The following is a 72089-nucleotide window of genomic DNA, read 5'->3' on the forward strand; positions in this document are numbered from 1 at the left end:
TGATTTAACATTTTTAATAAAAAAAATAGAACATGTTAAAGGTGCACTTGGTGAAGAAAATCATCCAGCACGTGTTGATTTATGTACATATTTTGAAGGTGCAGTTGATGAAGAGAATGTAGGTATGAAATTGTATTCAGAGATATTTGCTTTATGTTTCAATATTTTTATCATTCTATTAAGCTAGATATACATGGTGTTACAGGGAGGGAAGATATTCATGCACAATCTCCAATTCATGGAGTGACGGTAGCAACTCAAAGAGAACAGCAGAATGAGGAAGATGACAATGTAGGTGAAGAGGCAGAGTATGTGAATGTAGGTTATTTAGAAGACTCCGGAGGTGAGAAGAAGGAGGTTACAGTTGATGATTTCAAGCTGCCTGATAACTTCTCCCAGTTGGTTAAGTTCGGCGAGCCTATACAAGATGAAACAACACCCGTGCATCAAGGTAGAAAAAGGCAGCCGGGAAAGCATGCCCGATCACCATTTCTCCCTTTATACAGTTCTGGTGGCAGCACCTCGGTTGGACCTAAATATTTTCACCTTAAGCACCCATTTACTAGTGTTATTGGTCAAAATGTAGATCCTGAGTTGTTGGATCAATTCAACAAGTGGTTATACCATGGTACCGACATAGCTTCAAAGAGGTCAGTTTGCACAATTTGACACTTTTATTCTTGTATTCATCTTTTACACATCCACTTCATTCAACAATTTTATTTTAATTTCTATTTATTTATATAGTAGGAAGGCTCCGTATTCTATAAAGGACAACCAAATTAAGCCATGGTTAGATCTTGGAGTGGAAAAGGTTGACAAGAAGGAGTGGTTCTTTTCCCTGGCACACCCCGGATAAGTCCTCAATGACTCGGTAAGATTCAATGTATTTGATTTATAACTATTTTGTAGATAATTTGTATTCTGATTGTAGATGCTTTGGTTTCTGTTTGTAATGTAATTGTAGTTATTTTATAGTTTTGTGTAGATTATTTGAAGATAACTTGTAGTATAAATGCAATCTATTTTTGTTGCAGCACATTAATGTTATAATGTATTACTTGAGGAAAAGAGGCAAGTATGGCCCCACAACAAGACCATGTTTACTAAAACAGATTGTTTGTTCAAGATTAGGATTGATCAAATTTATGAAAAGTTCCAAAATTCTGCTCAAGAAAAGAAGTTTTCTATTGTCAAACCCCAGGACGTTGTAGCAGAATATATATTGGGGTATCGACTACTTGCAAATGTTGCATGGGATGAAGCTGATTATGTCATCATACCCATCAACGTTATAGAAAAATTTTACTAGGTGTTGGTTGTTTTTGACATTGCAGATAGGCAACTTTATGCGTATGATTCCATGGTCTCTTCACACAATCACCCTATTGTTGAATCTTGTGTCGACAAGTTTTCTGTTATTATCTCTTTGTATTTGTCATGCACCAGTTTTTATAGGAAGCATAAAGAAATCAACTTCAAGAATACAAAGGCATACATTCAGAAAGTTGTTACCGACCCTCTTAACATTCAGTGGATCGTCGGAGAGATACCACGGCAAAAAGAAGGATCACTGTAACTAAATCTTCGTTCTTTCTATACATTTAACCCTTTTTTTCTAATCGTTTGGTAAATATTGATATTTTTTATCTTTGCAGCGATTGTGGTGTATTTGTTGCTGCCTTTGCAGAGTATGTTAGTTTTGGAGAGTTATCAATTCCGGTAGAAGACCTTTCTGATATTGACCAATATCATAGACGCTATGGAGCGCTACTTTGGGACTATGCTAGAAAGAAGTAGGAGCATGGGGCAATTAGTGAAAGTGAGGTGACAGGCAAATTGGCAAGGAGAAAATGTACACCGGCTTTGAATGAGAAAATATGAGTCTAGAGGAAGAAAAAGTAGTTGTAATGTTTTGTATGGAACATGTAGTACAATTGTTTAGTTTATGCTAGTTTAGAAGAAAGATGGTAGACAAGTTTTGGAACAATTATTGTTGTGTGTTAATTGTAGCAGACTTGCGCTACAATTATAGTAGCCTTTGTTTTTTTCTTATCCAATATAGTAGTTCAAATGGAAACATTCTGTTGGTTTTATATTCACTTGTTGAATGTTTGCAGTACTTGATCTTCATTATTTTAGCATATAAATCCATTCCAACTGAATTTTTATACAGTTATTCTGTCAACGCAAAAATATGTAGTTATTTTGTTGTTTTACTATAGATAAAGTGTAAAAATTAGTAATTAAATATTTTGTTGCTTTTAAATTCAATTTGTTGAATGTAAACAATAACTGATATACATTATTTTTAGCATATAACTTCTTTCTAGCTGAATTATAATCTAGTTATTATGTCAGCTCCAGCTATTGTAGTTTTTTTGTAGTTGACTTTGTAGATAATTTGTAGAAAATATTTAACAATATTTTTGTTGCTTTTATATTCATTTGTTGAATGTAAATAGTACTTGATCTACAATATTTTAGTATATAACTCCTTTCCTACTAATTTATAATGTAGTTACTCTGTAAATTTCAGTTAATATAAAGAGATGAGGCTAGGACCAGACTACCAAATAAACTTGTGCAATTCAATTATATACAGCAGGAAAGAAATACAGAAATAAACAAGTAAAGTTGGGAGGGGGAAACATACTTCGGGGAATAGTAGGTAAAATAGAATATCAAGAGAATTATTAAGGAATCAAAACCACCCACTAACAAGAAAAAAGGACCAAAGGCAGATTTCACTTTCTTTTCATATCTCGTGGCAGGTGTGCCACCCGCTCCCATTTCACCTGTCTTGTGGTAGGCGTACCACCCGTTCCCATTTTATTATATCTTTGTTGCGGCGTGCAACCCGATCCACGTATAATATTGTTGCGGCGTGCAACCCGATCCATATATAATGTTGTTGAGGGATGCAACCTGATCCATATATAGTATTGTTGTGGGTGCAACCCGATCCACATATGATATCATTGCGGCTTGCAACCCGATCCATATATAATGTTGTTGCGATGTGCAACCCGATCCATATATAATATTGTTGCGGCGTGCAACCCGACCCATATATAATGTTGTTGCGGCGTGCAACCCGACCCATATATAATATTATTGTGGTGTGCAACCCGATCCATATATAATATTTACAATTATAACGAGAGTCCCGACAAGAGATCAATAAGGTCTACACTGTCCCGGCAAGGGATTTGACAGCAAAAGAAATCACGTCCTGGCAAGGGAGAAACATCTATAACCAAACTTGATACCATACCTAACTACCTCAGTTATAACCAAACTCGTTACAACATCTAACCACCTCAGCTATAACTAAACTCGTTACCACACCTAACTACCTCAGCTATAACCAACCTCATTCCGACACCTAACTACCTCAGCTATACCCATAATCCCTACCGAACACATAAAATCATCAACCTAAGCATCTGTAAGAACACAATGCAAAGGAACCACAATTCAATAATAGCCCGACAAGGGGGGCAACATAATGATCTCTTATCTTTCTCACTCTTACTTCACAATTCACGTCACAACTCGAGCCAATGCTCTAGAGTTTCAGTTATCACTTATACTTTCACAACTCATTTTACAACTCGAGCCAATGCTCTAAAAGTTCAATTGTCACTTATACTTTCACAATTTCACTATACAACTTGAGCCAACGCTTCTCAATGTTCATAGGTCACAATTCTTTTCACAAACTTTATACAACAATTAGAAATCTTCACCAAGGCATGAATAATACAACGAAATTATGAAAATCACAATATAAGACTCACGGTCATGTTTGATACCAATGTACAGATACTCGTCACCATGCCTATACGTCATACTCAACAAGAAGAAAATAGAAAATAGGACACAACTCCTAATCCCTCAAGCTAAGGTTAGACCAGACACTTACCTCGATGCCACAGACACAATTCACGATTCAATTATAGCTTTACCCCTTTATTCCACCGCCAATTCGCTTGTATCTAGCCACATGTTACTTAATTACATTAATATATGCTAAATAAATCAATTTGAATGCATGAAAATGAGTTTTCCAAAGCTTTACCCAAAAAGTCAAAATCGACCTCGAGCCTACGTGGTCAAAACTCGAGGTTCAAACCAAAACCCGATTACCCATTTCCCCACGAACTCAAATATATAATTTGTTTTGAAATCGGACCTCAAATCAAGGTCCAAATCCCAACTTTTTGAAAAACCTAGGCTCTACCCAAAACACATAATTTCCCCCATGAAAATCATTGATTTGAAGTTGAAATCATGTTAAAAGATGTTAATAATTGAAAAAAACTAGTTTAAAACGACTTACAATTGATTTGGAGAAGAAATATTATTTGAAAAATCACCTCTTATGTTAGTGGGGTCTTAAAAATTGAAAAATAACTGAAAATGCCGTCTAAATACACTACCCTTAGATGCCCTGTACGGACCGCACAAAATCAACCGCGGCCGCACAGGCTTCCTGTATTCTGTAGTGACAGGTCTTAGTATTTTGGAAATAACTTTCTCTACAGATGTCCAAATTTATGACTTATTTACCTTTCTGGAAACTAGACACGAAGGTCTACAACTTTCGTTTTTGAATCATCTCAAAATTCCTTGTAGATCAAAAGATATAGACTACCGAAATCGGACCAGTGAATCTGTTTTTCACCGTGGACTGCACAGAATCTAGTATGGCTGCACAGGCCCCTCCGTGACCGCACTCCATTTTGTGCGAACCGCACTGGTCTATTCAGAGGCCTTCCACCTCTCTGAGCCTGCAACAGCTGTTTTTTTAGGCCTAAGACACCCCGGAACCTACCCAAAACTCACCCGAGCCCTCGGAACTCCAAACCATGTGTACACAAAACTTCAAAAACATCTTACGAATTTATTCGTGTAATCAAATCATCAAAATAACATCACGAACATCAAATTAAATCTCAAGATCAATGAAATTTTCTCAAAACTTCTTTAAATATCAATTTTTGCAATTTAAGTTCGAATCACGTCAAATGACATCCATTTTTCACCAAATTCCACAAAAACGTCTTAAGTCATATATAAGACCTGTACCGGGCACCGGAACAAAAATACGGGCCCGATACCATCATGTCTAATCAAATTTCATTTCAATTTTCCTTAAACAAATTTTAGAAAACAATTTCCTTTAAAAATTCATTTCTTTGGCTTGGGACTCGGAGTTTGATTTCGGGCATACGCCCAAGTCCCATATTTTCCTTCGGACCCTCCGGGATCATTAGATCACGGGTCCGGGTCCGTTTTCCCAAAACATTGACCGAGGTCAAATTAACTTATTCTATAACAAAATTTTATCATTTTTCACAGAATTTCACATTTAAGCTTTCCGTGTATGTGCCCGGACTATGTATGCAAATCAAGGTGAAGAGGTTTTCAAGGCCTCGGAAATACAGAATTTAATTCATAGCAAGTGATGACCTTTTGGGTCATCACAATGCCCTTCTCCTCCGTAGTTTCCACATGAAACCTTGTACTTCTTTAAATTTATTTCATCATATGTTTTGTATCTTTCTTTTTGAGGTCTTCCTGGCTTCCTTTTCCCTCCTGTAGGTGGATTTACTACTTCTTCAGATATATGTTGTGGCACATTCTATTTATTTTCATCAGGCAGGGGATTTACTGGTATTTCATAAGTACGCAAGGGGTTTTCCCTTGTGTAATAAGGAGAACAATATTGTTCAAAAGACTCATGCATGTGTCTTAAAGTAGCCAAATCATGTGGACAAGAAAGTTCATCAAGCTGGAATTGCCCACAACTACATCTCTTGTTTTCAAGACAAACAATATAGCACCTCACACCATCTAGTACTGTATGGATGTGGTCTGTTGAATCCCTCACATACAATTACATTACAAACAAAAAAATAATTCATATATGGTTAAATACAAAAGATCTACAAAATATCTACAAATTATCTACATTGTCATGTATAAATTAATTTGATGCAATAAATGATTAGATCTTACTCTAAGCTTGTGCGACAATGTTCTGTTGTCATCCAACTCTTTGTTGAATTTAAACCCAAGGTATGTGAATGTACCCTTTGCTTTCAATAACTTTTCCTTCGTCCAACATCCAAGAAGAGTCCTCATATACTCTAATAGTTCTACTATCGGCAGTTCTCTTACATTATTTGTTACAACATTCAACGACTCTGCAATGTTTGATGTCATAGTCCAACTTCTGTTCACCGTAGCATATACTCGAGACCATCTATGATAGCCAATATAAGTATGCTTTAACACGCGGGTCAATCTCTTCAATCTTTGACATCCTTTCATTAATTTCATCAAGTGTGTATGACTGTGCCGTGGCAAAGTACAATTCGCTTAACTTTCGATGTCCCTTCTTGAACTTTGCCCTTATATTTTTCCAAATATGCCACATGCAAGAATAATGTGGCATGTCGGGATAAACAATAGATGTTGCCTTCAAGATACTCTCATTCCGATCCGAAACAACACACATATTTGGTCTTTCACCATATCCGTGTTTGAATTGCTCAAAAAATCACTTCCATGATGCATCATTTTTTGAATCAATAACAGCATATGCCAATGGTAATATGGTACCTACATTATGAGGCAAAAAGCAATTAATTGGCTGTAGGAAAAATGCAGAAGAAGACATATACATACAAACTACATGTGACGACCCGACCAGTCGTCTCATGAATTACTACTCTGTTTTCCCTATTTCTGCTTTTTTATGCTTTGTTCATTCGTGTTTTGTGGTATCAGGTTGGTTGGATCGAATCCGGAATGATTTTGGTAAGATTTGAGACACTTAGTCTCCTTTAAGGAAGTTTAAGTTGGAAAAGTCAACCGGATGTTGACTTATGTATTAGAGGGATTGTCTGTGAGTTCTGGTGGTGGTTAGCTTAAGGAGGTGATTTGGGACTTAGGAGTGCGATCGGAATAGGTTTTGGAGGTCCAGAGTAGATTTAGGCTTGAATTGGCGAAGTTGATATTTTGGCGATTTCTGGTTGGTATGCGAGATTTTGATATAGGGGTCGGAATGGAATACCGAGAGCTGCAGTAGTTCCATTGTATCATTTGGGATGTGTGTGCAAAATTTCAGGTCATTCGGATGTGGTTTGATTAGGTTTTTGATCAAAAGCGAAATTCGGAAGATTTTAGAAAGTTTGGCTTGAATCCGATATGTTTTGGGTGATTTGATGTTGTTTGAGGTGTTTTAATAATTATAACAAGTTCAAATAAGGTATTAGGATATGTTTGTGCTTTTGGTTGAGGTCCCGGGGACCTCAGGAAGATTTCGGATGGTTAACGGGAAGTTTGGATTGTTGTTGCAGCTGCTGAATTGCTGCTTCTGGTATTTTCGTACCTGCGGATTGGGGATCACAAGTGTGGCGCTGCACGTGCAAGAGGTCTATCGCAGAAGCGAAAAAGGGTCAGGTGAGCAGAGACCGTAGAAGTGGTAAGGTGACCGCATCTGCGATGTCGCAGATGCGGAAGTGTGGTCGCAGATGCGATTTAGGCTGGATAAGTGATTTCCGCAGAAGCGGAGGATTTAACCACAAATGCGGTACAGTAGAAGCGGGTATTGTGCCGCAGATGCAAAAAGGTCTGGTCAGAACATATAAGTTATTTCATTTTGCGAATTTGAGCTATTTCACCATTTTTGACCTCAGTTTGAGAGTTTTTTGGGCGATTTGAAAGAGGGATTTAATGGGAAATTCATTGAGGTGAGGAATTTAGACCTAAAACTCATTCCTATGCTATTATTACATGGATTAGAGCTAGAAATCATGGAAATTAAGGGTGAAAATTGGGGAAACTAGGGCTTGGAAACTTAGACCTTTAATCGGGGATTTGAAGGACCATTCGGGGTCAGATTTGAGAACTTTTGATATGTATGAACTCGTGGGGAGATAAAGAATCTATTGATGTAAAAATTATTGAATTCCGATATGTGGGCCCGGGGGTCGGGTTTTGGCAATTTCGGGATTTGTGTCGTTTATTGATTGTTTTCGCTTGGGTTTCATTCCCTTAGCATATTTTGACGTCCTCATTCTGATTTTGGATAGATTCGATGCGAGTGGAGGCCGATTCGAGGGGCAAAGGCATCGGGAGCTAGAGACTTGACCGGTTCGAGTTGAGTAATGATTTTAAATGATGTTCTGAGGCTTTGAAACCCTGGATTTGCACATCGTAGTTCTATATTGAGGTGAGGCACATGCTCGATGACGAGTGTGGGGTCGTTCACTATTGGGGATTATGACTTGATCTATCTCAACTGATGATTTTACCGCGTATTTGACTGAAATCTACTTGTTTTCATCATTATTTGGGCGGAATGCCATATTTGGGCCTTGTGCCAACTATTTGAACCCTTCGAGGATTTTACTGGTATTTTTCTCACTGTTTTGACTTTACACTTGAACTCAGTCATGTTATATTTCACTTTTTTCGTACTCATCCATGTTTACTCTGTTTTAACACTTACATGATCTTTTAAATGATATTTTGGGTTGAGAATCTTATTTTACTATTGCCCGAGTGGCTTGTGAGGATTTTGACTGAATAAGGCCGAGGGCCCATGTTGTGAGGAAACATTTAACACTAATTATAAGGCCGAGGGCCTGAGATATGTACGCCACGAGGTGGCTGGTTTGATAAGAGGCCGAGGGCCTAGTGATGATGCCACGAGGTGGCTTGATATTGCGCTTGGACCGTAAGAGGCCCCTCCAGGAGTCTGTACACCCCCAATGAGCGCGGGTACCCATTGTGATGTGAGATTGAGCTCGAGGGGCTGATATTGTGATGTGAGATTTGAGCCCGAGAAGCTGGTACCGTTCTGAGATGTTTCCCGAGGGGCGGATTTGTTGATATTGTACCCGAGGGGCGAGCCTTTATGTGTTTATTTTTCATAATTGACTGTCAATTACTAATTTACTTGTTGAAAAAGGATTGTTACTTAACTTTTCACTGGTTTACTTCTTTTAAATGGTTTTACTGCTTCATTATAGAATGCCTTGCGCCTTGCGTGTTTTATTACTTTCAGTCGTTATTTACATTTGTTACTCACTGAGTTGGAGTACCCACTTTACTCCCTGCACCCTGTTTGCAGATTCAGGCGTAGCTGGTTCCGCTCCCTAGTGCTGATCCCTCCAGCTTCAGGCGGACATTCAGAGTTCACGGGGTAGCTATTGGTGTCTGCAGCCTCGTGTCTCTACTCCTTTATCACTTTTATATCTTTTTAGACAGTTGTACTAGTTTATTGACTTAGCGGATTTGTATTATGACTTATAGATGCTCATGACTAGTGACACCCCAGTTAGGGCGATGTATGGATGTTCTTCCACATATTTATGTTATCATAGTTATTTCAGATTTTTTTTATCATGTTTAGACCGTTTCTTAAATACTTAACTGTTAAAAATTGGAAAATGGGAAGTGCCGGCTGGACTTGTCTTCACGGGAGGCGCCATCACGATCGTGTCTGGGTTAGGGTCGTGACACTACAAATTTTCTACAATAAATCTACTAGTACTACAAAAAATAGACAAGATACAATATTTCTACAATAAAACTTCAATACCTGTTGCATCCATTGTACTAGTTGTTAGCATTATTTCCCTGTATGCTGACTTTAAGAAGGTCCCATCAACTACTACAACTGGCCTACAATATTTCCAACCACTGATTGACCTACAAATCGCAACAAATACATACAAGAAATAGGCATCGTCCGTCTTCTTCAATTTAACTACAGACCCCGGATAAGTCTTCTCCGAAATATACAAATAACTAGGCAATTTGATGTAGGAGTCAGCAGGATGACCTCTCAAAAGCTGTAAAGCCTTTTCCTTTGCTCTCCAAGCTTGCATGTAGGTTAGATTCACGCCGTGTTCAGACAACATGTCAGTTTGTATGTCTTTTGGTGTGTAAATTGTCTTAGGATCAGAATATTTTGGAATAACCATGCTACCAACTACCATGACAGTAGGTTTGCGTTGTATGAATGTATTGTGCATTAAAGAGCATGTGTGCTGGCTGTTGAAATTTCTGACCTTGAACATTGCAGAATCATTTATGCTAGTTGCCTTGAAGTGCCATGTACAGTTTTCACCAACACATAATATCCAGTAGCTACAAAATAAATACAATTTAAACACTGGTTTAAAATGTAGATTTAAAAAAAAGATTGTTTTAGCTTAAACGATCACATTATACAATTTATATACAACATAACTACAATTCATCTACAATATTGATAAACATTATCACAAGGAAAAACTGAAGAAGTAAAAAAATTACAAATAAACTACAAAATTAGAAAAATAATGATCTTTGACCATTCATATGTTCATACCTTCTAGCACTAGATCTTTTAACCCTGAATTGAATCTTGTGCATGACAGAATAGTGCTTCATTGCAGTTGCAATTGTTTGCTTGTCTTGGTATACTTGTCCTACTTCAATAAAACTTGGTGTACTATCTGTTATTATTATACTTTCATATTCCTCTATAGCGGGAGATGTTGGCATATCAAGTAACTTTAGTGTTCCAGATGAACCTGCATAAAAATAAAGATAAGTATTATTATGAACAGTTTGTAGAATTTTGTAGATAATTTGGAGAACCATTGAAATTCTGCATTTCATATTAATTTTTCAAATGATATGTAGTTTTATTGTAGAATAAATGTAGCAATTTTGTAGATATTGTGAAAATCCATACTGATATATATATTTACTCTGACATGTAGTTTATTTATAGATAAAATATAGATAAAGTGTAGGACATTGATATACAACCAGAATTTGATAGAAAATATAATAGCACAAACCTGCAACTGTGTTCTCATTGGTGATACCCAATTTCATATTGAAATCGCGAATAGTTATATATAGCGGATATGATCCTAAGTTTTTGTTTTCCTTTTTCATGTCCATGTATACACGAACACCCATATCGTTCCTAATTTCCATTGGAGGATAATGCTCGTTGACAATGTATTTGATTTCTATAATTTTTTCGGATGTCGATCATTAATTGCTGTGTTATTGTAGAAATCAATAGAATATAACTCACATCTTCATCGACTACAATGCCATCAACGTGAAATTCTCTAAATCTCCCATAGCTATCCCAATTCCCATTCAGTTGTAGCATAATTGGGATTTTGGACATAATTGCGTTTGTTGTAGAAGAATTGTAGAAGATTTAGTTGTTTTTGATTTGTGAGACCAGAAAAAATGTTGAACACAGTATATCGCAAAAACAGAGTCGCTAAATTTTGATTCGAAACAACCGATAATTATTAATGCGTGATTTGCGTTGTAAAATATCTGGAAGAATATTTAATTCTCCAATATTAGCGCGCCTAAATAAGGAAGCATACAACTACAATGATTCCTTATTTAATGAATTGTCTATATTTTATAGAAATACTATTAGCATGACGAGTAATATACAAACTATGAACTTATTTGGTAATATAGTTTCCTATATGGTATAGGAACGAAAATTTCCCTTATGCAAAAGGCTACAAAAAATTTGAGTTTCGGAAGTCCAAAACGTAGCTTATGGAAAAATAGCTTTTCCTAGGACTAATCATTTTCTCAAAGTTTTTTAATTTTCAATAAATTCTTTAATTTTTTAACAACTAGTGTTTGAATCTATGCGATGCACGGATATTTTGAAAGAGTATTAGTGTTATGAAATTATAATATGACAAGTATATCATATTGTTTTAATAAAATTTAGTTGCTATTTTATATTGTAATGCAATGTGCATAAATATAATAAAATTTATATAAAATTAAAGGACACATCATATGATAATAAAATAAATTATTTTCATCTTTATTTTATTTTTTATTAAACTAGTTTTAGTGTACGTGCGTTGCACGTATGTATTGCGTCAATAAATAAAAAATGTACAAGAAAAATAAAAAGTGGTAACACAAAGCGCTGTTGCAACAAAATACTTGCAATATTTTTTTAAACAATGCAAATGAATTAGACAAATTAAATATCTTCAAGATGATGTATTTATTTAAATTATTTATGTAATATTTATAATTATAGTAATTACATTGAAATCTCACACATAAAATTGCGTGCTTGATTCCTAGAGTTAATATATTTAGCCTAGTATTTCCTCATAATAATTGACATTATCCAAAGTAAATTAGTATTGCATCACAAATAAAAGTCTGAAACCGAATTCATATCATATTATCATACTTTAGAATGTCAAAAGTAGTCAACAAAACAAGTTCACATGATATGACAAAACTCAATTCGAAGAAAATATATAAAGGCTTTCCTTTGAGATTGGCATATGATTTTCTATTCTTTGTAAAAGTTGTGCGAAAAATATAATAAATTGCTTACTAACAACTGAATAATCCAAAACACCTTTGCTTAGCCTTTTCTTTTCTTTCTACGAAGCTATAGAATTATCATTTTTAAAGAGAATTATAGATATTAATCATGAACGAAGCAACTTACCAACTTTAAATACTGTGTAATTTATATTTTATAAGTTAGAAAACTATTATGCACCCAAAATATCCAACTGAATGAAGAAAAAAAAACTATCTCATTAAAGGTCCATACAAGTCTTTCAAATTTTACTTATATTATAAAAAGAAGTTAGAAAGAAACCATATTCCACAATTTCTTTTAGCAAAATTGTTGGTTCGTCTCTGTAATATTAGAGAAAAAAGAGTGGAGGAAAACTAATATTCCCTATTAGGGATCTACCACAACTAATATTATCCTTGGTAGTATATTAGCTTTGTTTATATATAATTTTATGTAAGATTATTGCAAGTAGGGGTTTAATAATCGATGATAAATATTTTGAAGTTGCTTTTGACGATCAGCTTCATTGATTGGCCTTATGCACTACGCATAAAGGTAGGTGTGTGTGAATATATAAAGATGTACCAGTAAAGATATGTATATTAATAGATCTGTGAAGATTAAAACCAAATTAGCAGCACGAAGCTAAACATTTGTGGCATGAATCGTTGTGTCATGAATCAACAAACTTATGGAAAAATAAGAAAATAATTAGATCATTAATCGCACATCAATCAACTATGTGCAACCTTACCTTATGTAAATTATCAAAAAAAAATTATAACTTAAAAAGAACATAATTTGAAAACTATCGAGCATGATCTTAAGGAGGTTTTTATTTTTTTTATTTTTTTCGTACATTGGTGAAATTCATTTATAGACAGGTGCACTTTTATAATCCTATAAGATTTTATTTGCCACCAAAACTCTATTTCTTACAAATAACAAATGAATATAAGGAAATAATTAAATTAATTTATGACTCTTCATGTTAGAATTGTTATTTATTTATGACGCTAGCTTCACCATATATTAAATTAAGTACTTAATAAAGTTGCCTATAAAATGATAGGAATAGGAGTCCTGTCGTGGATAAAAAGTAATTAAAAGTCTATTTTTCTTATTATGTTGTGGATTTAAATGATCGAAAGTTTATATATGGAATGTCAAAGTGGCACGATCATAACTGTCACGACCCTAAAACGAACCTGGTCGTGATGATACCTATCGTGAAATTAGGCCAGCCAACACAAACTCCAAAACCAACCAAATATTTATAATAAATCATTTAAAGTCATTAATTAGTTGAGATCCCATAATTTAAGTTAAAACAAACAGTGCGAAAACACAACACAGCCCGACATCGGGGTGTCACCAGTCATGAGCAACTACAACTCGTCTCGAAATAAGTAAAAGGACAACATAGTCTGAAAGATAAATGCTAATACAAAGCTGAATAAGATAGGAAGGAGAAGCACTGGGCTGCAAACGCCAAACAGCTACCTAGTCAGCTCCGGAGATCTGCTGGAAGGCTAATCAGCACTCGCTATCGCGACCCGAGGCTCCTGGATCTGCACACAAAGTACAAGGAGTAATGTGAGTACGCCAACTTAGTAAGTAATAAAAGTAAAGGCAGCAGAGCAGTAAGAAAACACGTAAGCCGCGTCATAACCCTACATCAAAACAGTATAAGTCCATAACAATGCAGTAAAGCAATAAAACTCGTGAAAATAACTCAGTTCAGTAAAAACCTTTTAAAACGTCTTTCAATAGTTTCAAACAAGTGACGAAAATAGTGAGTAAATGATTAGAAACGTAAACAACCCCTCGGGCAAAACATGTACCACAACCGCCCCTCGAGCAAAATATCAACAGAACCAGCTCCTCGGACTACCTCACAATCACTCGTAATTAGCCCCTCGGGCAACAACATGAAACAACAACAACCCCTCGGGCAATATCACATCTCACACTGGGTACTCGCGCTCACTGAGGGTGTTCAGACTCCGGAGGGGCTCCTGCAGCCCAAGCGCTATAACAAGTCATCTCGTGGCATAATCAAACAGGCCCTCGACCTCATAACAATCCACCTCGTGACATAACAAATCAAACCCTCGGCCTCATAATCATGAATCAGTACAACCTGCTGCGACGCGCAGCCCGATCCCATAATATCCTCACAACACAGGCCCTCGGCCTCACTCAGCCAGAAATCTCTCAAGCCACTCGAGCAACAATAAAACATGATACTCAGCTCAAAATATAATTTTTAAAATATCAAAACGGAGTAAATACGGCTGAGTTATTAAAATAATAGAATACAACATAACTGAGTACAAATGTGAAGTCAAAATAGTGCGGAATAGTAATTAAAATCTCCTAAGGGTCCAAAACAATTGGCACTAGACCCAACTGTGGCATTAAGCCCAAAACATGGTAATACTTTCCAAAACACAATGATATCAAACAGTTTTCCATCAAATACGTGACTTAACATCTAGCGTGTGCGTCACGTCAAAGTAGCACAATGATGTGAAATCCGGGTTCCATACCCTCAGGACAACATTTACAATCATTACATACCTCAATCTGGTCCAACTCTAGCCCGTGATGCCTTTGCATGTCGACTTGGCCTACGAATGCTCCAAATCTAGCCAAAATCAGATTCATACCATCAAAATATGCTAAGGGAACAAGGCCCACTAGAAAATAACCAATTTAAATAAAAAATCCCGAAATTAGCAAAACCGGACCCTCGGGCCCACGTCTCGAATTCCGATAAAAATCACATAACTAAAATCCTTATGCTCTCACGAGTTCATACATACCAAATACATAAAATTCCGACCACAAATGGTCCCTCAAATCCCTAAATCAAGGTCTCCAATTTCAAGCCCTAACTCCCCTAATTTTAACCACAAATTTCCATAAATTCCACGTCTAATCAGTGAAATAACACCATAGAAACGAGTTTTAGTTCCAAGAATCTTACCTTCACAATTTCCCTTGAATTCCCTCTTCAAAATCTCCTAAAAAGCTCTCAATCCGACATAGAAATGGTGAAACAAAGCTGAAAATTGCGAAGGAAACCTTATATAGATTTTGGCCCATGGATTTTGCACCTGCGGCCCTTTTCCCGCTTCTGCGGTCAACCAACAGCTTCTGCGGTTTTCACTTAAGTCCCACAGGGCCACATCTACATCCACGAACCGCACCTGTGGTCCCGCAGATGCGCCCAATGCACCGTACCTGCGGCTAAGCTCCAATTGGCCAAACTCCGCTTCTGCGGCCTCCTCTATGCATCTGCGCATCGCACCTGCAGTCCCCAATCCGCAGGTGCGGAAACAACAGGAGCAGAAAATTCTCCAGCAGCATTCAATCTCCAACTCTTCCGTCAACCATCCAAATCCACCCCAAGGCCCTCGGGACCTCAATCAAACACGCTAACAAGTCACATAACGCTATTCAAACTTGTTCCAACCCTCGGAACACTCCAAAGAATGCCAGAACACCAAATCACCCTCAGATTCAAGCCTATGAATTTTCAAAACTTCCAAATTCCGCTTTCGATCAAAAAGTATATCAAACCTCGTTCCAAAGACCTGAAATTTTCCGCACATGTCACAAATGACACCATGGACCTACTCCAACTTCCGTAATTCTATTCTGACCCCTGTATCAAAATTTCTACTATCAACCGGAAAATGCCAAAATTCCAATTTCGGCAATTCTAGCCTAAATCTACCTTGGACCTCAAAAACCCATTCTGATCATGCTCCTAAGTCCCAAATCACCTCCCGAAGCTATCTGAATCATAAAAGACCAAATTCCGGGATCGTTTACTTACAAGTCAACTTTTAGTTGACTTTTCCAACTAAAAGGCCTACTTAAGAGATTAAGTATCTCATTTCTCTACAAAACAACTCCGAACCCAAACTAACCAACACAATGCGATGAAATACAACTGAACAACATATAAAGAAGCAGAAATAGAGGAAACAGAGTGGTAACTCATGAAACGACCGGCCAGGTCGTTACATCCTCCCCCTTTTAAACAAACGTTCATCCTCAAACGAGTCAAGAAATATATCTGAAGCCTCAAATAGGTGAGGATATCTACTCCGCATCTCCCGCTCGGTCTCCTAGGTAGCCTCCTCCACGGGCCGACCTCTCCACTGCACTTTCATTGAAGCTATATCCTTTGACCTCAACTTTCGAACCTGACGCTCCAAAATAACTACTAGCTTCACATCATAAGTCAAATAACTATCTAACTAAACCGTGCTGAAATCCAAAACATGAGACGTATTGCCAATATACTTCCGGAGCATAGAAACATGAAATACTGGATGCATACTTGATAAGCTGGGTGGCAAAACAAGCTCATAAGCCACCTCCCCAATCCCCCGAAACACCTCAAAAGGCCCAATGAACTGAGGACTCAATTTACCCCTCTTCCCAAATATCATAACACCCTTCATGGGTGAAACCTTCAATAGAACCTTCTCCCTAACCATATAGGACACATCCCGAACCTTCCTATCAGCATAACTCTTTTGTCTCGACTGCGCTGCACGAAGCCGCTCCTTGATCACCTTCACTTTGTCTAAAGCATCCTGCACCAAGTCTGTACCCAAAAGCCTAGCCTCACCTGGCTCATACCAGCCAACTAAATATCTACACTGTCTCCCATACAAAGCCTCATATGGAGTCATCTGAATACTCGACTGATAATTGTTGTTATAAGCAAACTCTACGAGCGGTAGAAACTGATCCCGTGACCCTCCAAAATCAATGACACAAGCGTGCAACATGTCCTCCAATATCTGAGTAGTGCGCTCGGACTGCCCGTCCGTCTAAGGGTGAAAGTTGTGCTCAACTCAACCCGAGTATCCAACTCTCTCTGCACGGCCCTCCAAAACTACGAAGTAAACTGAGTACCTCTATCTGAAATGATGGAAACTGGGACTCCATGCAAATGAACAATCTCTCGGATATAGATCTCTGCCAACCACTCTAAGGAATAGGTAGTATACACAGGAATGAAGTGAGCGGACTTGGTCAGCCGATCCACAATCACCCAAATAGCATCAAACTTCTTCAAAGTCCGTGGAAGTCCAACAACAAAGTCCATAGTGATCCTCTCCCATTTCCACTCAGGAATAACCATCTGCTGAAGTAAGCCACCCAGTCTCTAATGCTCATATTTCACCTGCTGACAATTGAGACACCGAGCTACAAATCCCACAATATCTTTCTTCATTCTTCTCCACCAATAGTGCTGCCTCAAATCCTGGTACATCTTCGCGGCACCCGAATGAATAGAATATCGCGAGCTATGGACCTCCTCCAGAATCAACTCTCTCAGCCCATCCACATTGGGCACACAAATCCGGCCCTGCATCCTCAACACCCCATCATCACCGATGGTCACATCTCTGGCATCATCATGCTGAACTCTATCCTTAAGGACAAGTAAATGAGGATCATCATACTGGTGCTCTCTGATGCAGTCAAACAAGGAAGATCGAGAAACCACATAAGCTAAGACCCGACTGGGCTTTGAAATATCCAACCTCACAAACCGATTGGCCAAGGCCTGAACATCAACTGCAAGAGGTCTCTCCCTAACAGGAATAAATGCAAGACTGCCCATACTCACTGCCTTCCAACTCAAAGCATCGGCCACTACATTGGTCTTCCCCGGATGGTACAAGATAGTAATATTATAGTCCTTTAGCAGCTCCAACCATCTCTGCTGCCTCAAATTGAGATCCTTCTATTTTGAACAAATGCTGGAGGCTACGATGATCCATAAACACCTCACAAGACACACCACAAAGATAATGCCTCCAAATCTTAACACGTGAACAATGGCAGCCAACTCCAAATCATGAACGGGATAGTTCTTCTCATGGGGCTTTAACTGACGAGAAGCATAAGTAATCACTCTACCCTCCTGCATCAACACACATCCAATACCAACTCTCGAAGCATCACAATACACTATATATGAACCTGAAGCTCATGGCAAAACTAACACTTGAGCTATGGTCAAGGCAGTCTTGAGCTTCTGAAAGCTCGTCTCACACTCATCCGACCACCTGAATGGAGCACCCTTTTGAGTCAATTTGGTCAAGGGTGATTCTATAGATGAAAATCCCTGAACGAACCGACGGTAATAACCCTCCAAACCAAGAAAGCTACGAATCTCTATGGCTGAGGATGGTCTGGGCCAACTCTGAACCACTTCTATCTTCTTCGGATCAACCTAAATACCCTCACTAGACACCACGTGCCCTATGAAAGCCATTGAACTAAGCCAAAACACACATTTGGAGAACTTTGCATAAAGTTTCTCCCCTCTCAATCTCTGCAAGACAACTCTCAAATGCTCCGCGTGCTCCTCCTGACTCTGTGAGTACACCAGAATATCATCAATGAAAACAATAACAAACGAGTCGAGATAAGGCCGAAACACGCAATTCATCAAATGCATGAACGTTGCGGGGGCATTGGTCAGCCCAAAAGACATAATAAGGAACTTATAATGACCATATCAGATTCTGAAAGTTGTCTTACGAATATCCGAGTCCTTGATCTTTAGCTGGTGATACCCTAAAAGGAGATCAATCTTGGAGAACACTCTCGCTCCTTGAAGCTGGTCAAATAAATCATCGATACAAGGAAAATGATACTTGTTCTTGATTGTAACTTTTTTCAACTGCCTGTAATCAATGCACATCCTCATCATGCCATTCTTCTTCTTCACTAATAGAACAGGTGCACTACAAGGTGACACACTAGGCCGAATAAACCCCTTATCCATGAGCTCCTAAAGCTGCTCCTTCAACTTCGTTGGTTCCATATTATACAGTGGAATAGAAATGGGCTGAGTTCCCTTCACCAGATCAATACCAAAATCAATATCCTTGTCTGGTGGCATGCCCGGCAGGTCTACAGGAAACACATTGGGAAAATCCCTCACTACAAGATTAGAATCAATACTAAAAGTCTTTGTACTGACATCCCTCACAAAGGCTAAGTATGAAAGACAACCTTTCCCAACCATCCACTGGGCCTTCAAGAATGAAATAATCCTGCTGGGGACAAAATCAGTCGAACCTCGACACTCAATCCATGGCACACCCGGCATAGACAACATCACAGTCTTAGCATGTCAGTCTAGAATAACACAACACAGAGATAGACAATCCATGCCTAATATCACATCGAAGTCCACAATACAAAGCAATAAAAGGTCCACTCAGGTCTCCAGACCCCCAATAGTCACCACTCACGATCGGTACACATGATCCACAATAATAGTATCACCCACCGGAGTAGATACATGAATAAATGAAACAAGAGACTCACGAGGCGTATCCAAATAACGAGCAAAATATGATGACATATATGAAAAAGTGGAACCAGGATCAAATAACACAGAGAAATTTCTATGGTAGACTAAGATAGTACCTGTAATCACAACATCTAAAGCAATAACATCGGGTCTAGCTGGGAATGTATAGAAACGGGCCTGACCACCAGCTGATAGATCTCCCCATCTAGGGCGACCCCTAGTTGTCTGTCCTTCACCTCTCGCTGGGTGGGTGGGTGGTGAAGTAACTAGTGCTGAAGTCGATGGCTGACTTCTCTGCTAAGATTAACCCTAAGATGACAAGGACACTGCCTTCACATGCGACCCAACTCTCCACACTCATAACAACTCCCTGGTGCTGGAGACGGGGACTAAAGGGAACCCCTAGCACTGGGATGACTAGCAAAAGGACCTGGCATAGAAGAGCCCTGAACTGATAGAGCACGGGACGAACTCAGGGCTAGAAGGGCACTAAGTGATGAATGGGCCTGCTAAGAACTGTGAGAACCATGGCCCGATGATGCCCCATGATAACCTGGTGAGCTGACTGAGCATGCCTGAATGGACAGCCCCTGCCGTGCTGAAACTGACCCCCATGAGGAGTACCACTAAATCCACCCTGACCATGAGGCATCTTGGCCCCCCTCTCAATCCTCTCCTGACCCCGAACCATCTCAATCTGTCGAGCGATTTCAACAACCTCATCAAAGGTAGCACCAGATACACTCTCTGGTCATAAGCAACCAAAGCTGAAAACCGAGGCCATCTATAAATCTCCTAATCCTCTCTCGATCTATGGGAACCAACCAGATCGCATGACGAGCTAACTCAGAGAATCGCATCTCATACCGTGTAACAGATTTATCACCCTGCCAAAACTGCTTGAACTGACTGCGTAGCTCCTCTCGGCGAGACTCAGATACAAACTTCTCCAGTAAGGGAATGGAGAACTGCTACCAAGAAAGGGGCATTGCGCCAATCGGCCTACACCTCTCGTATGCCTCCCACCAATTGAGTGCAACACCTAAGAACTGAAAAGTGGTGAACGAGACCCCACTAGTCTCCAGAATACCTTCGGTCTGAAGCATCCTCTGACACTTATCCAAGAAACCATGGGTATCCTCGCCCTCTACGCCTGTCACGACCCAAATTTCTCACCTTCGGGAGTCGTGATGGAGCTTACTAATGTGATCTAGGAAATCCAAACCCTTAACTACTTACTTCATTATTCAACTACTCTTTTTAACAAATGTAAGGCGATAACAGGAAAACAATGGAACTTTAAATAATTAAGTGGAGGATAACAATTTAATATATGAAATCTACGTCTATTACAATTACTTAAGTCTCATCACCCAAAACCTGGTGTCATAGTGTCACAGACGGTCTAAGATTTACTACATACAAAGTCTGAAGAAAAAATAATACACTGTTTATGAATAAAAGGAAAATGAAATAGGAATTAGGGATAGAGGGAGGCGCTAGGGCCTGCGGACACCTACAGGTCTACCTTGGATCTCCATGTGGACTGAAGGTAGCCTCCACACTATGGTCCGAAAGCTACTCCGGGATCTACACACAGTGCAGAGTGTTGTATCAGCACAACCGACCCCATGTGCTGGTAAATGTCTAGCCTAACCTCGGCGAAGTAGTGACGAGGCTAGGACCAGACTACCAAATAAACCTATGCAGTTCAAATATATATATATATATAGCAGAAAAGAAATATAGAAATAACTAGTCAATATTGGAGGGGGAGCATGTTGTGGGGGGGATACAGTTACGAATAGAAAGGCAGCAAGTACGGAAAGAATTAACATAATTTGGATATCAACAAAGAATCAGAAATCAACAAATGCACGGCATCACCCTTCGTGCTTTTACTCTCATCCTCATCAAAGCAGTTATGTAATAAAAGTGTGCACGACATCACCCTTCATGCTTTTACTCTCGTCCTCACCAAAGCAATCATATAATAAAAATGTGCATGACATCACCCTTCATGATTTTACTCTCTTTCCTCACCATGTAATCAATAAAATTGGCACGGAATGGTACATCGTACGGCACATCATCACCCTTCGTGCTTTACACTCTTTCCTCACAATAACAAACAATGCACGACATCACCCTTCGTGCTTTAACACTCTTCCTAACCCAAACAATAATCACAAACAATGGGGGGGGCAAGGGAATAAGAAAGATTATGATGGGAATCCCAGCAAGGGAACACCAATTTAACAAATAAGTCTAGGCAAGGGAGCAGCATCAATAATCTCAACATCCCGGCAAGGGAGATAACCAAGTAAACAACTATATCCCAGCAAGGGAACAATTTAATGACTTCTTTTTCTTATTCACTTTTACTTCACAACTCACTTTACCACTTGAGCCAATGCTCCAAAGTGTTCAATCAACTCATATACTTTCACAATTCGTGATATCACTTGAGCCAATGCTCCTCGATGCTCAAAGGTCAAAATTCCTCCCACAAACTTTTCACAACAAATGGAAATCATCACCAAGGCATGAATGATACAACGAAATCAAGATATTCACAATTTAAAGACTCACGGTCGTGCTAGACACCAACGTATAGATACTCGTTACCATGCCTATACGTCGTACTCCACAATTACCACATAGCAAATAAGACTCAACTCCTAATCCCTCAAGATAAGGTTAGACCTAACACTTACCTCGATGCCACACACACAATTCACGATTCAATTATAGCTTTACCTCTTGATTCCACCACCAATTCGCTCGTATCTAGTCACAAGTTACTTAATTACATCAATAAATGCTAAATGAATCAATTTGAATGCATGAAAATTAGTTTTCTAAAGTTTTACCCAAAAAGTCAAAAATTGCCCCCGGGCCCACATGGTCAAAACCCAAGGTTCGAACCAAAACCTGGTTACCATTCCTCCACGAACCCAAATATATAATTTGTTTTGAAATCGGACCTCAAATTGAGGTCCAAAACCTCAATTTTTGATAACCTAGGTTCTACCCAAAACACCCCATTTCCCCCATGAAAATAATTGATTTGAAGTTGAAATTATGTTAAAAGATGTTAAGGAGTGACGAAAAGGAGTTAGAAATCACTTACCAATGTTTTGGAGAAGAAAGGTTGTTTGAAAAAAATCGCCTCTTATGTTTTTGGGGTTTTCAAAAATGAAAATAACTGAAAATCCCGTCTATTTATACCCTTCTCAGACCCCTTGTGCGGACCGCACAAAATGGACTACGGCCGCACAGTCCTTCCTGAGGATACTGCAGTCTAGTGCCCCTGTACGGACCGCACAAAGTCGACTGCGGCCGCACAACCCTTCACCACGCACCGCACAAGGTCGACCGCGGACCGCATTGGCCCCTTCCGCGGTTGCACAAGTTTTCTTGCGAACCGCACTAGCGGGTTCAGAGACCTGCAACTTCTGGTTTTAAGCCTAAGACATCCCAGAACCTACCTGAAACTCACCTGAGCCCTCGAAACTCCAAACCAAGTGTGCATACTAACTCAAAAACATCATATGGACCTACTCATGCGATCACATCATCAAAATAACATGAAAAATCATGAATTAAACCTCAAAACTCTACATTTTCATCAAGAACTCTCAAAGTTCACAACTATTCAACTGGAAGTCCAACTCACGTCAAATAAACTCCGTTTTTCACCAAACTGTACAATTATCTTTCAAATACTATGACAAGTTTGTACCGAGCTCCGGAACCAAAATACGGGCCCGATAACAATGGTTTCAAAAATTAATTCTTTTCTTTATTTTTTAGATAATTCAGTAAAACAATTTCTTTCAAAACTTTATTTCTAAGGCTTAGGACCTCGGAATTCATTTCCGGGCATACGCCCAAGTCCCATATTTTACTACGGACCTTCCAGGATCGTTGGAACACGGATCTTGGTCTGTTTGCTAAAATTATTGACCAAAGTCAACCATAATCAAATTTTTAACTCTAAAATTTCTATTTTTCATATTTTCACATAGAATGCTTTCCGGATATAGGTCCGGACCATGCATGCAAATCAAGGTGGGGTAAAAGGGAGGTTTTTTGGGCCTCAGAACACTGAATGCACTTGCAATACAAGTGATGACCTTTTGGGTCATCACAACACCATTGAAAGTCGGAGGCTGAAGTTTACCAAACCTCTCCAATCTGCGTTGTTCGTCCTCTGGCATAACAGGAGCTACAAAGTCCTGAGCAGCTGCAACCGGTAGGGCTGGAGGTACCCCAAGTGTCTGAAGTCCCTTCACGACCTGCTCAGATGTGCAAGCGACGGGAGTCTAAGTGCCTCCCCGGCATGAAAAGTAGTTGCGGCTGTAATAACTGAGACCGCCTGAGCTAGGCTAGTGCACATTGATAAAATCTGGGCCAGGGCCTCCTGAAGGCCTGGAATCATAATAGCACAGCCGATGCTTGAGTTTTTACTGCTGGAGCGTCCACAACTAGGACCTGATCATGAACTAGGGCAGTTGGTGGATCTGCAGGTGCTGCCCTAGCTGTTGTGCGGGCTACACCCCTGCCCCTACCACGGCTTGGACCACGTCCTCGGCCCCTAGTGTCCTTAGCTGATGGTATTGGCGGTCATCCATCCTGACCGGTAGCACATGTCCTCACCATCTGTGAGATAATAGAATAACAGAAGTTTAGTACTAGGATCAACAGATTTGCACGATAAGAATTCAAGATTATGAAGTTTTCCTAAAGGTTCTGTAGCCACCCGAGGATAAATACAGACATCTTCGTACCAATCCGCGAGACTCTACTAAACCTCTCATGACTCGTGAGACCTATGTAACCTAGGCTCTGATACCAACTTGTCACGACCCTAAAACGGACCAGATCGTGATGACGCCTATCGTGAAACTAGGCTAGCCGACACAAACTGCAAAACCAACCAAACATTTATAATAAGTCATTTAAAGCCATTAATTAGTTGAGATCCCATAATTTAAGTTAAAACAAACAGTGCGAAAACATAACACAGCCCGTTATCGGGGTGTCACCAGTCATGAACAACTACAACTCGTCTCGGAATAAGAAAAAAAACAATATAGTCTGAATGATAAATGCTAATACAAAGCTGAATAAGATAGGAAGAAGAAGCACTGTGCTGTGAACGCCAAACAACTACATAGTTAACTCCGGAGATCTGCTAGAAGGCTAATCAGCACTCGCTATCGCGACCCGAGACTCCTGGATCTACACACAAGGTACAGGGAGTAATGTGAGTACGTCAACTCAATAAGTAATAAAAGTAAAGGCAGTTGAGCAGTAAGAAAACACGTAAGCCACGTCATAACACTACAACAAAATAGTATAAGTCCAGAATAATGCAGTAAAGCAATAAAACTCGTGAAAATAACATAGTTCAGTAAAAACCTTTTAAAACGTCTTTCATTAGTTTCAAACGAGTGATGAAAATAGTGAATAAAAGATTAGAAAAATAAACAACCCCTCAGGAAAATATGTAACACAACCGCCCCTCGGGTAAAATATCAATAGAACCAGCCCCTCGGGCTATCTCATAATCACTCGTAATCATCCCCTCAAGCAACAACATGAAACAACAACAACCCCTCAAGCAGTATCACATCTCACATTGGGTACCTGCGCTCACTGGGGGTGTTCAGACTCCGGAGGGGCACCTACAACCCAAGAGCTATAACAAGCTATCTCGTGGCATAATCAAACAGGCCTTCGGCCTCATAACAAGCCACCTCGTTGCATAACCAATCAGGCCCTTGGCCTCATAATCATGAATCAGTACAACCTGCCATGGCGCGTAGCCCGATCCCATAATATCCTCACAACACAGGCCCTCGACCTCTAGTCAGAAATCTCTCAAGCCACTCAGGCAATAGTAAAACATGATGCTCAGCCAAAAATATCATTTTTAAAATATCAAAATGGAGTAAATATGGCTGAGTTGTAAAAATAATAGAATACAACACGACTGAGTACAAATGTGAAGTCAAAACAGTGCAGATAAATCTTCTAAGGGTCCAAAACAGTTGGCACGAAGCCTAAATATGACATTCAGCCCAAAACATGGTAATACTTTCCAAAACAAAATGATATCAAATACTTTTCAATCAAATACGTGACTTAACAGTCATACGGGACGGACTAAGGCACAATCCCCAACGGTGCACGACCCCACGCTCATCATCTAGAGTGTGCGTCACCTCAAAGTAGCACAACAACATTTACAATCATTACTTACCTCAATCCAGTCCAACTCTAGCCCGCGATGCCTTGCCTATCGACTTGGCCTCCGAATGCTCCAAATCTAGCCAAAATCAGATTCATTCCATCAATATATGATAAGGGAATAAGGCCCACTCGAAAATAACCAATTTACATCAAAAATCTCAAAATTGGCCAAACCCGACCCCCGGGCCCATGTGCCGGATTCCGATAAAAATCATATAACTAGAATCCTTACACTCTCATTAGTTCATACATATCAAATACATAAAAATCCGACCACAAATGACCTCTCAAATCCCTAAATCAAGGTCTCCAATTTCAAGCCCTAACTCCCCAAATTTTAACCATAAATTTCCATAGATTCCATGTCTAATCAGTGAAATAACTCCATAAAAACGAGTTTTAGTTTCAAGAATCTTACATCCACAAGTTCCCTTGAATTCCCTCTTCAAAATCTCTAAAAAAGCTCTCAATCCGAATTAGAAATGGTGAAACAAAGCTGAAAATCACGAAGGAAACCTTATATAGGTTCTGGCCCAGGGATTCTGCACCTGCGGCCCTTTTTCCGCTTCTGTGGTCAACCAACAACTTCTGCAGTTTTCACTTAAGTCCCTCAGGGCCGCATCTGCGTCCAGGAACCGCACATGCGGTTCTGCAGATGCGCCCAGTGCACCGCATCTGCGGCCAAGCTCCAACTGGCCAAACTCTACTTCTGCGGCTTCCTCTATGCATCTGCGGTATCTCACCTGCGGTCCCTAATCTGCAGGTGCGGGAAAAACAGGAGCAGAAAATTTTGCAGCAGCATTCAAGCTCCAACTCTTACGTCAACCATCCAAATCCACCTCGAGGCCCTCGGGAACCTCAACCAAACACGCCAACAAGTTATATAACGCTATTCAAACTTGTTCCAACCCTCGAAATACTCCAAACATTGCCGGAACACCAAATCACCCTTGGATTCAAGCGTGTGAATTTTCAAAACTTTCAAATTCCGCTTTCGATCAAAAAGTCTATCAAACCTCGTCCGAAAGACTTGAAATTTTGTACACATGTCACAAATGACACAACAGACCTACTCCAACTTCCGAAATTTCATTCCGACCCCTATATCAAAATCTCCACTATCAACCGAAAAATGACAAAATTCCAATTTCGCCAATTCAAGCCTAAATCTACCCCGGACCTCCAAAACTCATTCCGATTATGCTCCTAAGTCCCAAATCACCTCCCGAAGCTATCCGAATCATAAAAAACAAAATTCCGGGATCGTTTACTCACAAATCAACTTCCGGTTGACTTTTCCAACTAAAAGGCCAATTTAAGAGACTAAGTGTCTCATTTCTCTACAAAACCATTCCGAACCCAAACTAACCGACACGATGCGATAAAATACAGCTGGACAACATATAAAGAAGCATAAATGGAGGAAACGAAGTGGTAACTCATGAAACGATCGGCTGGGTCGTTACTATAACTTACTTCAAAATTCTAATAATATTAGTTTACGCAGATTTGTAATTTTTTATTTTGTTTCAAAGCTCTAATTATTATGGTATTGTAATTGATTTCAAATCCTAAATATTAAGCACTAAGGACCTTCGTGCTTTTAATATAGTATAGATATAGATATAGATTAGAAAGTACTTAGTTTTTACTAATGTGACTTTTTATTAACTTGTCAATTGTCCTAATATTTTGTCACTATCGTTTTTCAATATAATATAGATACATATTTTTTACTCTAAAAATATTTTTAGTTTTTAAACTTATGTTATACTATTCAAAATTCTTTAATTGTATAAATGTATCAATAAATATTTTGAGTATAATTTACGTACCTTTTGTTATATTTAATTGATTTAAAGTATAAATAACCTAATATTACATTTATCCCCCTCTTTTCGTATATTCTATTTTACTATAACATTTTATTTGTTTTTTATTAAATAATATAATATTTTTTACTAAATTATAATTTTTAATTCATCAAAACTACAAAGAGATAAGCCTTATCTTATCTATTAATATCCTAGTAATATTTTTGTATTTTTCAATATGGAATTATGAATTTTATTTATTATATAAATTTTAAGTTACTATATACTATATTTTTACGCTATTTAAAAAATTTCTTTATATTCTTTTCTTGTAATAAATTTTTTTATGTACTTTTATTCTTCTATTCTATTGCTTAGATTCAAACTTATCAAAAATATTTTTGAGTATGTTTATTTATTATTTTTAATTTATTTTTTAAATTAGTTCAAAGTATAAATTCTCTCACACTATCTCTAGTTTCTCTCTTTCTGTATTACAGTAATAGTTTCCCCTATTATAAATTTTATATAACCTTTAATCCAATAATAGAAAAAATAAATAAAAGTGCATAGGCCCATACTTTATTCTTTACCAAAATCTCAAAGTATATTTTTCACATTTGGAGTTTTATTTTCTGATTCAAAAGCTTGGATAAGATTTTATTTATTTTAGTTTTCAAATTTGATTTAACAAAATAAATATGTAGAAGATACATAGAACAAAATAAATATGTGAGATGAGGGTTGAGATAGGGTTTATATGTGTGATAGGGTGTATTGCGGGCATTAGATTCATTAAATTGTAGCTATTATGGTCGAAAGATGTTATTATGGGTAAACGACTTAAGTGGCGGGCTGTGTGATCTTCGTATGGGTGCATGATAATTTTTGTTACTGTGCGTTGTGATTGATGCGGTGTTCGTATGTTAGAATCAGGTCTTGTAGAGAAATTTGGATGTTGAAATTTGGTTCTAAGGCTTATTGACAAAATAAAAGGGAGGATTTCCAATCTGGCTCGAGCTTCTGTGCTTACGTGGGTTGTGGTGGCATGGCTAGGTGCACGAGGTTTTAAACAGTAATTTTGGACAACTCCGAAGCGGCTCATGTCACGTTCGAGGACGAATTTATATTTAAGTGGGGAGAATGTAACGATCCAATCAGTCATTTTGAGATCCAGCGTGTCATTCGACGGTTTGAGGTCTTGAGCGGCTTCACTTCATGTTTTATGACTTGTACGTGTGGTCAGAATAGTATTTGGCAAAGTACGGAGTTGATTCGAAAGGAAAATTCTAAATTGGAAGCTTAAAGTTGGAAGAGTTGACCAAGGTATGACTTTTGAGTAAATGACATTGGAATCGAGATTCGAAGGCTCCAATAGGTTCGTATGATGATTTCAGACTTGGGCGTATGTTCGGGTTGTGTATCGGGTGGCCCGAGAGCATTTTGGCGCTTATTATGGAAATTTGGCATTTTGAAAGATTTAAATTTTCTAAGTTTGGCTTGAAGTGGATTTTTATGTTATCGATGTCCGTTTAGGGTTCCGAGCCTTGGAATAGGTTGGTATCATGATTTGTGACTTGTACGTAAAGTTTGGCGTCATTCTGGAATGGTTTTATATGATTCGGATAAGTTTGTATAAGGTATTGGGACTTGTTAGTGTGATTGAACGAGGACCCAGGGGCCTCGGGTGTGATTCGGGGTGGTTGCGGACCAAGTTGGAATGTTTTGATATTGCTGGTTTCTGGTGTTCTTGGTAAGCATCACGATCGCAGTTGAAGGGACACGATCGCAAAGAGATGCTGGAGTTGGGGAGGAATTTGTGCATTGCGAATGCGACAAGGCCCCTGGAGCTGAGGCAGAGGTGCTCTACACGAATGCGACTGGGCATCGCGAACACGATGAAGGAAGGGGAGTTGGGCCTGGAGGCGCTAAGCCATCACGAACGTGGCTCAAGGACCGAGAACGTGAAGGAGTGAGATGTGGAGGCATAGCAAATGCGGGAAAGCCACCGCGAACGGAAAGTAGGATTTTTGGGCAGTTGGGCTTTTAGCCTTGTCACGACCCTAAAATTGACCCGACCGTGATGACGCCTATCATGAAACTTGGCCAGCCAGCACAAACCCAAAACCAACCAGAAAATCATAAGAAGTCATGTGAAGCCATTAATTAACTAAAATCCCATAATATAAGTTTAAATAAGCAGTACAGAAATATAACACAAGCCCGACATCAAGGTGTCACCAGTCATGAGCATCTACTACAACTGTTCTGATGACGTCAAGGCCAACATAGACGGGAAAATCACAAAAATACACTAAGGAAGAATAAAGGAAGGAGAAAAGCAGGGTTGCGATCGTCAGGCAGCTACGTTGCTATCTCCGATGAACCTGCAACTGAGTAATCAACACCCGTCACCGGGTTCAGAAATACCTGAATCTACACACAATGTGCAGGGAGTAATGTGAGTACGCCAACTCAGTAAGTAATAAAAGTAAATAAAGACTGAGTAGTAAGAAAACACATAATCCATGTCATAACACCACAGTGAGTACAATGTGTTTCCAAGCAGTATATAAATCAAATCATTTCGTTCAAAATCAAGCTTAGTTTCAATAAAACCTTTTCTTTTAGAAACATCTTTCAATAGTTTCAAACGAGTGATAAAACAGTGAGTAAAATGATAGAACGTAAACAGCCCCTCACACAAAAGCAAGTACCATAAACTGCCCCTCGGGCATAATACCAAAAGAACCAGCCCCTCGGGCTACCTCACAATCACTCGTAATCAGCCCCTCGGGCATAACATGAATCAAGAACCGCCCCTCGGGTAAAATATGGATTAAGGACAGCCCCTCGGGCAACAATATGAATAAACAGTAGCCCTTTGGGCTACATCACATCACTCGCACTGGGTACCCGCGCTCATTGAGGGTGTACAGACTCCGGAGGGGCTCCTACAGCCCAAGCGCTATAACAAGCCATCTCGTGGCATAATCAAACAGGACCTCAGCCTCATAATAGTAAGACACCTCGTGGCATAAATCAATAAGGCCCTTGGCCTCATAATATCATAAATCAGTAACAACCTACTGCAGCGTGTAGCCCGATCCCATAATATCCTCACAACACAGGCCCTCGGCCTCACTCAGTTAGAAACCTCTCAAGCCACTCGGGCAACAGTAAAACAGGAAGCTCAGCCCAAAAATATCATTTAAAATATCAAAATAGTGTAAATATGGCTTGGTTGTGAAATCAGTAAAACACAGCATGACTGAGCACAAATATTAAGTCAAAATAGTGAGGAATAGTAGTAAAAAGCCCCTAAGGGTCCAAAATAGATGGCACGAGGCCTAAATATGGCATTCAGCCCAAAACATAGTAGTACTTTCCAGAACACATTGATATCAAACAATTTTTAATCAAATACGAGACTTAATAGTCATACGGGACGGACCAAGTCATGTTCCCCAACGGTGCACGACCCCACGCTCATCATCTAACGTGTGTGCCACCTCAAAGTCGCACAACGATGTGAAATCTGGGGTTTCATACCCTCAGAACAACATTTACAATCATTACTTACCTCAATCCGGTCCAAACTCTAGCCCGCAATACCTTTGCCTCTCGACTCGCCCTCCTAATGCTCCAAATCTAACCAAAATCAGTATCATACCATTAATACGCGCTAAAGGAACAATTCCCAAGCGAAAATAATCAAATTAACTCAAAAATCTCGAAATCAGCCAAACCCGATCCCCAGGCCCACATCTCGGATTTCAATAAAAATCACATCACTAGAGTCCTAATCCTCCCACGAGGCTATGCATACCATGAACATTAAATTAGACCCCAAATGGCCCCTCAAATCTCCAATGGAAACTCTCCAATACCAAGCCCTAATTCTCCAATTTTAACCCTAAATTCCATTAATTTCAAGCCTAATCAGTAAAATAATGCCATGGAATCGAGTATTGGGTTCAAAAATCTTACCTCCAAGCGTTATCCCTTGAATCCCTCTTCAAATCCTTCCAAAAAGCTCTCAAGCCGTCTCAATAAATGGTGGAACAAGGCTAAAAATCGCGAAGGAAAGCTTATATAGTTTCTGTCCAGGTATTTCCTCACATTTGGACAAAATACCGCACCAGTGGACCGCATCTGCGGTTTTCACGTAAGGGCCAATTCTGCATCTGCGATTAGAACCTCGCACCTGTGGCCCCGCAGGTTCGCTAGAAACTCCACACCTGCGATACAAATCCAAATGACCAAAACCGCTTCTGCGACCTCCTCCACACATCTGTGACACCTCTTCTGCGACACCGCACCTGCGGTCCCCAATCTGCAGGTGCGGTTTTGACAGGAACAGCAGCTGAAGCTGCTCAACTTTAATTTCCAAACTCCCTATCGACCTTCTGAATCCATCTCGAGGCCCTAGGGACCTCAACCAAAAATACGGACAAGTCATATACCACTATTCAAACTTGTACTAATCCTCAGAACACTCAAAACAACACTAAAACACCAAATCACCGTTGGATTCGAGCCTAAGGATTCCAAAACTTCTGAATTTCCCAATCAATCAAAAAGTCTATCAAACTTCATCCGAATGACATGAAATTTTGCACACACGTCCAAAATGACACAACGGACTTACTCCAATTTCTGGAATTCCATTCTGACCCCAATATCACAATTTCCACTACCAACTGGAAAATGCCAAAATTTCAATTTCGCCAATTCAAACCTAAATTTACCACGGGCTTCCAAATCACATTCCGGACGTGCTCCCAAGTCCAAAATCACCTATCAGAGCTAACCAAATCATATAAATTCAAATCTGAGATCGAATACTAAAAAGTCAAATCTTGGTCAAACCTTTTAAATTTTAATCTTCAAGCTGAGAATCATTCTTCCATATCTGTTCCATTTAACCTGAAAAAACCAAAACTGACAATTTACATAAGTCATAATATATCATACGGGGCTAGCCATGCCCAAGAACTGGAGAACGAAGTGCAAATGCTCAAAACGACCGGTCGGGTCGTTACATCCTCCCCCACTTAAATATATGTTCGTCCTCGAACGTGTCTAGAGTTGTTTCAAAAACCATCAAATCGCTGTATAACCTTACCATGCACATACCCGGGGGTGATCCTATGTCACCCTATCCCAAATAGGTCTGATAACGCAACATGACTGAAATTTCGCAATCCAACCAAGCCCATGAACTTTAGAACCAAATTTCAACTTCCGAAATTATCCATAAGATCAGAACCTCGCGTCTATACATTGAATAGGTCTGAACACGCTGTATCGAGCCATAACTGCAATTCAAGATGAAATCACATGATATACCACACAACTCAAACTCTCATAACGATAACTTCTAATCATAGCAGTTGCTCACAACAACAAAATACTGGTAATAAACCTCTTATTAAACAAAACCTCATTCCAACACTTTCGTATACTGCCAATGATGAAAGAAACACACAAGAAGTCATAACCATTCCTCAGATCCACCATTCATGAAACTCCCTCTCCTTTAGCAAGGACCATAGTAATTTCTAAGCTGAATCCCTATATTATCCTTCCAACATGCTGAAATCGAATCTGATAGTATTCATTCTAGATCTCAATAACCTCATCTCATCCAAAATGACTACTCTAGTGACATGACACTTTGATACAATCTAGATCCACAACTCGTGTGATCTGCGCACCAATAAGCAACAACCCAAATGTACTTAAATCATGGAATAATGACTCAAATGAGAGAGTCATACCGCAAGCTCACCAGTACCACCACCACACAATGTTGAGAACCCATCACACATTGTAGAACCAGAACACACGAATCTAACCAGAAGGATCATATCTCCACATAACTTCGCTGTAATGCGCGACCCTATCCAAACATCGGTCCACATGAAACATCTCAAGTCACTATGCCCTAAATCCACAACCACGCACAAATTGATGTCTAGTACCAAGAGAAAATCATCATAACCACGGCAAAGCAATGAAATAACACCACACAAATCCTAAAGGAAACAATCGATACGCCATCCACCAAACAATACCTAATACTCTTTTCGCTCGAATCCCACAACGAGACCCCAATAAACTCGCACCATATCTGCCTATAAGCAATCAATCATAAAGCCTCGCAACACGGAAATGTAACTCATAGATCACCCCAGAACATTAATAAGCTCAATAACAATCGAATCAACACATCCTCGGAGTCAATAAGCCGACTCAATGCAGAACACACATCCATATAGGCCTACCAATGAACCCCATATCAAGGAGTCCCTGAAGCTGCTCCTTCAACTCTTTTAACTTTGCCAGTGCCATACGATACGATGCCCGATACCAAATAAATACCAAAATCAACAACCTTGTTCAGTGATATGCGCGGCAGCAGGAAACACATCCGAAAAATCCCTCACCACCAAAACTGAGTCAATGGTAGGAGTCTCTGCACTAACATCCCTCACAAAGGCCAAATAAGAAAGACAACCTTTCCCAACCATCCGCTGGGTTTTCAAAACATGAAACCACCCTACTGGAAACATATTTCGTCAAACATCGCCACTCAATCAGTGGCATCCCCGGCATAGCAAACATTTCCATCTTAGCATTACAGTCCAAAATAGCACGACATGGAGACAACCGATCCATACCCATTATCACATAAAAATCCACCATGATAAGCAACAAAGGACCCACTCGGGCCTCTAAACCCCGAATCATTGCTACACAAGACCGATATACGCAGTCCACAACCATGACATAATGTGTTTATGAGAACTCCTAGTCTCCAAATCCATAAAGCACACAAATCACCATATATGATCCCAACTCCACCGTCTGAATATATAATACACCTATAATACCCAATCATTGCACGAGGGATACTCTTATAATTCTTCTGTGCCACCAAGCAAACTCAAATATCAACAGTCGATCAAACAAGAGAGTGTCACAATACCAATGAAGTATCATTAACTTAATCACATTGCCCTTTCTAAAATGTATACCCTTATCAAGCCACACCAATTAGTAATATAATTTGCCTAATCATCTGAACTGCCTGTACTTCATAAGAACTTATGTCCTCCCTTCCAGAACTGAATAGTGACCTTACACATGCAAATTGCAACCCTACACAACATACCGTGTATACAATGCCCCTACTATGATAAATATAAGAATTTCATAATTCATTTTGGGTCACAAGCAACTACGTACTCAACTGTCACGCCCCAAAAACCGAGGGGCGTGACCGGCGCATGACCAGGTAGCCCCCAGCCAAGCGGACCTGGGTGCCTTTCCTATTCCACGTGATACCCTGCCTTTCCATTACCCATTAACCAAGTGAAATAGCCATTTATAAATTTAAACTCATTCTTACGATATTTACATAACATACATAGTTACTTAGCGTGGTTTACAAATTATACTACCCAAAATACGTAAGTACATAACCCACATTTCCTTTCTACGGAGCCTCTAGAGATACAAAAGAGTGTTACAATACTTGTCGGTAACAAGGCTCCGGCTATACCTTACGCAAATACCAAAATAAAATTTTCGGGAGGATATGCGGCATGAGCCACACAGGGCCATGAGAGGAAAGGGGCTCACCAATTCAGCTGACGGGAGGTGAAGGAGTGCTACTGTCGGTGGGCTGGAGTACCTATTATGGAACCACCTACAATCATAACATGAATGTAGCGCCCCTGGCAAAAAGGACGTCAAAACATTTGAATTGTACTGGTATGTATGAACAAACTTTACCCCAAGTAAAATCAAGAAATACACAGATAACAAACAGTAATAGAATCAACAATTAAATGCACATGAAAGGAAAAACCAAAGCCAAACAAACTCCACAATCTCTCTTTTTCCCCTTTCAACATTATTTCATCACATCAATGATTTCACAACTTTCACATATTTTTATTTCTATAGTGATTTCGATCACTTTTCCACCCTTATTACCTCGGCCACCCTTATCACCACAACCTACACCTTATAACTTCGTGTTGCGGCGCGCAACCCGATCCTACCGGACAATCATATTTCACCCGACAACAACAACAATTCACAAAGAATTTTCATAAACGTCAATCCATTTCCATCATATGCAACAGCCCGTATACAACTTAAGTCACAACGATAATTGCCCGCGACAAGTCACGTATGATATTACCACAGTTGTTTCATTTGCATCAATTACAATTTCTTTCCATCATTTGTTACACATCTCTTACCACATAAACACATTCACACACTCACTTGGTTTGTTGCCATTTACTTACACAATTATATCGGGAGACTTAACCAACAACATTCAAGGCATATTAATCACAAGAATTCGCAAATAGTCCGCATAAGTAACACATACCAATTACTCGTACACCAAACAAGGTGACTTTACAAAGGTTAAAGTTAGCAATACATACCTAGAGTCGAATTTCCCCTTTTTTTTCTTCTATTTCCAATTCACCAACAACCTAGTACCGTCAATCTAGTTCACAAGTTAACACATATAACTTAGAATTGAAGTTCACAAACTCAGCTCGAACTTACTTAGGTTATCAACCCATCTTTTGCAAATCTTTAGTTCTACCTAATTCCTCTTACTAGATTCTAGGTTTTAAAAGACATGCATGTGTATCTCAACTTCCATTTTCAAGAATTAACGCATGAGAATCCCCCTTTTTTGTTTAAATCTGAAAATAATGAAAAAGGGTTGGGGATTTTACCTGCAAGAACGGAGATGAAGACAATTACTTGAAATTCCCCGGCCCGAGTGACTTTGAAGAAACAAATTGATGAAGGTAGGACTTTATCTCTCAAGAATGCTCTTTTCCCTCTCTCTAGTTTTGTTCAGAAAATATGTTAAAATACGGGGTTGAGGTGTTTTATTGAAGAAGGGGTCGAGTTTAAAATTTAGAAAAATAGGAGCCCGAGTTAGGTATGCGATCGCACTTTGCGATCGCAGAGTGGAAATGCGGTCCGCAGAATGAACCGCAAAAGTGCTCCCAAAATCTAAACACACTGCCTGGGTATGTGGCAGAAATGCGGTCCGCATACCCATTATGCGGTCGCATAGTGCACCGTAGAACTGTACCTCACAAAATCCCAAGGGAAATATGCGACGACTATGCGGTCCGCATATCCGTTATGCGATCGCATATTAGACTTCATATTTAACATCCAATTCGACCAACACACTGACTCACTTTGCGGCGATTATGCGGTCCGCATATCTATTATGCGACCGCATTCTAGACCACAGAATTGCATTTCCTGGAAAACATTTTTTTCTTGACTTTTTATAACATAGATCAGTACCAAAAGGGTTCGAACTGCGGCTCACTTAATTTTACACATTCCCAACATATATTCGGGACTTGGCACCATGAGCTACCCAGTTTTTAGTACAAGTTTTCACGGGGCCTTACATCCTCCCCCACTTAAAATCATTCGTCCTCGAATGAGGATTTTGGAAATCAGTTGGTTTTGAAAACATGATATGCAAACTCCCAATTTTTGAATTTTTTTTTGCCAGAGTTCCCTTTGTAATTAGACTTATCTACCTGTCAAAGAGCCCCCAAAACATTATTTTCAAGCACCATTACTCTATCCCTATTATCCCTACAACTGGTATACAATTCATTACCTCAACACCTGCACATAATTTGGCCACTTCAATGAGTTCCATACAGTTCAACCACTCCAATACACTATACGTATTCCAATTAATCATTACCAATCTACACTGCCTTTAATCATTCACTTATCACATGAGTTCTTACAAAACTTTCATTTACCAAAAAGGGGCTTGCACATGAATCAATTAATCACAACACATATAACTCTTGCACAACTTGAGGAGTTACAATAGTAAAGCATTTAGGGAAAAATATGGGGTGTCTTTGCACCAGATTGAACACAACATCAGTTTACATAGAGACAAGAGTTCGCACGACCACTACTATACTTGTTCAAACAGATGGGGATATTTTTCTTTCATTTCACTTTCCGCTTCCCACGTGGCTTCCTCGACTTGTTGACTTTTCCATAGCACTTTAACTGAAGAAACTTCCTTGTTTCTCAATTTGCGGACTTGCCTATCAAGAATAGCGACCGGAATTTCTTCATATGATAACTCTTCATTGAACTCGATAGCCTCGATTGGCACGATGGTGGATGGGTCTCCAACCACTTTCTTTAACATAGACACATGGAACACCGGGTGCACTAATGACATTTCAGGGGGCAATTCCAGTCTATAGGCCACCTGTCCTATCCTTTGAGTGACCCGATACGGCCCGACATATCTAGGACTCAACTTTCCTTTCTTCCCAAATCGCATTATAGGAGATACCCTCAAGAACACCCAATCATCTACTTGGAATTCCAATTTTCTACGACGAATGTCCGCATAAGATTTCTGGAGACTCTGAGCAGCTTTAAGCCTTTCCTGAATGATTTTAACTTTTTCCATAGCCTGGTGCACGAGATCTGGCCCTAACAATTCTGCTTCACCGACTTCGAACCATCCAATCGAAGACCTACATCTCCTCCCATACAATGCCTCAAATGGGGCCATCTGAATGCTAACATGAAAGCTATTATTGTAAGCAAATTCTATAAGTGGCAAGTGATCATCCCAATTACCTTTGAAATCCAAGACACAAGCCCGTAACATATCTTTAAGCGTCTGAATAGTCTGCTCCGTTTGACCATCAGTCTGCGGATGGAAAGCCGTGCTGAGATTCACCTGAGTACCCAAACCTTGCTGAAATTTCTTCCAAAAATTAGCTGTGAACTGGGCCCCTCGATCTGAGATAATAGAAAGTGGAGTGCCATGAAGCCTTACTATTTCCTTGATATACAATTGAGCATATTGTTCTGTAGTATCCGTGGACTTGACTGGCAAGAAGTGAGCTGATTTGGTGAGTCGATCCACTATTACCCAAATTTAATCGAACTTGCGCTGAGTGCGAGGTAACCCTACCACGAAATCCATGTTGATCATCTCCCATTTCCACATTGGTATTTCCATAAGCTGAGTTAACCCACCGGCTACTGGTGCTCAGCTTTACTTGCTGACAATTCAAAAATTTAGATACAAAGTCCGCCACACCCCTCTTCATACCGCTCCACCAATAAATTTCCTTGAGGTCACGGTACATTTTTGTAGAACCTGGGTGCACAGAATAACTGGAATTATGAGCCTCCGCCATTACCCTCCCCCGAAGATTATCCACATTTGGAACACATAGCTTATCTTGACATCGTAATACACCATCCTCACCACCGAGTGAAAATGTCGAAGACTTGTTATTCAAAACTGCCTCCTTCATCTGTGCTAATGCTGGATCAATGTGCTGCTTTTCCTTGACTTCCGCTACCAGTGACGATTCTGCTCCATTACGCACCGTAACCTTCCCCTTGTCTAAGGTTGAAATACGAACCCCCAGACTAGCCAATTGATAAACCTCCTGAGCCAAAGGCCTCTAATCCGCTCCCAAATGAGCCGAACTACCCATGGACTTCCGACTGAGAGCGTCGGCCACCACATTCGCCTTCCCTCGATGGTATAAAATATCCATATCATAATCCTTGATCAATTCTAACCACCGCCGCTGCCTTAAATTCAACTCCTTCTGCTTGAACAAATATTGGAGACTCTTGTGGTCTGAGAACACATCCATATGGATCCCATAAAGATAATGTCTCCATATTTTCAAGGAAAATACAACTGCCGCAAGCTTCAGATCATGCATCGGATAATTCTTCTCGTGATTCTTGAGTTGCCTTGAAGCATACGCTATAACCTTCCCATGTTGCATCAACACACACCCAAAACCGACCCTGGAGGCATAGCAATAAACCACAAATCCTTCTGTGCCTTCCGGCAAGGTCAATATCAGCGCCGAGGTCAATATCGACTTCAATTGCTGAAAACTTTTCTCACAAGCGTCGGACCATTGGAACTTAACTACTTTCTGCGTCAACTTAGTCAAAGGGGAGGCGAGGGTAGAGAATCCCTGCACAAACCTCCGATAATACCCCGCTAAACCTAAGAAGCTACGAATCTCCGTCGGGGTCGTGGGTCTAGGACAATCTTTTACTACTGCAATCTTCTGGGGATCCTCCTGAATCCCTTCACTAGAAACAACATGGCCCAGAAAGGTAACGGACTCCAACCAAAATTCACATTTTTAAAATTTAGCATACAACTGGTGCTGATAAAGGGTCTGCAGAATTGCCTTGAGGTGATCGGCATGATCCTCCCAGCTCCGCGAATAAACAAGGATGTCATCAATGAAAACAATCACAAAGGAGTCTAGAAATGGCTTGAAGACCCGATTCATAAGATCCATAAAAGTTGTCGGGGCGTTGGTTAGCCCAAAAGACATGACCAAGAATACAATGTGACCATAACGAGTTCTGAAAGCGGTCTTAGGAATATCCTGTTCTCTGATCTTCAATTGGTGATACCTGGATCATAGATTAATTTTGGAAAAGAACCTCGCACCTTGCAATTGGTCGAACAAATCATCTATCCGAGGCAAAGGATATTTATTCTTGATGGTGACCTTGTTAAGCTGCCGATAATCAATACACATCCGGAGTGACCCATCCTTCTTTCTGACAAAAAGAACCGGGGCACCCCACGGTGACACACTTGGCCGTATGAACCCCTTTTCTAATAAATCCTTCAGCTGTTCCTTTAACTCCCTTAACTCCGTTGGCGCCATTCTGTATGGTGGAATAGATATCGGCCGCGTATCTGGCAATACATCAATCCCGAAATCAATCTCCCTATCTGGTGGGATCCCTGGAAGCTCGTCCGGAAACACTTCAAGAAACGCATTCACGACTGGCACAGACTCGGGGACAGACACTTCTGAAGTGGTGTCTGCCACCCGGACCAAATGTAGATACACCCCTTCCTAATCATCTTTGAAGCCTTAAGGTAGGAAATAAACCTACCTTTCAGCACCACACCATTTCCCTTCCACTCAATAACCGAATCATTAGGGAACTCAAGCCTCATGACTCTCGTTCGGCAGTCAAGTTTAGCAAAGCACGAATAGAGCCAGTCCATTCCCATAATCACATCAAAATCCACCATTTCAAGCTCAATAAGATCGGTCGTGGTCGCACGACCACACATGACAACACAATTCCTATAAACTCGTGTGGCTGTAATAGAATCACCAATCGGAGTCGATACAGAGAACGGCTCATGAAGCTGTTCGGGTTCTACCCCACAACTTGAAGCAATGAATGGAGTGACATAAGACAAAGAGGACCCCAGATCAATAAGAGCATAGCAATCAATGGCCTGAAAAGACAAGATACCTGTAGCAACATCTGGGGAGGCCTATGCACTCTAGAGACCACTCAAGGCGTAAAACCGGCTAGGTACACCTCTACCACGAGCTCCACCCCTAACTACATCGTGCCCTGCTGGGGTTGGAGGACGCACGGATGATGTGGCAGTTGAAGAATCGGATGACAAAGCAAATCCCCTACCCATGCCCTGACTGGGCGTACGACAGTCCTGCTGGATATAACCTCTCACCCCGCATCTATAACACATCGGAATATCCAAATAACAGGTCTCGGAATGGAAACTCCCACACTTGGGGCAAGAAGCCCTCCCCTGCTGCTGTGATCTCCCTCCTAGACGATCGAAATGATGGGGTCTCCTACTGTCTGAACCTGATCTCAAGTGACTGCTCTACTGATAACTGTGCATAGATGGTGGTGCGCTTGCTGAGGACTGGGCATATGACTGTTATGGCCCTGATGGCCCTCTCCCCGGAATTGGTCTCCCTGAGTGACCCGCTGATCGGGCCTTGCTGCTACTCTCCCTTTCTACCCGTATTTTCAACTTCCTAGCCTCTGTGGCCTGAGTGAACCCCACAATCTTCCTATAATTCATATCTGAGTGTAAGGCCGCTGTAGCAGCCTCATTCACCACCAAAGGACTAAGACCCTGAACAAATCGCCGAACTCGAGCATCCATGGTCGACACTAACTGAGGAGCATACTTGGACAACCTCTCAAACTCCATGTGGTACTCCCAAACACTCATACTGCCCTGCTTAAGGATCTCAAACTCTGTGGCATGGGCCGCCATTATCTCAGCAGGCAAGAAGTGGTCCATGAATGCATCTACAAACTCATCCCATCTAGACAGAAGTCTTCCCTCCGCACGGGAATCCTCCCACATGTCGAACCACGAATACGCTGCTCCCCTCAACCTGTATAAAGCCAACTCAACCCCTTCCGTCTCTGTAGCCTTCATCACTTGAAGGGTCTTATACATTTCATCAAGGAAATCCTGCGGATCGGCCTCTGGGTCTGTGCCCGTGAACTCCGGAGGGGCCAACCGCAAAAACTGGTTGACTCTGGAGCTGGTGGAATCTCCCTATCCGTTGGGGGGCACAAGGGCATCATGAGATCCCTAGGCCTGAGCGGCCACTAACTGGGTCAACATATGGATGGCTCCTCTAAGGTCCCCATCAGAAACCCCGGGACCGGAAGCTGGAATTGCATCAAGATCAGGAATATCAGCGGGAGGGATGGTAGCACCCTCTGTCGTAGCTGGAACAGGAATACTTGGATCTGGAATAGATGGGCCAGGAAGATTCAAGACCGGGGAGTCACTCTCACCCACGACATCAGGTACATGATTCATAGCCGCACTTGGGGTGGCATTGGCCCCGAGTCCGAGTCTAGCTCTCTTCTTAGGTGCCATTACTGAAAATTTGGAACAGAGAACGAGTTAGATGTAAATACTTCCACTTTTCACTTCACCACACGATATAGAGTAACAAAGAAGAAGTTAATTTCCTAAATGCCTATGTAGCTTCCAACTTATAGATGTGGTCGACAACACACCGATAAGAAGGACTCTACTAGACATGGCTCCGAGACATCCTAGGACACTTTAAAACCTTAGGCTCTGATACAAAGTTTGTCACGCCCCAAAAATCGAGGGGCGCGATCAGCGCTCGACCGGGTAGCCCCCAGCCAAGCGGACCTGGGTGCTTTTCCTATTCCTTGTGATACCCTGTGTTTCCATTACCCATTAACCAAGTGAAATAGCCATTTATAAATTTAAACACATTCTTACGAGATTTACATAACATACATAGTTACTTAGCATGGTTTACAAATTATACTGCCCAAAATACGTAAGTACATAACCCACATTTCGTGTCTACGGAGCCTCTATAGATACAAAAGAGTGTTACAATACTTGCCGGTAACAAGGCTCCGACTATACCTTACGCAAATACCAAAATAAAATTTTCGGGAGGATAAGAGGCATGAGCCACGCAGGGCCCCGAGAGGAAAGGGGTTCACCAATTCAGCTGACGAGAGGTGAAGGAGTGCTACTATCGGTGGGCTGGAGTACCTGTTATGGAATCACCGACAATTATAACACGAATGTAGTGCCCCCGGCAAAAGGGACGTCAGTACATTTAAATTGTACTGGTATGTATGAACAAACTTTACCCCAAGTAAAATCAAGAAATACATAGATAACAAACAGTAATAGAATCAACAATCAAATGCACATGAAAGGAACAACAAAAGCCAAACAAACTCAACAATATCTCCTTTTCCCCTTTCAACATTATTTCATCACATCAATGATTTCACAACTTTCACATATTTTTATTGCAATAGTGATTTCGATCGCTTTTTCACCCTTATTACCTCGGCCACCCTTATTACCTCGGCCACCCTTATCACCACAACCCACACCTTATAACTTCATGTTGCGGTGCGCAACCCAATCCGACCGGACAATCACATTTCACACGACAACAACAACAATTCACAAAGAATTTTCATAAATGTCAATCCATTTCCATCATATGCAACAACCCATATACAACTTAAGTCACAACGATAATTGCCCGCGACAAGTCACGTATGATATTACCACAGTTGTTTCATTTGCATCAATTACGATTTCTTTCCATCATTTGTTACATAGCTCTTACCACATAAACACATTCACACACACAATTGGTTTGTTGCCATTTACTTACATCATTATATCAGGAGACTTAACAAACAACATTCAAGGCATATTAATCACAAGAATTCCAAATAGTACACATAAGTAACACATACCAATTACTCGTACACTAAACAAGGTGACTTTACAAAGGTTAAAGTTAGCAATACATACCTGGAGTCGAATTCCCCCTTTTTTTCTTCTATTTCCAATTCACCAACAACCTAGTACGGTCAATCTTGTTCACAAGTTAACACATATAACTTAGAATTGAAGTTCACAAACTCAGCCCAAACTTACTTAGGTTATCAACCCCTCTTTTGCGAATCATTAGTTCTACCCAATTCCTCTTACTAGATTCTAGCTTTTAAAGGACATGCATGTGTATCTCAACTTCCATTTTCAAGAATTAATGCATGAGAATCCCCCTTTTTGTTTAAATCTGAAAACAATGAAAAAGGGTTGGGGATTTTACCTGCAAGAACGGAGATGAAGACAATTACTTGAAATTCCCCGGCCCGAGTGACTTTGAAGAATCAAATTGATGAAGGTAGGACTTTATCTCTCAAGAATTCTCTCTTCCCTCTCTCTAGTTTTGTTCAGAAAATATGCTAAAATAAGGGGTTGGGGTGTTTTATTGAAGAAGGGGTCGAGTTTAAAATTTAGAAAAATAAGAGCCCAAGTTAGATATGCGATTGCAGAGTGGAAATGCGGTCCGTAGAATGGACTGCAAAAGTTCTCCCAAAATCTGAACACACTGCCTGGGTTTGTGGCAGAAATGCAGTCTGCATACCCATTATGCGGTCGCATAGTGCACCGCAGAACTGCCCCTCACAAAATCCCAAGGGAAATATGCGACAACTATGCGGTGCGCATATCCATTATGCGATCGCATATTGGACCTCATATTTAACCTCCAATTCGACCAACACACTAACTCACTTTGCGCCGATTATGCAGTCCGCATATCTGTTATGCGACTGCATTCTAAACCGCAGAATTGCATTTCCTGGAAAACAGTATTTCTTGAGTTTTTATAACATAGATCAGTACCAAAAGGGTCCGAACTGCGGCTCACTTAATCTTATAAATTCCTAACATATATTCGGGACTTGGCACCACGAGCTACCCGGTTTTGAGTACAAGTTTTCACGGGGTCTTACATCAACTAGCCAAGAACTTTCCATTAGATCCTATCTAGAAGAAAATCACTGTACATCATATGCTCCTCACACTAGTCGAAAATATACATCTCTAACCGTGGTAGAAACCATCATGAACTCTCCGAACCCTATTTTCACAAAACCAAGCCGTCAAGGCTGAATCCTTTTAACCCAACCAAGTTACGCAGGTCACCTGTGACGACCCAAAGGGGTCATCACCTGTTGCTAATTGAATCCCGTGTCTCCGAGGCCTTGAAAACCTCATTTAGGGTTGCCTCGATTTGCGTGCGCAGTTCGGGCACATAGCCGGAAAGCTTATATATGAAATTCTGTGAAAAATGCTAAGTTTGGATATCAAAATGAATAAAAAAATTTGACTTCGGTCAACATTTTGGGTAAACGGACCCGGACACATGATTTGACGGTCTCGGAGGGTCCATAGGAAAATATAGGACTGGGGTGTATGCCCGGAATTAGTCTCCGATGCCCCAAGCCCGAGAAATGGATTTTTGAGGGAAATTGTTTTCTTGAAATAATTAGGAAATTGGAAATGAAATTTGGTTAGAAGACTATGGTATCGGGCCCGTATTTTGGTTCCGGCGCCCTGCACAAGTCTTATATATATTTTGAATCACTCCTGTAAAGTTTGGTTAAAAACGGACGCCGTTTGACGCGATCTGGACACAAATTGGGGAATTGATGTTTTAAGGGAAATCTGAGAAATTTCATTGATCTTGAGGCTTAATTTGATATTCATGATGTTATATTGATGATTTAAGCACACGAATATGTTCGTAGAGTATTTTTGAGGTAGTATGCATACTTGGGTTAGAGCTTCGAGGGTTCGGGTGAGTTCCGAGTAGGTTCTGGGATGCTGTAGGCTTAAAAGATCAAATGTTGCAGGTTCAGGAAAATATTGCAGGCCTCTATACCCTTTAGCGCGGCCCGCGAGGAATCATGTGCAGCCGTGGTCGCCTTTGCACGGTCTGCGGTGGGTGCTGTGCGACCGCGGTTAGCTTTGCATGGTCCATGCAGGACAAATATCCGCAGGTCTTCAGGAGGGGCCAGCGCGACCGCGTTCGGCTTAGCGCGGTCCGCGGTGGGGGCTTCAGAGGGGTATAAATTCACGTGAATTTCAGTTATTTTTACACTTTTCAAAACCCCAAAACATAAGAGGCGATTTTCTAAACAACATTTCTTCTCCGAAATGATTGGTAAATGATTTCTAACTCATTTTCTTCACTCCTTAACACCTTTTAACATATTTTCATGGGGGAAAATGGGTGTTTTGGGTAGAACCTAGGTTTTTCCAAAAATTGGGGATTTAGACCTCAATTTGGGGTCCGATTTCAAAACAAATTATACATTTGAATTCGTGGGGGAATTGGTAAACGGGTTTTGGTCCGAACCTCATGTTTCAACCACGTGGGTCCGGGGGTAATTTTGACTTATTGAGTAAAACTTTGGAAAAACGCATTTTCATGCATTGGGGTTGATTCATTTAGCACTTATTGATGTAATTAAGTAACTTGTGACTAGATTCGAGCGAATTGGTGGTGGAATCAAGGGGTAAAGCTATAATTGAGGCTTGAGTGGTGTTCAAATTTTTGAGGTAAGTGTTTGGTCTAACCTTAGCTTGAGGGATTAGGAATTGAGTCTTATTTGCTACATGCTAATTGTCGCGTACGATGTATAGGCATGGTGACGAGTATCTATACGTTGGTGTCTAGCATGACCGTGAGTCTTTATATTGCGGATATTCTGATTTTGTTGTATCTTCCATGCCTTAATGATAATTTTCTATATATTGTAACAAGAATGGGAAAGAAATTTTGGTCCCTGCACTTCGAGGAGTGTTGGCTCGAGTTATAATACGAATTGTGAGAATATACGAGATGATTGAACCCCTATGGAGCGTTGGCTCAGGTGGTAAGTGAGATAAGAAGTGAAAGTGAAAGAAAGAGAAAGAATTATTAAATTGCTCCCTTACCGGGATGTTTGTTGCTTTGTTGATTATCTCTCTTGCCAGGATGCTGAGAATATTGATATTGTTCCCTTGCCGGGATTAGCTGCTTAATTGTATTCCCTTGCCTGGATTCCTACCATTATTTGTTTACTCCCTTGCCCCTTTATTTGTGATTGTTGTTTGGGTGAGGAAGAGTGTTAAAGCACGAAGGGTGATGCCGTGCATTGTTTGCCATTGTGAGGAAAGAGTGTAAAGCACGAAGGGTGATGGCGTGCCGCACGATGCACCATTCTGTGCCGATTTTATTGATTATATGGTGAGGAAAGAGAGTAAAAGCATGAAGGGTGATGTCGTGCATATTTTTATTATATGATTGTTTTGGTGAGGACGAGAGTAAAAGCACGAAGGGTGATGCCATTCATTTGTTGATTCCTGATTCCTTGTTGATATGCGAGTTATGTTGTTTCTTTCATTACTTGTTGTTATTTGATTTGCTTCGAGGTTATAGATTCCCTTGCCCTATTTGCCTTGTGATTGTTGTTTGGGTGAGGAAGAGCGTAAAGCACGAAGGGTGGTGTCGTGTATTGTTTTGGTGAGAATAAGAGTAAAAGCACGAAGGGAGATGTCGTGCAAATTGTTGATTTTTTATTCTTGTTGATATTTTGGCTTTGCTTCTTCTTTCTGTTATTGATGATTTCTATTTGAAACTGTTATCTCCCACAGCATATTTCCCCCTCCCACATTGACTGGTTATTTTTGTATCTCTTTTTTGCTGTGTATATGTATATATATCTATATGAACTGCATAGGTCTATTTGGAGTCTGGTCCTAGCCTCGTCACTATTTCACCGAGGTTAGGCTGGACACTTGCCAACACATGGGGTTGGTTGTGCTGATACTACACTCTGTGCTCTTTTACACAGATCCAGGTCTTGGACAGCATCAGTAGTGCGGGGGTCATCCTTCAGTCCAATGAGACATCGAGGTAGCCTTGCAAGCGTCCGCAGGCCCGGCGTCTCCTCTATCTTTTATTCCAGTTTGTTATCTCCTGCATTTCGAGACAAACAACTTATATTTTTTTTCTTTCTAATGGTTGTATTTAGTACTCTTAGAAGTTCGTGACTAATGTGACACCAGTTCTTGGGTAAAGGCATATGTTGATTCTCGCATTATGGTTTCGTACTCTTTAATTTAAGTCTTCCGCATAATCATTTATATTCTTTTGCTTTCATGTTATCACTGATAATTGATAAAAGAAAAAATTGTTAAAGAAGTAAGCAGTTAAGGATTGGCTTGCCTAGCTCGCATTAGTAGGCTCCATCATGACTCCCGAGGGTGGGAAATCCGGGTCGTGACAAGTTGGTATCAAAGCGCTAGGTTGCATAGGTCTCACAACTCACGAACAAGCTTAGTAGAGTCTGAGAGATTGGTACGGAGATATCTGTATTTATCCCCCGGAGGCTACAGAGTTAGGAAAATCACACATTTGTTCTTTCTTGTCGTGCGGATTTGTTCCTCAAATGCTAATTGAACTTTTACTCTATTCTTCATAGATGGCGAGAACACGCGCTTCCTCATTTACCACTCAGCAGTCCGATCCCCCTGCAGAAGCTCCCACTAGGAGCAGAGGGTAAGGCCGAGGCCATGCTGGAGGCCGAGGTAGGGGCAGAGCTCAGCCCCGAGCACAACACCAATGGCGGAGCCTTAGGTTGATTTTGAGGATGAGGTTCCGGCCCCAGTAGTTCCAGTGGGCCCAGCTCAGGTCGCAGAGGGGTTCATTGCCACCCCAGTTCTTTAGGACGCTCTGGTCCAGCGGTTCAACCAGCTGTGGCAGTTCAGCCGGGTGTAGTGGCTTAGACCGGCAATGGAGCAGTTATGTCCGTCGATGCTTTGTGGAGGCTGGATAGGTTTACCAAGCTCTTCACTTCTACATTCAACGGTGCATCTATTGAGGATCCCCAGGATTACCTGGATAGTTGTCACGAGGTTCTTTGGAATATGGGGATCGTTGAGACCAATGGAGTTGATTTTGATACCTTTCATCTGTCTGGATCTGCCAAGACTTGGTGGAGGGATTATTGCTTAGCTAGACCAGCCGGTTCGCCGTCTTTGACTTGGGAGCAGTTCACAGCATTATCTTTGGAGAAGTTTCTCCCCGTGACTCAGAGAGAGGCCTTTTGGAGGCAGTTTGAGCGTCTCCAGCAGGGTTCCATGACGGTCATCCAGTATGAGACCAGGTTCATTAATCTAGCTCGCCATGCTCTTGTCATACTTCCCACCGAGAGAGAGAGGGTGAGGAGGTTTATTGATGGTCTTATTCAGCCGATTCATCTTTAGATGGACAAGAAGGTCGGGACTGAGATCACATTTCAGGAGGTGGCCAACGTGGCCCGTAGGGTTGAGATGCTTCTGCCACAGGGAGGTAGTCATGGGCCAGACAAGAGGCCCCGCCATTCAGGCAAATTCAGTGGTACCTCGTCTGGAGGTAGAGATTCATATGGTAGAGACCATCCTCCTAGGCCCTTTCAGTCAGCTCTCCAGGTCTCTCATGGTACTTCAGATGGTCGTGGTTCTTAGATGCATTATTCTGATCAACAGCCTTACAGTGCACCACCAGCTCCCATCAGTGCACCACTGCTTTAGAGTTTCCAAGGTGGTCATTCAGGTCGACAGGGCTAACAGTTTCAGCAGTCGAGGGCTTGTTACACTTGTGGTGATATGGGTCATATTGCCAGGTTTTTCCCTCGAGCACTAGGTAGCTCTCAGCATCAAGGTTCTCGTGCGATGGTACAGGCACCAGGTGTTCCACAGCCCTCCTAGCCAGTTAGGGGTGAGGGTAGAGGTGCTAGAAGTAAGGTAGAGGTTCTAGAGGTGGAGCTTAGGCCGCCAGATGTGGAGGCCAGCCAACAACAGGCCGTCCCAAAGAGGTAATTTAGGGTGGTGAGGCCCCGCCCCGATGCTACGCCCTTCCAGCTAGGCTCGAGGCTGAGGCTTCAGATGTAGTTATTACAGGTACTATTCTGGTTTGTGATAGAGATGCTTCAGTGTTATTTGATCCAGGGCCTACGTATTCGTATGTATCCTCTTATTTTGCACCGTACCTGGTCATGCCTAGTGATTCATTGAGTGTCCCTGTTTATGTATTACACTGGTGGGTGATTCTATCGTGGTCGATCGAGTCCATCGCTCTTGTATTGTGGTGATTGGGGGTCTTGAGACCCGTGTTGACTTATTGCTTTTAGACATGGTCGATTTCGACGTTATTTTGGGGATGCACTGGTTATCACATTACCATTCCATTTTGGACTATCATGCCAAGACTGTGACCTTAGCTTTACTGGGTATGCCTCGTTTAGAGTGGAGAGGGACTCCTGGTCATTCTACCGAAGTGTTATTTCATATGTGGAGGCTCGGCGTATGGTCGAGAAGGGGTGCTTGGCCTATTTGGCTTATGTTCGCGATTCTAGTGTGTAGGTCTATTCTATTGATTCTGTGCCAATTGTTCGGGTGTTTCCTGAGGTTTTTCCTTTAGACCTGCCGAGTATGCCACCCGACAGGGATATCGACTTTTGCATTGATTTGGCTCCGGGCACCCAACCCATTTCTATCCCGCCATGCCGTATGGCCCCGCCTGAGTTGAAAGAATTGAAGGAGTAGTTACAGGACTTTCATGAGAAAGGTTTCATTAGACCCAGCGTTTCGCCTTGGGGTGCACCAGTGTTGTTTTTTAAGAAAAAGGATGGTACGATTAGGATGTGCATTGATTACCGGCAGTTGAACAAGTTCACGATCAAGAATAAGTATCCACTACCGAGGATTGATGATTTGTTCGATCAGCTTCAGGGTTCCAAGGTATTTTCAAAGATTGACTTGAGATCTGGCTACCGTCAATTGAGGATTAGGGCATCCGATGTCCCTAAAACAACATTCCGCACTTTGTACGGGCATTATGAGTTCCTGGTTATGTCAATCGGGTTGACAAATGTCCCATCAGCTTTTATAGATTTGATGAACCGAGTGTTCAGGCCTTGTTTGGATTCGTTCGTGATCGTCTTAATTGATGATATTTTGATATATTCCCGCAGCCAGGAGGAGCACGAGTAGCAGCTCAGAATGGTTCTTCAGACTCTAAAGGATAGTCAATTATATGCTAAGCTTTCGAAATGTGAGTTCTGGTTGAGTTCAGTTGCATTTCTGGGTCATATTGTATCCGCAGAGGGTATTCAGGTTGATCCGAAGAAGATTGAGACGATCAAGAACTGGTCTATATCAGCATCAGCTACATAGATTCGGAGTTTCTTAGGATTGGCAGGCTACAATCGTCGGTTCGTGGAGGGGTTTTCATCTATTGCAGCCCCGATGACGACGTTGACTTAGAAGGGTGCCCAGTTCAGATGGTCAGATGAGTGTGAGGCGAGCTTTCAGAGGCTTAAGACAGCTCTGACTACGGCACCAGTGTTAGTTCTACCCACAAGTTTAGGGCCTTACACCGTTTATTATGATGCATCTCGTATTGGGCTTGGTGTAGTGTTGATGCAGGAGGGCAAGGTCATTGCCTATGCTTCGAGGCAGTTGAAGATTCATGAGAAGAACTATCTAGTGCATAATTTAGAGTTGGCGGCAATTGTTCACACATTGAAGATTTGGAGCCATTATATGTATGGCGTGGCATGTGAGGTGTTCACTGATAACAAGAGTCTTCAGTATTTGTTCAAACAAAAGGAATTGAATTTGAGGCAGAGGAGGCGGTTGGAGTTGTTGAAGGATTATGATATCACTATCTTATATCACCCGGAAAGGCCAACGTGGTGGCCGATGCTTTGAGCAGAAAGTCATCCAGTATGGGTAGTCTTGCTTAAATTCCAGTCGGTGAGAGACCGCTTGCTTTGGATGTTCAGGCTTTGGCCAAATGATTTGTGAGATTGGATATTTCTGAGCCTAGTCGAGTATTAGCTTGCACAGTCGCTCGTTCATCATTATTGGAGCGTATCCGTGATCGGCAGTTTGATGATCCCCATTTGTGTGTCCTCAGAGACACGACGCAGGTGGAGGTGCCAAGCAGGTTACCTTAGGCGATGATGGAGTTCTGAGATTGCAGGGTCGAGTTTGTGTGCCTAATGTGGATGGGCTTCGAGAGTTGATTTTATAGGAGGCCCATAGTTCTCGTTACTCTATCCATCCGGGTGCCGCGAAGATATATCAGGATTTGCGGCAGCATTATTAGTGGCGTAGAATGAAGAAAGTTATTGTGGCATATGTGGCACGGTGTTTGAATTGTCAGCAGGTTACGTACGAGCATCAGAGGCCTGGTGGTTTATTTCAGAGGATTGAGCTTCCTGAGTGAAAATGGGAGCGGATCACTATGGATTTCATTGTTGGACTTGTCCTATGAGGAGGAGTCGATATCTATTCTAGACCGACAGATTCGTCAGTTGAGATCCAAGAATTTCCCTTTTGTTCGTGTTCAGTGGAAAGGTTAGCCCCTTGAGGCTTCGACCTGGGAGTCCGAGTCCGACATGCGGAGCCGTTATCCTCATCTATTTTCCGACTCAAGTACTTCCTTCTTTTGTCCGTTCGAGGACAAACGGTTGTTTTAGAGGTGGAGAATGTGACGACCCAAAGGGGTCATCACCTGTTGCTAATTGAATCCCGTGTCTTCGAGGCCTTGAAAACCTCATTTAGGGTTACCTCGATTTATGTGCGCAGTCCGGGTGCGTAGCCAGAAAGCTTATATATGAAATTCTATGAAAAATGCTAAGTTTAGATATTAAAATGAATAAAAAATTTTGACTTCGGTCAACATTTTGGGTAAACAGACTCGGACTCATGATTTGATAGTCTCGTAGGGTCCGTAGAAAAATATGGGACTGGGGCATATGCCTAGAATTGGATTCCGAGGTCCGAAGCCTGAGAAATGAATTTTTGAGTGAAATTGTTTTCTTGAAATAATTAAGGAAATTGGAAATGAAATTTGGTTAGAAGACTATGGTATCGGGCCCATATTTTGGTTCTGGTGCCCCGTACAAGTCTTATATTTGTTTTGAATCACTCCTGTAAAGTTTGGTTAAAAACGGACGTCATTTGATGCGATCCGGACCCAAATTGGGGAATTGATGTTTTAAAAGGAAATCTGAGAAATTTCTTCGATCTTGAGGCTTAGTTCAATGTTCATGATGCTATATTGATGATTTGACCACACGAATATGTTCGTAGAGTGTTTTTGAGGTAGTGTGAATACTAGGGTTAGAGCTTCGAGGGCTCGGGTGAGTTCTGAGTAGGTTCTGGGATGCTATAGGCTTAAAAGATCAGATGTTGCAGGTTCAGGAAAATATTGCAGCCCTCTGAACCATGCCGCGGTCGCCTTTGCGCGGTCCGCGGTAGGTTCTGTGCGGCCGCGGTCGGCTTAGCGCGGTCCGTGGTGGGGGCTTCAGAGGGATATAAATTCACGTGAATTTCAGTTATTTTTACACTTTTCAAAACCCCAAAACATAAGAGGCGATTTTCTAAACAACTTTTCTTCTCCAGAATGATTGGTAAGTGATTTCTAACTCATTTTCTTCACTCCTTAACAACTTTTAACATGTTTTCATGGGGGAAAATGGGTGTTTTGGGTAGAACCTAGGTTTTTCTAAAATTGGGGATTTGGACCTCAATTTGGGGTCCGATTTCAAAACAAATTATACATTTGGATTCGTGGTGAATGGGTAAATGGGTTTTGGTCCGAACCTTGGGTTTCGACCACGTGGGCCCGAGGGTAATTTTGACTTTTTGAGTAAAACTTTGGGAAAACTCATTTTCATGCATTGGGGTTGATTCATTTAGCACTTATTGATGTAATTAAGTAACATGTGATTAGATTCCAGCGGATTGGTGGTGGAATCAAGAGGTAAAGCTATAATTGAGGCTTGAGTGGTGTTCAAAGCTTCGAGGTAAGTGTTTGGTATAACCTTAGCTTGAGGGATAAGGAATTGAGTCTTATTTTCTACGTGCTAATTGTCGCGTACGATGTGTAGGCATGGTGATAGGTATCTATACGTTGGTGTCTAGCATGACCGTGAGTCTTTATATTGCGGATATTCCGATTTTGTTATATCTTCCATGACATAATGAGGATTTTCTATATATTGTAACAAACATGTGAAAGAAATTTTGGTCCCTGCACTTCGAGAAGTGTTGGCTCGAGTTATAATACGAATTGTGAGAGTATATGAAATGATTGAACCCCTATGGAGCGTTGGCTCAGGTGGTAAGTGAGATAAGAAGTGAAAGTGAAAGAAAGATAAAGAATTATTAAATTGCTCCCTTGCCGGGATGTTTGTTGCTTTGTTGATTATCTCCCTTGCCGGGATGCTGAGAATATTGATATTGTTCCCTTGCTGAGATTAGTTGCTTAATTGTATTCCCTTGCCTAGATTCCTACCATTATTTGTCTACTCCCTTGCCCCTTTGTTTGTGATTGTTGTTTGGGTAAGGAAGAGTGTTAAAGCACGAAGGGTGATGCCGTGCATTGTTTGCTATTGTGAGGAAAGAGTGTAAAGCATGAATGGTGATGGTGTGCCACACGATGTACCATTCCGTGCCGATTTTATTGATTATATGGTGAGGAAAGAGAGTAAAAGCATGAAGGGTGATGCCGTGTATATTTTTATTATATCATTGTTTTGGTGAGGATGAGAGTAAAAGCACGAAGGGTGATGTCGTGCATTTGTTGGTTCCTGATTCCTTGTTGATATCCGAGTTATGTTGTTTCTTTCATTACTTGTTGTTATTTGATTTACTTCGAGGTTATAGATTCCCTTGCCCTATTTGCCTTGTGATTACTGTTGGGTGAGGAAGAGCGTAAAGCACGAAGGGTGATGCCATATATTGTTTTGGTGAAAATGAGAGTAAAAGCACGAAGGGTGATGCCATGCAAATTGTTGACTTTCGATTCTTGTTGATATTCTGGCTTTGTTTCTTCTTTCTATTATTGAGGATTTCTATTTGGAACTGTTATCTCCCCACAACATGTTTTCCCCTCCCACATTGACTGGTTATTTTTGTATCTCTTTTCTGCTGTATATATATATATATATGTATGTATGTATATGAACTGCATAGGTCTATTTGGAGTCTGGTCCTAGCCTTATCACTACTTCGCCGAGGTTAAGCTGGACACTTGCTAACACATGGGGTCGGTTGTGCTGATACTACACTCTGTGCTCTTTTACACAGATCCAGGTCTTGGACAGCAGCAGTAGCGCGGGGGTCAGCCTTCAGTCCAGTGAGACACCGAGGTAGCCTTGCAGGCATCTGCAGGCCCGACGTCTCCTCTATCTTTTATTTCAGTCTGTTATCTCCTGCATTTCGAGACAAACAACTTATATTTTTTTTCAAAAGCACCACATTCCAAATACTTACCCTAAAGAGACTTCCTGCGAATCTAAGGCCATTAACTTTACCTTCGTAATACTGATATGTAGAATCCATAATGATGTAGAATTCCACATGTCTCGACACCCTCCAACGTAAACCTTAGCTTCTAGCCAGATGCACATCCCGAAGATCTCCAAGTACTACATGTAGATATTTAACCCTTCATAACCATTCTTGGGAGTCATCCACTCCGCTCAAACCTCAATTAGACTAATCAAACGGCTCGAACGACCTGTGCCTCATCAGCACTCCAATACCCCGGAAAGTAACTCCACCTTAATGCGATCATATAATTTCCTTCTCCATGCACATTACATCCTTCACTAATTAAACTCAAGTCATTCTACGATTCTTATACACCTATAAAGCATAACTGATTCACCAGTATGCCTCAAACTGGAACCATCATAATACATAACTATGCAATCAACTGATTAATAGTAGACCCCCCACCACCACGTGGCTCAAATCCATAGATCAAAACATATAATAACTCATAATGCCTATACTCTAATACCACCATAATACCATAGTGATATTAAACTCAATCTTTTATAAGCTCGTGAACACAAACCATCTAGTACTTCAAATCATCTGCAGATTTTGCATTCACCCTCGCAAAAGTCAAGACAACTCCCATACGCGATCCAAACTCAAACTACAACGCATACATTTCACTTGTAAAAGAGGTCTCCTAACAAACAACATAAGGATCACACAAACTTCAGAACACTTCGTAGGAGATAACCCACCTACTTCGTCTCAAACTAACATTTCTTCATACCCTTCCATCATCATAAACATCACACAATCACTTAATCTTTCTGAGTCTGAATTCATATCACAACATGAAATCTACTTCACTTCCCAACTAGACAACATGAAAAGATCCTTCAATACACCTATAACTCGGGGCTACACATCAAATCAATCTGGAAATGAAGCATAAAATAGTTCTCTCCACCCTCAAGCAGACCCTTCTCATCATATCCAATTTATATGAACACATCTTGTAGTCACATCATATTTATCACGTAGACATCCAGCCACAAATCCCACTAATAAGGACACGAATGAACAAATATGTCCCAAATGCACGTACTTGTACAATCAATGCCTCATCGCTCAAGCTATAGGCAAAACCCAGCCTCATGTATTCCAGACTGGCCCAACATCAACATACAAAAATGACATCTCGCCCTTCAATCTGGGAATCACAAGCCGTCGATGCACAGCTAATAATGACCACTCATGCGGATATGAACGCGTGGAAGGAATTCAAAGACTTACATTTCAAGATGAATCAATGATGCATGATAAGAATTCAAGAATGAGGGATTTCCTAAAGGTTCTGCAGCCTCCCGAGGATAAGTACAGACATCTCCGTACCAATCCGCAAGACTCTACTAAACCTGCTCATGACTCGTGAGATCTATGTAACCTAGGCTCTGATACTAACTTGTCACGACCCTAAAACTGACCCGGCCGTGATGACACTTATCATGAAACTAGTCCAGCCGACACAAACCCAAAACTAACCAAAAAATCATAAGAAGTCATTTGAAACCATTAATTAACTAAAATCCCAAAATATAAGTTTAAATAAGTAGTGCAAAAATATAATACAAGTCCGACATCGGGGTGTCACCAGTCATGAGCATCCACTACAACTGTTCTGACAATATCAAGGCCAACATGGCTGGGAAAATCACAAAAATACACTAAGGAAGAATAAAGGAGGGTTAAAAGTAGGGCTGTGATCGCCAGACAACTACCTTGCTATCTTCGATGAACCTGCCACTGAGTAATTAACACCCGCCACTAGGTTCAGAAATACCTGAATCTGCACACAAGGTAGAGGGAGTAATGTGAGTACGCCAACTCAGTAAGTAATAAGAGTAAATAAAGACTAAGTAGTAAGAAAATACATAATTCACGTCATAACACCACAGTGAGTACAGTGTGTTTCCAAGCAGTATATAAATCAAATCATTTCGTTCAAAATCAAGCTCAGTTTCAATAAAACCTTTTCTTTTAAAAACATCTTTCAATAGTTTCAAACGAGTGATAATACAGTGAGTAAAATTATAGAACTTAAGCAGCCCCTTAGGCAAAAACAAGTAACATAAAGAGCCATTCAGGCATAATACCAACAAAACCAGCCCATCGGGCTACCTTACAATCACTCGTAATTAGCCCCTCGGGCATAACATGAATCAAAAACCACCCCTCGGCCAAAACATGGATCAAGAACAGCCCTTGGACAACAATATGAATCAACAACAGCCTCTCGGGCAACAATATGAATCAACAACAGCCCCTTGGGCTACATCACATCACTCACACTGGGTACCCGCGCTCATTGGGGGTGTATAGACTCCGGAGAGACTCCTACAGCCCAAGAGCTATAACAAGTCATCTCGTGGCATCATCAAACAGGCCCTCAGCCTCATAATGACAAGCCACCTCGTGGCATAAATCAATTAGGCCCTTATCTTCACAATATCATGAATTAGTAACAATCTGTTGTGGCGTGCAACCTGATCCTATTATATCCTTACAACATAGGCCCTCGGCCTCACTCAGTCAGAAACCTCTCAAGTCACTCGGGCAACAGTAAAACAAGAAGCTCAGCCCAAAATATCATTTAAAATATCAAAACCGTGTAAATATGGTTTGGTTGTGAAATTAGTAAAACACAACATGACTGAGCACAGATATTAAGTCAAAATAGTGAGGAATTGATGTTTTATACGTCAATACCATACAAGAGGGGGGGGTGATTTGTGTGGTACCCAATTTTTGCTTAACTAGACTACAGAAAGACCTGGTTCTTCTATGTGTTCCAACTACTACTGTTTGCGGAATAATAAGTAAAGAAAATAAAGAACACGGATATTTTACGTGAAAAACACCTGGCTCAAAAGGTTAATAAACCATGACCTAATACTTAGTAGGATTTTCCTAAACTTCCACTAAAATCACTGAGCCAAAAACTGCATTTACAAAAATCTTTTGTAAACCTAGGATTAACTCTATTCCCGTTGTGGCACACGGCCTCAACTGTAGTGACAACTTCAAGATAACTCTAACTTGAACACTCTAGGTACCTAATACAATTGCTTCTATAAAAGCTGAAAGGTACAATATAAAATCACCTACTAGAATTGAACTAGAATAAAAGACAGACACTTGGAACTGGTTTTTCTAACTTGTTCAAGTAGCTTCAGGATTGCACGCTTGAATCACACATAAATTGCTTGCAAAATCGCCTTACTCTTTTGCTCTCAATTTAAGTTTAACTTCTGCTTATGTGCATTACCTATAAAAGAGAACAACATTGTTATTTAATGGGTTAGTAATTAGAGATTGGCTATGATTCAGATGCTACACTTCTATCGTAGAAGAGTTCTAGTTGATCTCATACTCTAACACTATCTTCTTCCTAACCATGTTCTCTTCGAGTAAGGAGTCTTTCTCTCCTTATCTAATATGCAACCTTTTCGATCAGATCAGGAGATATTACTTCTGATAAGTTAGATTTATCTCCTTCACGTGCATCTCACATATCTGGATTGATCATGACTGTGCTTCACAAGATGGACCTGGTCCATGTCTGAGTTCTTTTGTCAGTGTTCAAATTCACCTGTACTTGGGCCAATAAATTTCCACTTTTTGATGATGACAAACTTTGTGCTTTTTACTTATTTGGATCCTGTAAGAACTCAGCGTAACCACCAATACAAAGTTTAGAAAATTCACTTATCATCAAGGACCAGGTTAATTAGGTTATAAATATCACTTTTTAGAATATGTAAAGCACAATATCTCTTCCCCTTTTTGGCATCATCGAAAAGTTGCATACAAAGTGTGAGTCCCAGATTTTAATAAGTACTCATGGCCACTGGGGCAACTGCATGTGCAATCATGGATTAATTATCAGTAATCGAGCAAACATGTTTAAACTATCAAGGAAATATTAACATTTAACAAGAGAAAAAATAGTAGATATCATTGATAGAAGATATGTTGCTACCACAATCCGCAACCAGAAAGCAAAAATATTCAAAACATGAGCAAAAAGAAAGAAAAATCCCTAATTCGAGTCACTGAAGGTACTAGACAGGTTCAAGAGATAAAGGCTAGAATTCCTAAGGCTTCGGAGAGCTAGAGAGTTGGTTTTGGGCTTGGAAAAGATTCAACATATTTTGAAGAATTCCATCATTCTTCTCCTTTTCCTTGGTGAGCTCAGTTCTGAGAGCATCCCTCTCAGATTCCACCTCTGCCACACAAGCCTTTAACCTAGCTATCTCAGCATCCTTGGCTTCACTTTCCTGAACAAGAGTCCTGATTTTACGGTTGATAGGAGTCTTCTTGGATAAACCAGGTTCATTTGGGATGGCATCGACTAAGTAGTCACAATCAAGCAGAGTATTAATACTAAAGTAATCCTTGCTTGTAGCCATTTCCCATTTCTTCAGAGGCACATTGCACCTATCCAGAACTGTAGTCAGAATAAAGCCATAGGGGGTAGCATGAGCCTTGGAGCCATTGATAACCCTGTCCAGTAGCTTGATGTTGAATGCAGGCCCATTGATTTTCCTTCCACTTTCAAGGCACTCCATCAGAACTAAGTCCATATCATTTGCAACATGCCTTCTCTCCTGCCTAGGCAGTAGGAACTTGTTGACAAACTCAAAAATGACTTTGTGTTGTGGCTTCATTTCACTCTTGTGCACAAACTTGGCCTCATTCACATCTTCATCACAAAATCTCCTAGTGATTGTAATGGCAGATGGAAGGGAATCCAGACTTGACCATCTCTGTCTGGTGTAATCATCATATCCCTCAATAGGGATGTCTAGAATCTATCCCAGTTTCTCTGCATCAAATGTCACTTGAAATCCTTTGACTTTGCTTATAACTCTTCCATCTTTGACTTCAACATTTTCCATGAATTCAGTGATTTCATTTCTGGCCAATCTCCCATCCATCTGAAGGACCATGTCCTTCCAGCCCTGAGCAGCCAGTGCGTCAACCAAACGAACCATCCCAGGTTCCACCAGATCTTTTAGCAATCTTCCCTTCAAAATTTTTCTTTCGCAAAACATGGCAAGCTTGTTTGTTCACCATCAGTCTCATTTTCTTCTTCACCACTCCATTCCTCATCTTCAGAAACTCTAACTTGTTTACTTTTCACTGCAGACCTTGTCCTCTTAGCCAATGAAGGTTCAGCAGCCTCAGACACAGATGAAGACTTCTTGGAAGAAGTCTTGGGCTTTTTCGGCTTGGGCGTCTGAACCTCCACTGTTGTAACTTTCTCCTGATGGACCTGTTCTATCTCTTTAATATCAACAGCTTCTGAGGACTCTGCAACCTTACCCTTTACTTTAGCAATCCTTTTCTTCTTACTTTCAGCCAAAGCCTTTTATAGATCACTCTCACTCTGTTTCACCCTGCTTCTTGTGGCTCTTCCCTTAGGCAAGGAAGTTTCAGTAATTGTTGGGGAGGAAGCCTTTATTTTCTTGGAGGGTTTAGGGGCACTAGGGGCTTTTGGTATGGGAGTGCTCCTTTTCTTTAGATCGTAACTTGCCCCTACCTTTTTCAAAAGGTCTGCTAAGGTCTCTTCAGTTGATGAACCAGGTTCATCTCCCTATGCACTTAAATGAACTAACCCTTCACCAGCTTCACCAGAACCACTTCCCCTGACTTCTTGCCACTTTCTTCAACATTTTCTTGTACAACCCCACAAATAGTAGGTATTGACAAATCAACAGTGGGTAAATGATCAAACACTCCTTTCCCTCCCCCGTTACCACATTTACCCTCTCTCTATTTTTCTTTTTCAGGTTTCTTTTTACCTTCACTCATTCTTAACTCAGGTAATTCCACATCCCCGATAGGCCCAACCGAAGCAAACCTATTTTCTAAATTCTCAATCAAAGAAGAATTTACCTTAGAAGGGGATTCTTAAGCCTTCTCAGAGTCAGAAGACCTAGGTCCTTCCCCCTCACTAGCAGATTTGTATGACTCAGAGTCAGAGTTAGAATCAAAGTCTTGAGCATGACTTGCCTTTAACTACTCTTTCAATTTCTTTGAGAGAGCACCAAATGCCACCATTTTGCGAGCAAGCATTTTTACCCTTCTTAGCTTGGGTTTGGGAGTCGTGCTAGGTGGAGGAGAGGTAGATAAATCAGAGGGAGTGGGATACGGAGGAGTTCCAGGGTTGTCTTGTGGGTTTGTCATTATAGCTAATTTCTTGAGAGAATTAGTGAGTTAGAACTTTGGAGAAGAAAGCAATTGAGAGTGAAGAAGGGTTTTGACGGTTTAAAATTATGAAGATGGCAGGAGGTAATAATGCGTATTTAAAGATAAATACTCATTTCATTAATAACGACAACTTTTAGTAGTAGTCAATTAGAGGTCTAATCAATCTGAAGGTTCAGGTTTGAATGAACGGTTAAGCTTCCCTAGATTTTAGGCAATTTTTGTGGTTTAGAGCTCTAATGTAGATGGAACTGGTTCAAAAACAAATGGATAGAATTTTCTAAGGAGTTAAACAATTGTAGGACTTCTACTCATGATTTAAATATTTATATTTCTAATTGTCCAGAGTATAGAAAACATACATTAACATTCAGATGAACCAATACTGATGAACCAGGTTTTTCATTTAGAATTCTCTTGACCATGCCTCAATTTACCATAATAGAGAAAATTTTGTAAGAGATCAGTGAGTCATATTAACACATGTAACATGAGTATACTAATTACAATATGAAGCTGAGTAAAAATTAATCTAGATATTTACACAGGTTCAGATTTCCTAGCCAATTGTTTTTCAATTTTTTCAATTTTTTTCATTTTTTTTTTCATTGTGCATTCTGAGCTAGTCCTATTAGGTGGTCTTAATCATCCCTAATTCCAATCTGTTCCTTTCAAAGTTTTCTCTACTCAGTGCTTTAGTAAAGATATCAGCAATTTGTTTATCAGTTACACAGAATTCTATGGTGATCAATTCTTTCTCATAGTTATCTCTTAAGAAGTGATGTCTAACATATATGTGCTTAGTCCTTTTATGATGAACATGGTTCTTTGTCATACTTATGGCACTAGTGTTATCACAGAAGACCAAAATCTACCAGCTGCAGTTTGATCCACATCACTTGAGCACAACAAGAGCAGCAACAACATATTCAGCCTCAACAGTGGATAAGGCCACTGAATTCTCTGCTTTTTAGTGACCCATGATACAAGACATGAACCAAGAAAATGAGCCATACCTGAGGTGTTCTTCCTATCCATAAGGAAACCTGTATAGTCAGCATCAGCATACCCTACTAGATTGAAATTACTACCTTTAGGGTACCACAGATACAAATCAGTAGTGCCTTTTAGATATCTCAGTATCCTCTTGATAGTAGTCAAGTGAGATTCCTTAGGATTTGCCTGAAAACGAGCACAAAGCCCTACACTGAAAACTATGTCAGGTCTGCTCACAGTAAGATACAAAAGTGAACCAATCATACCCCTATACAACTTCTAATCAATAGATGAACCAGGATCATCTATGTCTAATTTAGTAGCTGTTGCAATGGGAGTGTCTATTTCCTTTGGTTCATCTATTTTAAACTTCTTAATCAACTCTTTTACATATTTCTGCCGATGGATCCTGGTTCCATTTGAGTGTTATTTGATATGTAAGCCTAAGAAAAGTTAAGCTCACCCATCATACTCATTTCAAACTCACTTCTCATTAATTTGGAAAAAATCTTACTTAGTTTGTCGATGGTTGCCCCAAAAATTATGTCATCAACATATATTTGTATCAAAAGAAGATCCTTACCTTTTTCCCTCAGGAATAGAGTACTGTCAATTTTACCTCTTTTGTAGCCATGTTCAAGCAGGAATTTTGACAGTCGTTCATACCATGCTCTAGGAGCCTACTTAAATCCGCCTTGTCTAATTTGTACACATATTTCGGACACTCCTTGCTCTCAAACCCCGGAGGTTGTTTAACAAACACTTTTTCTTTCAGGTAGCCATTCAGGAAGGCACTTTTGACATCTATCTAATGAAGAGTGAATTCCATGTGTGCTGCAAAGGCTATGAGGAGTCTTATTGCCTCCAGTCTTGCAACTAGAGCAAAGGTCTCACCATAATCTATAACCATCTTCTTGGCTATAACCTTGGACCACCAGTCTTGCCTTGTTTCTTGGAACTGTTCCGTCTTCATCAAGCTTCTTTCTGAAAACATATTTAGTGCCAATTTCCGATCTGTCCTTGGTTCTTGGAACTAGATGCCAAACTTGACTTCACTCAAACTGATTGAGTTCATCTTTCATTGCATTTACCCAATCTGTATCCTACAAAGCCTCAACAACATTGTTAGGTTCAATAAGAGATAAGAAAGCATCAAAAGCACACAAATTCTTTAATTGTGATCTAGTTTTAACTCCAAAGGTTGGATCAGTGATTATGTTCTCAATGGAATGAGAACTTTGATACTTGTGAGGTTTCACAACCAACTGATTTCTGCTTGACGTTTCTCCCATGTTTTGTTGTTGAGGAACAGAGTCATGAACAGGTTCCTTTAGGGGGTTGGTTTCAGTTCCTCTTTGTTCAGTTCCCCCTATTAGGTTGCCCTAGATTTAAGAACCTGTTCCATCACTTGTTTCTTCTTTTGATGCAACTTTAGCTCGAGCTGAGACTTTACTCAAATCTTTTACCAGCCCAATATCTTCATCCTCATGTTCTTGCCTCTCAAAAAGAATGTTAGTTTCATCAAAAACTACATGTACACTTTCTTCTACACACAAATTTATTTTATTAAACACTTTATAAGCTTTGCTATGTGAAAAATATTCCAAGAATACTCCCTCATGACTTTTGAGATCAAACTTACCTAATGAGTCCTTTCCATTATTGTGCACAAAGTACTTGCATCCAAATGCCCTAAGATGAGATATATTTGGTTTTCTCCCTTTAAGTAACTCATAGGGAGTCTTCTATACAAGAGGTCTAGTCATGCATCGATTGATGATGTAACATGTAGTATTTACAGCCTCTGCCCAGAAGCTATGAGGCAATTTACTAGAAAAAAGCATAGTCCTAGCCATATATTCAAGAGTCCTATTCTTTCTTTCAACTACTCCATTTTGTTAAGGAGTCCTCGGGGCAAAAAAATTATGATCTATACCATGCTCATCACAAAATTCAGCAAACTTAGCATTTTCCAATTCAGTTCCATGTTCAGACCGGATTGATTCAAGTTTATTACCTAGTTGTTTCTGAGTTTTTCTAACAAAGGCAAACATGTCAAATGCTTCATCCTTAGATGTTAAGAACAGTACCTATGTAAACTTAGAGTAATCATCAACAAGTACCGTCACATATTTCTTACCACCTCTGCTTAATGTTCTCATTGGACCATAGAGATCCATATGAACTAGTTCCATCGTCCTGGTTGTACTTACCATTTTATTGCTTTTAAAGGATGATCTTACCTGCTTCCCCCTTGTACAGGCCTCACAAACTTTGTCTTCCTTGAACTTGATGTTAGGTAGCCCTATCACCAAGTCCTTGGAGACTAATTTGTTGAGTTGATTCAGACTTGCAAGACCAAGTCTTTTGTGCCACAGGAGGGGATCATTGTCCAACACACTCAAAAAAGTGAGTTTATTTTCTAAAAGAGTGGACAAATCTACAATGTAAATATTGTTTACTCTTTTTCCCTACAAAACAATCTTATCAGTGGTAAGACTAATCACAAAGCATTTGGTAGAGGTAAATGCTACAAGGTGACCACTGTCACACAGTTGTGATACACTGATTAGGCTATATTTTAAGCCATCTATCAAGTACACATTCTCAATGGAATGTGAGTTTGTCTTATCTACCTTTCCAACCCCAATAATCTCACCTTTCTTCCCATTTCCAAAGGAGACATTACCTTCTTTTAAGTCCTCAAGTGAAAGGAACTGGTTCTTGCTTCCAGTCATATGTTTTGAGCAGCCACTATCCATGTACTATATTTGGCTACTTCCCTTCACTTGGACCTGCAAAAAGAAATCAAGAGTTAGTCTTAGGAACCCAAATTAGTTTGGGTCCTTTTCTATAGGCAAATGGGTAAATTAAATTCTTTTTGGCCAACCCAGGCAACCTATTTTTCTCTTGAACAAAGGTTTTGTTCTTTTGACTGGCCTTTTTTTTTTGCATTACATTCATTTTTGTAATGACCGGTCTTGCCACAGTGTGTGCATATTTTGTTTTCAGGAAGAGTGATGTACTTGCTTTTGGGGTCCCACTTAGGTGCTTGGGTCCCAAAGCCAAGTCCTCTCTTGTTGCTACTGTGGTGTTCTTATAGCCAGGACAGTGCATCAGAAGCCTTATTCCAATTGCAGGTTCTGTCTAGTTCATGCTTTACCTTCCCTAGGTCTTCTTTTAAGACTCTTATCTGCTCATCCTTTTTATACATCTCATCCTTCTTTTAAGACTCTTATCTGCTCATCCTTTTTATACCTCCCCTTGTTCATCTCCAGCTTCATCTTCTAAATCCTCATCTGATGTTTCTCCCCAAGATGTAACCATATCCTTTGTTGATTCTCTCTTCCTTTTTGGGTTGAACCTGTTCCTTCTTCCTGTTTCTTCATTCAGCCATTTCCTTCTTCCATTCAATTTCCCACTAAGGACAGTTCTTGATCATGTGATCAGTCTTTCCACATTTGTAGCAACCATCGTTGGTCTGTTTCTCAGGAGCCCTTAGTTTGTTGAAGGTTGTACCTCTTGAAGAACTCTTTTCTCTCATTAGGTACTTTTTGAAATCCCTTGTGATCATGGCCATTTTATCGTCCTCTAAATCTGCACCTTTAGCTATTCTTAGAGCCAGACTCCTTTCCTTCTTGGGTGTATCCATTTTCATGGTTTGCCTTCTCAGTTCATAGGCAGTGAGATTTCCAATCAGTTCATCCAACTTGAGAGTAGCAATGTTCTTTGATTCCTGAATAGCAGTGATTTTGCTTTCCCAAGTTACTGGTAGGACCCTTGTCAAGATTTTCTCAACCTTGTCTTCTTCAAGGATAATTCTCCCAAGCAATTTGAGTTGATTTGTTAGTGTTGTGAACCTTATGTACATCTCCTGGATAGTTTCTCCTTCCTTCATGGTGAAATTCTCATATTGAGAATATAGCAGTGTTCCTCTTGATCTCTTTACTTGAGGAGTTCCTGTATGAGCCACTTGTAAAGTGTCCCATATCTCCTTAGCAGTGGTACAACTTTGAATCCTACTGTACTCGTCTGGACCCAGTCCACACACAAGCCATTTCTTGGTCTTGGCATTCTTTTCCCATTTCATCAATTCTTCAACAGTGCAGTCAGCTCTCGTCTTTGGCACCTCCACTCTTTCAGTGTTCTTCTTTGTAGTAGCCAGGGGACCATCATTGACTATGTCCCAGAGTTCATAGTCTTCTCCTATGATGTGATCTCTCATCCTGTTCTTCCACCAAGAATAGTACTCACCATTAAAGAGTGGGGGCCTAGCAGTGGATTGCGCTTCCCAGTTTCCAGGTGGTGCACTGATCTTGATCTTTTTCTAAGGTGTTAACTTCTTCAAGGATAACCTGCTCTGATACCAATTGATATTTTATACGTCAATACCACACAAGAGGGGGAGGGATTGTGTGGTACCCAATTTTCGCTTAACTAGACTATAGAAGAACCTGGTTCTTCTATGTGTTCCAACTACTACTATTTGCAGAATAATAAGTAAAGAAAATAAAGAACACATATATTTTTACATGGAAAACACCTGGCTCAAAAGGTGAAAAACCACGACCTACTACTCAGTAGGATTTTCCCAAACTTCTACTAAAATCACTGAGCCAAAGATTGCATTTACAAAAACTCTTTTGTAAACCTAGGATTAACTCTAATCCCATTGTGGCACACAGCCTCAACTGTTACGACAACTTCAAGTTAACTCTAACTTGAACACTCTAGGTATCTAATACAATTGCTTCTATAAAAGCTGAAATGTATAATATAAAATCACCTACTACAATTGAACTAGAATAAAAGATAGATACTTGGAACTGATTCTTCTAACTTGTTCAAGTAGCTTCAAGATTGCACGCTTGAATCACACATAAATTGCTTGTAGAATCACCTTGCTCTTTTGCTCTCAATTTAAGTTTAACTTCTGCTTGTGTGCATTACCTGTAAAAGATAACAACACTGATATTTAATGGGTTAGTAATTGGAGATTGACTGGGATTTAGATGCTACTCTTCTATCGTAAAAGTGTTCTAGTTGATCTTATACTCTTGCACTATCTTCTTCCTAAACTGTATTCTCTTCGTATAAGGAGTCTTTCTCTCCTTATCTAATATGCAACCTTTTCGATTAGATCAGGAGCTATTACTTCTGATAAGTTAGATTTATATCTTTCACATGCATCTCACATGTCTGGGTTGATCATGACTATGCTTCACAATATGAACCTGGTCCATGGCTGAGTTCGTTTGTCAGTCTTCAAAACTTCACCTGTACTTGGGCCAACATGAATAGTAGTAAAAAGACCCTAAGGGTCCAAAACAGTTATCACGAGTCCCAAATATAGCATTCAGCCCAAAAAATAGTAATACTTTCCAGAATACAATGATATGAAATAGCTTTTAATCATGTACGCGATTTAATAGTCGTACGGGATGGACCAAGTCACGATCCCCAACGGTGTACGACCCCACACTTGTCATCTAATGTGTGAGTCACCTCAAAGTAGCACAACATGTGAAATCTGGGGATTTCATACCCTCAGAACAACATTTACAATCATTACTTACCTCAATCCGGTCCAAACTTTAGCCCGCGATACCTTTGCCTCTTGACTCGGCCTCTGAATGCTCCAAATCTAACCAAAATAAGTATCATACCATTAATACGTGCTAAAAGAACAAAGCCCAAGCAAAAATAATCAAATTAACTCAAAACCCCAAAATTGGCCAAACCGGACCCCTAGTCCCACATCTCGTATTTGGATAAAAATCACATCACTAGAATCCTTATCCTCCCAGAGGCTATGCATACCATGAACATCAAAATCGGACCCCAAATGGCCTCTTAAATCCCCAATGGAAACTCTCCAATAACAAGCCCTAGTTCTCCAATTTTAAACATTAATTCCATTAATTTCAAGCCTAATCAGTAAACTAATGCCATGGAATTGAGTATTGGGTTCAAAAATCTTACCTCCAAGCGTTATCCCATGAATCCCTCTTCAAATCCTCTCAAAAAACTCTCAAGCTGTCTCAAAAAATGGTGGAACAAAGCTAAAAATCGCGAAGGAAAGCTTATATAGTTTCTGCCCAGCTGTTCCTGTACCTACGGCCCAAATACCGCACTAGCGGACCGCTTCTGTAGTAAAAATAACCGCAGCTGCGGTTTTCACTTAAGGTCCAATTCCGCATCTGCGGTTAGAACCTCGCACCTGCGGCCCTGCAGGTGCGCTAGAAACTCCGCACCTACGATCCAGCTCCAAATGACAAAAACCACTTCTGCGACCTCCTCCACGCATCTGCGACATCGCACCTGCGGTCCCCAATTCGCAGGTGTGGTTATGGCAGGAACAGCAGCTGAAGCTGCTCAACTTCAATTTCCAAACTCCTCGTCAACCTTCTGAATTAATCTCGAGGCCCCCGAGACCTTAAACAGAAATACGAACAAGTCATATACCACTATTCAAACTTGTACCAATCCTCGGAACACTCAAAACAAAATAGAAACACCAAATCACAATCAGATTCAAGCCTAAGGATTTCAAAACTTCCGAATTCCGCAGTTGATCAAAAAGTCTATCAAACTTCATCCGAATGACCTGAAATTTTGCACACACATCCCAAATGACACAATGGACCTAGTCCAATTTCTGGAATTCCATTCCGACCCCAATATCAAAATTTCCACTACCAACCGGAAAATAAAAAAAATCTCAATTTCGCTAATTCAAGCCTAAATCTACCACGGACCTCCAAATCACATTCCGGGCGCGCTCCCAAATCCAAAATCACTAACAAAGCTAACAAAATCATATAAATCTAAATTTGAGATCGAATACTAAAAAGTTAAATCTTGGTCAAACCTTTCAAATTTTAAGCTTCAAGCTGAGAATCATTTTCCATATCTGTTCTGTTTAACCTGAAAAACCAAAACCGATGATTTACATAAGTTATAATAGATCATACAAGGCTAGCCATACCAGAGAAATGGAGAGCGAAGTGCAAATGCTCAAAATGACCGGTCGGGTTGTTGCAGGCCTTCCCCATTGCGAGGATGTTTCCGTGATCGGGAAGAAGGAGGTGATGGGCAGTGTCATTTTAAAAATGGGGGGTTGGCTCATTTTCACTCCATTTCTTCTTGGGAGCCGACTTTGGGAGCGATTTTGGAATGCCATTTTCATCATCAACTAGGAGGTAAGTGATTTCTTCTTATTGTGAGTTAAAATACATGGATTATACATGGATTGAAACACAGAAATTGGCGTAAATTGTGAGATTGTAAAAAAACTAGAATTTTATAATTTTGGAATTTGACCACGAAATTGGGCATGAAATTGGGAATAAATTATGTATTTGAATTCGTAATGTTCTGGGTAATTTTTGTCTTCAAAACTTATCAAAATATGGGCAAGTGGGCCAAAGGATTGACTTTGTTGACTTTTCAAACAGAGTTGGGAAGTATTATAAATTAATTAATTATGAGGTTGGAGTATATTTTTATTGATTTTCATGATTGTTTGACTAGTTTAGGATCGATGGGCCTTTAGTTGAGGTGATATAGAGGTGTTGGAGCTGGTTATGGAACATCAGAGCCAGGTAAGTCTCCTGTCTAACCTTGTGAAGGGGAAACTATCCCCTAGGTGATATAATTGTTATGTGCTACTAGTACTGGGTGCTACATACGCATGAGGTGAGGAGAGATCGTACGTAGCTAAGGCGTGTTTATGTTCGGGTAGACTTAGGATTTTATCATATATTATTGAATTATTTGAACTCATTATGCTGGCTTAATTAATTTAATTTATAATTGATATATATATATATATATATGGCTGAGCTTTATCCCTTGAGTTGTTGGCAAGTTATTGAGAACGATAAAGGTTATATTACTTTGTGCTCATGTACTATATTGTACCACGTGTCTCGTAATTTGATGATTTCCTTCTTTTCTTGTGGAGCGGGCCGAACGCCTCGACAGTATAAGAGATACATCTATGGTTCATGTAGCTCGACCCTCGGCAGTGTATACATTATTCTAAATCGGGTTGTACAACCTCGGCATAATCGTGCGTTATATCTCTAGCAGTCAGAATGTTCCCGAAATTATCCTTTCACTGATGCCTGACACTTTATATGATACCTTCCCTATCTGTTTAATATTGATACTTGATATTTTTGGGTTGTTGAGATAGAATACAAGATTGAAAGATTGATATTGTTTTTGGAAGATTGTGTTAGTTATAGATTTACCTCACCATTACCATTGTGCTTCTTATCTGTTTATGATTTACCATATTGATTTATTGGACCACTAGTAAGTGTCAATGTCGATCCCTCATCACTACTTCTTCCAGGTTAGGCTAGATACTTACTGGGTACGCGTTGATTTACGTACTCATGTTATAGTTCTGCACTAAATATGCAGGATCTGACAGGTTCATTTGGTGATCATCTTGGCACATAGGCACAGCTGTTGAGGAGACTTTATGTGAGCTGCATTCCAGGCTACGTATCGTAGTCCACTAAGTCCCTTTCATAAAATTTATCTTGTCCTTTCTTATTTATATTTAAGACAGATGTTTTATTAATATTATACTCCTTAGTAAATGTTCATGCACTTGTGACATCGGGTTTTGGGATGTTTTAGATGTTGTTATGATTTTACTTAGTATTTAAACACTTTTATTATCATTTCTATTTAAAGTGTAGTTTCAATGAATTTTAATGCTTTTCTTTCCTTATCTAATAAAATTCACGATTTCAAAAATAAAAAAATGTGTAATCAAGTTGGTAGTTCACCATTGGCTTGCCTAACAGCGACGTTGGGCGCCATCACACCTATAGTGAGTTTTTGGTCGTGACAAGAATAACATACAAATTAGGATAAACCCTTATTGTCTTTGTACAATATAGTGTTGGTACCTTGGTTCTTCAACATGCAATAAGAAAAATTAAGACATCAAAATTATTTGATGCTCCAATAACATGTACTCCTAACAGATCCCAAAATTTTCAATTGTTATTGTAAAATAAAACCATTTTTACTATACCCCAGTCAAGATTCAAAAACTTTCTGGAGCTATAGTTATTTATTTGGTTTGAATATGTTTTTGCAATAAATTTTTTGTGATACAAAAAATAAACTGCAATTAGAAAAATATATGAAGAGAAAAAAATTTTATTGATGAATTTTAGTGGGTACAATTTTGTTTGTTCCCTTGATTCTTACTTGAAGTTGTTCTCCGTGATTCGAGGGATGTATCAGTATATTTCTCAAACTTAGGATGATACGGACCTTCTTGAGATATATTTGATCTCCATGAATGTCGAGCATTGTGTGGATCTTCTTCTTGAGGTATTTGAT

The 72089-nt window shown here is 40.3% G+C and overlaps 2 protein-coding genes across 2 annotated transcripts; both read right to left on the reverse strand.

Moving 5' to 3' along the window:
• Positions 1–6571: 6571 nt before the first annotated feature.
• Positions 6572–10998, reverse strand: LOC104234515 (uncharacterized). The gene is made up of 4 exons (XM_070169884.1): positions 10875–10998; positions 10397–10601; positions 9623–10173; positions 6572–6633 (listed from the first exon to the last, which is right to left on the reverse strand). The coding sequence occupies exons 1-4, from the start codon at positions 10996–10998 to the stop codon at positions 6572–6574; spliced, it is 942 nt and encodes a 313-aa protein (XP_070025985.1).
• An 8237-nt stretch (positions 10999–19235) lies between these two features.
• Positions 19236–42203, reverse strand: LOC138888079 (uncharacterized). The gene is made up of 8 exons (XM_070169885.1): positions 41754–42203; positions 40859–41213; positions 40551–40784; positions 38832–39314; positions 37892–38698; positions 20317–20510; positions 19880–20057; positions 19236–19387 (listed from the first exon to the last, which is right to left on the reverse strand). Exons 1-8 carry the CDS (start codon positions 42201–42203, stop codon positions 19236–19238), a joined length of 2853 nt encoding a protein of 950 aa, XP_070025986.1.
• Positions 42204–72089: the final 29886 nt, after the last annotated feature.

Source organism: Nicotiana sylvestris, chromosome 3 (assembly GCF_000393655.2).
Source record: "Nicotiana sylvestris chromosome 3, ASM39365v2, whole genome shotgun sequence".
In the NCBI taxonomy this organism is placed as follows: domain Eukaryota; kingdom Viridiplantae; phylum Streptophyta; class Magnoliopsida; order Solanales; family Solanaceae; genus Nicotiana; species Nicotiana sylvestris.

Bases quoted from the DNA above. Each gene is read 5' to 3' on its own strand.
- LOC104234515 (XM_070169884.1), bottom strand. From the start codon at position 10,998: ATGGGTGTTCGTGTATACATGGACATGAAAAAGGAAAACAAAAACTTA. The intron at 10,174-10,396 runs GTATGAACATAT...TTTATTTTGTAG, and splicing joins AAAAGATCTAGTGCTAGAAG to CTACTGGATATTATGTGTTG. The intron at 6,634-9,622 runs GTATTGAAGTTT...CTCATAATGTAG, and splicing joins TAGTACAATGGATGCAACAG to GTACCATATTACCATTGGCA.
- LOC138888079 (XM_070169885.1), bottom strand. From the start codon at position 42,203: ATGTATAAGACCCTTCAAGTGATGAAGGCTACAGAGACGGAAGGGGTT. The intron at 40,785-40,858 runs GTAGGTTTATTT...TCCGGGTGGCAG, and splicing joins AAATGGTGTGGTGCTGAAAG to ACACCACTTCAGAAGTGTCT. The intron at 19,388-19,879 runs GTACTATCTTAG...CTAATCTTGTAG, and splicing joins TTTAGATGTTGTGATTACAG to TGAGGGATTTTCCCAATGTG.